At 35.0% G+C, this 70121-nt stretch overlaps 3 protein-coding genes across 6 annotated transcripts; 1 reads left to right on the plus strand and 2 right to left on the minus strand.

Moving 5' to 3' along the window:
• Positions 1-17120: 17120 nt before the first annotated feature.
• Positions 17121-27306, plus strand: LOC113727634 (cyclin-H1-1). Of its 4 annotated transcripts, XM_072076293.1 has the most exons (16): positions 17121-17340; positions 17582-17632; positions 18147-18225; positions 18371-18489; positions 18587-18660; positions 18850-18970; positions 19057-19125; positions 19260-19301; positions 19751-19828; positions 21061-21119; positions 21208-21292; positions 21427-21515; positions 21640-23971; positions 25183-25259; positions 25996-26050; positions 27051-27306. In XM_072076293.1, the coding sequence occupies exons 1-13, from the start codon at positions 17281-17283 to the stop codon at positions 21698-21700; spliced, it is 987 nt and encodes a 328-aa protein (XP_071932394.1). In that variant the 5' UTR covers positions 17121-17280; the 3' UTR covers positions 21701-23971; positions 25183-25259; positions 25996-26050; positions 27051-27306. The 4 variants fall into 4 exon arrangements, with proteins under 4 accessions (XP_071932394.1, XP_071932393.1, XP_071932395.1 ...); XM_072076292.1 differs by lacking the exon at positions 25183-25259 and having other exon boundaries at positions 21640-24048; XM_072076294.1 differs by lacking the exon at positions 25183-25259 and having other exon boundaries at positions 21640-23987.
• A 4644-nt stretch (positions 27307-31950) lies between these two features.
• LOC113724602 (nuclear transcription factor Y subunit B-4-like) lies at positions 31951-32562 on the minus strand. Its single transcript, XM_027247489.1, has one exon. The coding sequence runs from the start codon at positions 32560-32562 to the stop codon at positions 31951-31953; it is 612 nt and encodes a 203-aa protein (XP_027103290.1).
• Positions 32563-39983: 7421 nt separating this feature from the next.
• Positions 39984-41948, minus strand: LOC113723710 (probable methyltransferase At1g29790). The gene has a single exon (XM_072077312.1). It carries the CDS (start codon positions 41485-41487, stop codon positions 40081-40083), a length of 1407 nt encoding a protein of 468 aa, XP_071933413.1. The 5' UTR covers positions 41488-41948; the 3' UTR covers positions 39984-40080.
• Between the last annotated feature and the right edge of the window lie 28173 nt (positions 41949-70121).

A 70121-nucleotide genomic window follows, 5' to 3' on the forward strand; every position in this document is an offset into this window, starting at 1 on the left:
TGGTAGCAGATGCCTTGAGTCGTAAAGTGCAAGTGGCAGGGCTAATGATTAAGGAGTGGGATTTACTGGAATCCGTGTGCAAGTGGAAACCCTGTCTTGGGAGTCATAAGGTAATATTTAGCAATGTAAGGGTGACCTCCCCTCTACTGGAACGTATAAAAGAGGCGCAAGGCAAGGATTTGATGGTACGGAAGTGGAGAGAGAAAGTGGAAAAGGGAGAAACAACGGACTTCAATCTGAGTCCAGAGGGTATGTTGAAATATCGAGATCGAATAATGGTACCAAAGGAGGAATCGTTGAAAGCAGAAATTTTGGAGGAAGCTCATAGGTCCAAGTATACAATCCATCCGGGCAGCAGCAAGATGTATCAAGACCTAAAAGGAACCTATTGGTGGGACAACATGAAGAGGGAAATCGCTCAATACGTGCAGAAATGTCTCATTTGCCAGCAAGTGAAGGCAGAGCATCAAAAACCATCGGGTTTGTTACAACCCTTGGAGATACCAGAGTGGAAGTGGGAAAACATCACCATGGACTTCGTTTCAGGTTTACCGAGGACGCAAAGAGGACACGATGCCGTTTGGGTGATCGTTGATCGATTAACCAAGTCGGCCCATTTCTTGCCGGTGAACATGAAGTACTCAATGGACAAATTGACCCGACTGTACATGGATGAGGTTGTAAGACTACACGATGTTCCTGTGAGCATCGTTTTCGATCGGGATCCACGGTCTGTATCTCGGTTTTGGCAGAAGTTTCAAGAAACCCTGGGGACGAAACTCAATTTGAGCACGACCTATCATCCTCAGACGGATGGACAGTCAGAGCGGACGATTCAAACTCTCGAGGACATGCTACGAACGTGCATTCTGGACTTCGGAGGCAACTGGGGTCAGCACATGACCTTGGTAGAGTTTGCGTACAACAATAGTTTCCATTCGTCGATTCAAATGGCTCCGTACGAAACTCTCTACGGACGCAAATGCCGCTCACCGATTTACTGGGATGAAATTGGTGAAAAGAAAGCACTAGACCCGGCAACTATTCCATGGATGGAAGAGGCTCACGAGAAGGTCAAGTTGAGAACTCAATCCAGTTTGTGAGAACCCGTAAAACCCTAATTATTTTCCTAGGGTTTATTTCCCCTTAATTGCATGTTTTCTGCATTTTCTGGTTTAGAAATATTTTCTTAGTGGATTTTATGAGCAATTATAGTTTTAAAATGATTTTTCTAGCATTGGAGAAATTTTAGAAAATTAAGAGTAAATAGTGGACGTGGGACCCACTAGTGCGAAAAGTTCGGAAAAATTCGGCCAATAAGGTTAAGTTTCGGATACTGTGTAAAATTTATCGGGTGTTAAATGATAAGTAGAGTGTGTGAAATGATTGATGTGTGAGAGGAAAGAAAGGATAGGAATGCATTTAATAAGGTGCCACATGTCACCTTCTTATTGGTTAGGACTTAAGAAACACTATTCATACTTTTGACTATTTTTTTGACTAAGTGTTAAATATTTCAAAAATCATAAAAATTCACCATTTCTTACCTTGTGTTGGCCGGCCATCCCAAGCTCAAGAAGGAGGAGAACTTCATCATTTTTCAAGCTTCCAATTGGTCCAAAATCCACCAAATCAAGTGTTTAAGTTAGTTTTACTCCATACAATCTTTTCTTTTGGTGATATTGGTTGGTTTATTGAAACTTTTTGGAAGAGCTAAGGTGGCCATCATCTTCCTCTCTCTTGTTATTAGGTGAGTGATGCTTCAACCTCTCCCCTATAGTTAATGATGGTTATTTTGTGCTTAATGGTGGCATGAGTGTTGAAATATATGATTTGTTTCTTGATTTGAAGAGTTTTGGAGAAGTTTTTATTTTATTGAGAATTTTTCTGGTTTAATATGAATGGGATATTGTGGCCTTGTATGATGAATTGTAATGGTTGAAAATGACCCTAGTGAGTGTGAATTGATGATAAATGCAATCAATTTTGGATGGAGAGTGAAATTTGGAAAGTTAGGGTTCTTAAATCCCCAATTCTGTCCGATTTTGGATCATAGGGTTAAAGGCCGAATTTGACTTTGCTCAAAACATGAAAGTTGTAGGTATTGATATGTTTGAGGTTCCTGTAAAATTTCAGGTCATTTGGATTAATGTAGAATGAGTTATGACGAAATTACTGTAGCTGTTCTGCTTTGGACAGAATGCGAAAACTGCGATAGTAATTGGCTATTTTAACTGGAATTGGTTTGGATTTTGGAGTTGGTGTCTTCTGATGAAATGTAGCTGGATGACTTAGCTAACTTATTCCTTTGGAATTTCAGCATTTGGACTTGTATGGACTGAGATATACCGATTACAGTTTTATGTGTTTTGCAAACCTGTTTTGGTAATTCTGGTATAGTATTTGGCATTTTCGAACTAGTTAAGCTAGGAACTGGATTGAGTGACCTTCTACATTGTTGTAGCCCTGTTTCATAGCTTCGAAACGGTAGGTCTTACATCCCCATCCGATAACCGTAGAGAATTTTACACCATTACCGCATAATAAGGGCAAAACAGTTTTCTATTTGGGGCCAAGACTAAAGCCATTTTCTAATTTCTGGTTTGCTATTATGCTCATTTATGCATATGAAACCCTATTGGGGTTGTGTTTAGCATTGCTATATGACTCGTTATCGAGTCTCATTGCATTTGTTGCGTGATTCTAGGGCGTGACGGTAGCTCACGACGTCTTGGTGATCACGGTGTATGAAACACCACTTTCTCACTTGGTGAGTATACTACTCACTAAATTGTTACTATGTGGCTTTGCTAAATATTTATGTGATGCCTTGAAGGCTTACTTGCATATTGGAATTGATTAAGGTGAGGGTGTACTTGACCGCCCTCACCTCTTTTGATATTGTCATTGATTGGCTACCGTTTTATTGCATTACTGAACTTGATATATTGGTTGGTGAATTCCATTTCATGGAAACTGAATTGATGTCGTTTGGACGATGTCCAACGGCCTTACTGCATTACTGAGCTCAACCCCGTTTGGTAGTCAATTGGATCGAGCCGGCGAGGGCTTGGTCGTGAAGATTGAATTGCCACGGGGACTGTACTGGGGGACCTTGTGGTAATGAGACCCTTGGTTCCGGTAAACTCGAGTATTACCAAAAACTACTGAAATGAAGTGCGGGCCCGGTTGGGGTATGTTAGGTGGAAGGATTGGAAGTAAAGGGTGGTCTACGGTTTGGTACTTTTAACATTGACGGAGAGTCAATGAGGTTGGATCAAGATTGCAAGCGTGGAAATGGGCTCTTGAGAGCCGACCGTATCCTTTTACCGTTTTGCTTCATTGCTTATTTGTGCACTTTAAATGAAAGTTCATTCTTCTATAACTTTGATTGCTTATTAGGTGGTATACCATTGGGTTTTAGCTCATTCCGTGTTATTTATTTTCCTTACAGGGTTATAATTACTTTTGAGAATGGATTGGATAGTCAATTGCCGAATTGAGCATGTAAATGTCTTTTGTATTGCTCTTGAAGTGAAACCCTAATGTATAACGGGTTCATTTCCTTTTGATAGGCAAATCGAATATGTACTTCCTTAGTGAATGGTTTTGGCTTGCCGTTGTGGCTTGTAAATGGCTAATGTTATGTTGTATATGTATTTCGATGCTTGGTTGGGTTTCGGACGGGTCGGTTACTATTCATGGCCGACTCTGGAGTTCGTTTCTTTTATTTTGGGAGATTTTGCCCTTTTGCCTTGTTGCGCGCGTTATAAGTTTCAAAACGTGATAGATCGCTTTATACTGCACCGTTAGTCCTGGCCAGAGCTGGGCAGGCAGTCCGCTAACCTCTTTGGTTCGCCTTAGGGGAAGGTGGGGCTGTCACACAGTTCATAGTGTATCTAAGTTAAATTTACAAATTACTGAACCAGAATTTCAACATCAGTGCTGGTTAACAGCACTGTGTTCAAATGACAATAACTCAGGCTACAAAAGTCCGATTGAGATGTTTTCAGTGCGTTGAAAAGCTAAAACATAGCAATACAATTTTTGTGTTTTGTCCAAATGCTAATTTAATATGGATCAACGTGAAAAAATGAGACCAGAATGATAAAATGTCAAAACTGTCCACAAAACTCTACCTATAGCAGTCAAGGATATTTTCATCATTTCACGTGTCACAATGCTAGAATTGAGCTGAAATTTTACAAAAAGTTATAAAATATCATTTTCTACAACTTTTATGTTTTGAGTTAAGCCAATTCGGTCTCTAACATGCTCGTCCAACACTAGTCAAAACAGAGCAGAAACTGCCTTCAAGTCTGGAATTTAGTTTATTCAAGGGATAACTTCACATTTCTAGCTTGATTCACTACTTCAACTTTCTAGACAAGATTACAGACATCATATACCATCTAAACAACAAAAAATATAGTTGAACAACTTACCTAACTCAAGAACATGCACCATCCATCCAAACCACTGAAATAGCTATCATTTGGCACAAGTATAAGTTGTTATCTAACTTAATCAAGTTTAAGTAAAAGATAAAGAAAAGACAGCCATGTACCTTCCAAAAACTCTTTGTACGTGTGGAATCAAACACTTTCCTCCCAAACTTTTACCACACACAACTATCTAAACACTCAAATAAAGGTTTAATCGGTTTGGATTCGGTGATTTTGCTCAAATGAAGATGACTCAAGATGAAATTTGGTGGTTGCTCACTTGGTTTCTTTCTCTCTTTTCCCTCTCTATGTCTCGGCCACAATGGAGCTTAGAAGACAGAATTTGAGCTCCAAGAAAGGGATAAGAATCTTGGTCTTAGTTTGGGTCAAAGATGCATGGATTGCTTCCACTTGTCACCGCCAATTTAAATCTCAACTTTTTCTTTTCTCTTGGTTTTTTGAAGTCAAAAATTTCGGCCAGCTTAATCTGTTTTAGAGCTGATATTTTGTACTAATGACAAAGAGATTAAGTTAAGAAAGTGGTGGTCAAGTGGTGTGTTCATTCGGTAGTGAACGGTACCCGTCAGTTCACACTGTTTTTCCTTAACTCGAACGTACTAGAGTTTTCACTTATAATTTACTAACTTATTATTCTTATTTCTAATCACCCATTTAGTATCATCTAAAATTCGCTTTTAATCGCCCTCTTAATCACCAAATTGAATACACACTCCGTACCGATTACCCACACTACAAAAAGACGTAAAAATCCTAATTTACGATAACAAAAAAACAAAAGGAAAACCCTTGATTCTATGTTTGTTTGCACTTATTATGGGGTGAATGAGTAGTAAGACTATTTTAACGAAATAAATTCCAAATAAAAGGAAATTTTTTAAAAAATATATAAGGGATTTTACAAGTTCTCACATGAAGTCCATATGGCAGCAAGTAGACTAACATGGGAATAAATTTTGAAACTACATTAATTTGAAAATATTTTTAAGAAGAAGATTATTGTGGCAATAAACTCTAACATTGTTTAGTTGTTCTTAGTGCTTGTTAGCGCTAGATTTAGGGTTGAAGTCGTAACTAAACTACTTGACATTTAAGTCGATCCAATAAAAAGTTATAAAATAATTTGTCAATTGATGATGTCAAAGGCGACAAATGTAAAATAACATACTAGCTTAAGTCTAACTTAATTGGCTTAATTAGCAAATGTAAAAATTGATATTCAAGTCAAATTCATTGCAATAATAATATGAGCATGATGTGTTAATTATTAACAATATAATACGACCTTGTTTATTAGAAATTTATGCATGGCTTGATTTTGGATCGATTAGTGTAATACTTGGTTAATCAATTGATATTTTGAGCATCTTTATTAAAAGCTTATACCTTTGGCTTGAATTTGACTCATTAGGACAATATCTTGCATGATTATTGAAAAACTTGTCTTGGCATGAGACTGGGTCAATTAGCATAATTTGAAACTCGTTCAAACAACCGAAGGTGTTTGGTTAGCATTTTGTAATCGAAATTCAGAATCATAAATTCCATTATTGACACGTCTTTGGTGATTCCCCTAAACTGTTTGATCTCAAATAGGAATAACCCTGGATTTGGTATGTTGGATTGTTGAAATGTCCAAAATGGAAAGGTCTTCCACCCAAAACACCTTTGTACCCTGAATGGTAAGAAGAAAAATTATTCATTCCTAGTATAAAATTTAGAATAGAATGCTCACTCATTTCTCAATGTTTGGTGTAATCAATATTTATATGCTAGAATGGAATACAATTAATACAAATTTAACTTAGCCATGGATTAATTTCTATGATATAACATGTTTTATTACTTTTATTTTATTTATTCTACTATGTTATTTATCTGTTTATGTGGAATTTTGATATTTTTTGCTTTGAGAATTATTAAGAATTGATATTAAAAGGATTAAATACTAAAAACCTCCTTACGTTAATCCAATGTTCACATTAGCTCCCCATAGTTTAGTTTTTCCATCCAATTTAACAACCAAATAGGAATAGTCAACGTTTTAATGAAATAATTATGATTACCAAATTACTCTATAAACAAGGTTAAAATTAGATCATAAAAAAAATCTGGGATCAAACTATAATTTCATATAGACTTTAGGGTAACCATAAAATATCACGGAAAGATTCTCTTTCTTGGATCATCCTTTTTCAAAAGATTGCTCCTCCATGCCACCACCAGAAACCACCACTATTAGTGGTGGATGTTAGATCTTTAATTTAATGTTGGATTTAAATATGAATAATTATGTGTTGCAGACTATTAAATAAAGTTAAATCCAATTAAAGTGATCAATTATGATGTAAATATATCTAATAGGATGTAGGCATTTAATGTATAAAAATTTAAGGGTAATTTCTATTTTTATAATGGGTTGAAATAGGAATCCAAAAAGTAACAGGAATGTTATCTATAAATAGGATTATGGTTCCAAGTCACATGTATTCTTATTGTTATATTTTCTAGTACCACAAAATATCTCTTTTCTGATATCCCATCGTTAGAAAAGATACCAGAGGGCCCCCTCAAAATCTCTGAAAATTCATGTATCAGTTTGTCAATATGAATCCAGGAACGCTTTCGCAATTTTACTGTTAATTTATTTCTTAATAATCATCTACTTTAATATGTGATGGTTTTCACCAAAAATTAATATAAACTATCTTCTAACAAATGGTATTAGAATAGGATATGGTTGATTATTAAGAAATAATTTGATTTTAAATAATTCATAGTTTTCAAGTTTTTTTTAACTAGAAATATTTTTATTTTGATTGTGCAGTTGTTGACAATCTTAAATTGTGGTTTTAATGTAATTTATTTGATTATGTTTTAGGTAAATTCGTACTGTCAAATTCGTTGCTTTTGATTACATATGAATTCATGGGTTTGCCGAAATCAATAAGCATGATGCACAATCAAGTACACATATTTGTTTCATTTGTTATGATTAGTTAGCACATGATTCAAGTACACATGATTCCAGGATCACGTGTGCTTGTCTTATTTGATTATTGAATTTTGTGAAACTCTTGATATATCAGCACAAGTCATGATATGTGGGTCGTACATACTTTCCTTGATATAAATTAACTTGATTTCGGGCTTCAAAAAGTTATTCGTTTTTTTCCTGACTTGTTTTGTTAGTTTATTCATTCAAGAGTTTTGATTAACATAATATTTGGTAAAACCTGCATGATAGGTAACTTATTAATATATTAAGGAAATTAGGGTTTCTCTAATTTGAGTGAACCTGAATAAAGTTAAGGGAATTTCGCCAATTTGGTTCCTAAACATTTTCACTTAAACCAATTTCGTCCTTGATGAAATATTTTAACCAATTTAGTCATTGAACTAGTTTTTTACTTCCAATGTAGGACTTTTCACTGCATTTTACTCAATTTGCGTGGACCAATGGGGTATAATTGTCACACTGGTTTAATCTTTTGCAATTAACCGACGTAACAAATTAGATTGAATGTACTCGGTCAACATTTCATCTTCTTCAGCCGTCCACCTGCCTCTCTTTATGCCCACTTTCTCACAGCAAGGGGCTCTTCCTATTATTCTTCAGGTTTCGGATCATGTATTGATAGAGCCGTTATTTGGCACGTTTTGCACTGTCATCTTGTCCTAATTTTGGTTATTCATGGTGCTAAGAAAGGGGATTTCACTCATATTTGACATTTGTGTGAATTGTAGGTGGTTAGCGTTAAAAAGATATCGCGGGAAAAAATTTCCAGAAGACTTTTCATTTCAGAGCGTGGCCACGCCTTAGAGGGAGGACGAAACCGAAAGCCGGACCGTGGTCCACGTAAACCCGAAGCGTGGGATCAAAACTCCAAAGGAGATAGCTTTTGCTGAAATCAATTGGGCCAGACGTTTGTTTTCTTCTTTTGACCTATTGTGGGCGGCGGCTATAAAGGAGGATTCACAAGAATCAACTTTTTGGAGCAGAGCTTCTAGTTTCTTTTTTTCTACTTTTTGGTCAGACACTTTTTGTCCTCTGCTCTTTAGCCGCAATTAGAAAAAGGAAGATTGGCATTTAATCAACGAGTGACGCTTCAATTTCCTTTGGCCCATCTGGCAGAAGAGGAAGATTTCTCTATTGCTTTTTGGGTTTTGTATGAACGAAATTCCTCCCGCTTGACTTTGGGATTCTGAACAATTTTCATTGGGTTTTGTTCTTGCAATCGCGGCTCCAAAACAAAGACGAATGCAGCGCCTTCTCTGTTGTTACTGCAAGTAATTCCCCTTTTCCAATTATTCGACAATTAATTGAATGAACTCAATTAAATCACGGGGAATTGACACGATGAGGAGCGGCTAATTTCCTCCTCTACCCAAAGGTCGACGCGAAGGCGCGGTCCATAATATCTGTGAGATCTAATCAAATTTTCATTATTTCCTCCATTTTATTGCTATTCGTGCGTTTTCTGAATTAACTGTTCATGGGTATTTTATTAATTGAATATCAACGGCCGGGTATTTGATTTAATTTAATAGCCTACTGCCACGTTAATTAAATAGAATCCGTAATTGTTCATTTAGTTAACACCCCGTGGCAACCACCATAATTGGCTTTATGATGGGGAAACGCAAGATCTAATTTAAATAAACCCTCTTAGCGTGTTTATTGGTTAGGGTTGGGTTCTTCTAGCTTTAATGCAATTGGGTAATTAAATTCCTACGGTCGTACCTAGGGTTGTTATCTGGTTAGAGAAGCAGTCAACGTTCGTACCTTGACTGTCGAAAAAGTAAGGAAGAACTGGTTGTCAGAGCTTATTGATAACTATAACCAATCTAGTGATGAATGGATGAAGTACCTTTGCATCGATGAGCATTTATTTGGACCGTGCCTGAGCAATTGATCCTTTGGGTAGACTTTTATTAATTGCTATTTTTAGTGACTTGTGTTTTGTGAGTTTGTTTTGAATTTAGTTCGCTTTGTTTTTATTTTACTTTTATTTTATTTATTTCTCTCCCATTGAAAATCCCCCAATTTTGTTCTGCTGATTTGGAAAGAAATAATTTCCTACCTGCTCCCTGTGGAATCGACCCTACTTGCCATTGTACGCAAAATTAGTATTTTTATAGACAAACCCGGTATATCGGATCAAGCAAACTCTTCGGGAACAGGGTGAATCAAGTAACCCATTGCACACCTAGGGTCCCTGCTCCAGTACTTGGATTTGTTCTATAATTATTTAATTGAGGTGGTAATTAGGACTTTTTAGTAATTATTATTGCACAGGTTCGGCACCTGTCATGTACTCAGTCAAGATTTCATCTTGTTCAGCCATCCACTTTCTAGAGATTAAAGATGGTCTGCAAAAGTTGTTCTGCATCTGCAAAAATTGATCTCAATGAGATTAAAGACGGTCCAATGGATCCTTAGACTTGAAATTGAAGAGTTATCTATAAAATTTTCTCAACGGCAAGGACGAAAGGTTTCTGCAGCTTTTCTAGATGGATGGATGCGGTTCTTTTGTCCTTGAATCATACAACAGGAGTGGTGTTTTCTTGGAACTATTCACTTCACACAGTACCTCTTCCAGAGTTTGAACGGGTGTTGTGATCTAGATAGAACATAAAAAGCCCGATTACCTCTTCAAAAGAAGCGTGTGCTGTGTTTAAATCTTTACATGGTCTCTCATTGTTGAGATCGAACGGGTCTTGGATGACTGGATCTTTAACCTTCCACCCTCCGCAGAAGAATTTGTACATTGCTGCAGCTAAGTGAAATACAACCATAGTTTATGTGCATATTTCAATCTGTCCGGAAATGAAATTTTACAGACTCTGCAGTGGTATATATGGCTATTGCTCTGGAAAACTAATACATCTTAGAGGTGTTCTAATGGGATTATAATAAGTATTAGGCTCGACCACTAATTCGTCAATACGGAATATTCGGGGATGCATTCTCATGGTTGATGATTTCTAGTCGTGAAGCAGGGAAGCTAGTCGCAGTTCGACCATTCTTCCCGGAAACATGCTTGGATATGCCGCCGTTCTTGTTTAAAGAGGTTGCTGGTGGTGGGAGTGAGACTGGCATCGTGCCTTGCATTGTCCTGGAGCTAAGCTTTCTTCCCAGTTTAGGTGATTGAGATTGTGTAACTGGATTCTGCAAGAAGTGGAAAGTTATACCAAAGCACTTGGAATAAATGGACACGTAAAGTTCGAAAGCTTGATGCTTGACTTCCCGTGAGTTAACTTTTAACACTTGCTTTGCTGCTGGCTCTATGGATTGGCTAAACATTTTGGGGAAACAAAACAACTGAGAAAAAGTTCTTTTGACATGAAGGCTTTAATGGTGAAGAATGGAAAACTGGATTCTGTGGTTTAGAATCGGAAGATGTGGTACATTTAATTCTAGATGTAGCAAAGATGTGTGTAATAACATGCCTTTTTAGTCTGACTGTTTCGTGTTTCCTGTTCCTTGTAGAACTCTGGAAGAGGGCGAGCTTTGAAGCAAAAACTTTGACCGAGTACATTCAATCTAATTTGTTTCGTCGGTTAATTGCAAAAAATTAAACCAGTGTGACAATTATACCCCCGTTGGTCCACGCAATTTGAGTAAAATGCAGTGAAAAGTCCTACATTGGAAGTAAAAAATTAGTTCAAGAACTAAATTGGTTAAAATATTTCATCAAGGACGAAATGGGTTTAAGTGAAAATGTTTAGAGACCAAATTGGCGAAATTCCCTAAAGTTAAATAAGACATTCAAGTCTTATAAAATCCAAAATGTTGGTCCATTAAATATATAATCTTATAAGACATTTATGGATTTTATAAAATTTTGGGTTTAAATAATAAATTTGGGTCAAATTATGGATATGGATTTATAGTCTAATAAGTCTTGACCCATTTGACTGGTTTGACCATATTTTGACCAGAATTTATCAAAGTTGACCTTAATCAAAATTTGTGTGTAATTTGTGCAATTTTAAAATTAAATATTGATATAATTATATATTTTTTGGAATAAATTAATTGAAATAATATGCCACCATAATGGCCTCTTTTGTAGAAATTAATTTATTATAGAATATAACTAGTTGGGTACTTATAATTTTGTGAATATTGATCGACTCAAAGGAAGGTCAATATTTAACGAAATTACATGTGCACTTGTGATGATAAATACGTGATAATTATTAAGATTTTTACATGTGAATTATAAATTGATCCAAAGAAAAATTTATTTTTTGATATGTTATTATTGTCAGTGTTTATTATTGGGTCAAGATATCATTTACAAGTTAATATTTTTGTCTAAAAATAAAATATTAATGGAATGTCGGTATTTTGAAATGGGGTTACTTTTATTTGAATTTATTATTATTTTGATATATGTAAGCTTGTATTAATTATTTTATGTTTTATGTTCAGTTGCGAATGATCTTACAAATATTACTACCAACATTAATAATATTCATATACTGAATGGTACAAATTTCAAGTCCTGAAAAAAATATTTTGATAGTACTTGAAATAATGGATCTCGACCTTGCGTTAAAGGACGATTCTCCTCTACTTATTACAAATCAGAGTACTTCTGATGAAAAAAGGGATAAGTAAAGGTGGGAGAAATCAAATCACTTGTATTTGATGATCATTAAAAACGTTGTTTCAGAAACATTCAGAGGAACAATATTAGAAACGATAATTATCGCTAAGGAATTCGTTCAGTACATTAAAAAAAATTTGTCAAGAACGAAAAGACTGAAATTAGTACGCTCTTCATACACCTAGTTTCAATGAAATATAGTGGTAAAGATAATATCAGAGAGTACATCATGGAGATGTCTTATCTTGTTTCGAAATTAAATACACTTAAATTGGTATTCTTTAAAGAGTTACTAGTACATTTGGTTTTAATATCTTTTTCTACATAGTTTAGCTAATTTAAAGTGAGTTACAACTGTCAAAAAGATACTTTGTCTCTAAATAAACTTATCTCACACTTGTTACCGCTAGAGTACAGCCACTGGACAAGCATATTTTGTATAGAATTTTACCTATCTTAAGTGAAAACTAAAAATCAGATTTTAAAAAAAAAAACCCTAGTACTAAGACACAACAAACGCCAAACAACATCTTTTGCAGTTTTGCTTCACTTCTTCAATCCTCGGTTTTCTTGTCTCTGCTTTTTCTTTTGATTTTTTTCATTTTTTTTCTTTGTAACCTTTCCACTTCCAAATCAAATACCCATGACAAGATTTTTCTCAAACCTTTATCATGATCATCAGGCTATTATCTTAGCCAATTTATCGGCAACAAAAGAAACATTGATGGCACCACAAAAGGAACAACAAAAGAAATTAGTTAATCAGAGAAAGATTAATTATTTTTTTTTGTGGAGCTGAATGGAATAGGAAGAAATATTGCACCAATTATTACGCTTAGCGTGCTAAGAAATGTATATTTCTTAATATGATTGGTCTGAAATTAATTTAATTTTGGCACTTAAAACACACATGGTGATTAGATTCAGGTGCAACAATTCACATCAGTGTGCTTATGCAAGATTGTCTGAATTGCCGAAAGTCTAATAATAACGAAAGATATATTTACGTAAGCGATGACAAAATAGTTCAAGTTGAGGTAATAGGTGTTTTTAGATTATTTAAAGATCGAATTTTATTTGGATCTTAATGAAACATTTATTGTATTGTCTTTTTGACGGAATTTGATTTGTATATCTACTTTTGGACAAATTTGATTATTTTTGTTTATTTAGAAATGGAACGTTTAAATTGTTTCATGATTCAAAATTGGTTGGTTCTGGTTCTTTAACGCACTACGATAATCTATATTTAATTAATACAATTGTCTCATTTAATGAATTCCTGTATTTCTGTATTAAAGAAGTAAAGAAAAAATTAATCAATGAAAATTCGATTGTATTATGGCATAAGAGATTCGGTTATATCTCCAACGAAGAATAAAAAAACTTGTGTCAAATGAAATTCTCGACCTCTTGAACTTTATAAATTTTGATGATTATATTAACTGTAAAAGGAAAAATAAACCAATAAAAGAAAATTTGAAACCAATAAGTTATTGGACATTTTAGAACTTATACATACAGATATTTGTAGGTCATTTCCTATATCTGCTTGGAATGATTAACAATATTTTATAATATTCATAGACAATTTTTCAAGATATGATTATATATATCTCATTTTTGAAAAATCACAGTCGTTGGAATTGTTCAAAATTTTTAAAACTGAAATTGAGAATCAACTCAACAAAAGAATCAAAAGTGTTAGATTTTACCATGGTGGTGAATACTATGACAGATATGGTGATTCAGATGAATAATGTCTAAGGCCATTTGCTAAATACTTAGAGGAATTGGTATCGTTCCATAGTATACTATACCAGATTTATCCACTATGAATTGTATAGTTGAAAGACGAAATACAACGCTCAAGGATATTATAAAGAGTATAATATGTCATTCTATTTTACAAAAATCATTATGGGGAGAAGCACTTAAGAGTGCAGCATATATTCTTAACAGAATTCTAATTAAACCAGATATCAAAACTCTTTATGAGTTTTGGACAGGAAAAAAGCTCAGTTTGAAACATTTATATATTCAAGGATGTTCAGTTGAGCCAAGATCTTATAGGCCAAATGAAAAGAAACTGAACTCAAGAACGGTTAGTTGTTATTTTATTGGATATTTTGAAAGATCCAAAGATTACAAGTTTTATAATTCCACGGCTAAATCGATTTTCGAGACAGGAAATGTTCGATTCTTTGAGGACGTCTAATTTAGGCGAAAAGATACAGTAAGAGACACTGTCTTTGAAGAGAAATATATTAATATTCTCACAAGTGTCACTGATCTTATTGAGATCGTATTCCTAACCTTGATCGTGATATAATAAATCAAGACAATGTCGAAAAATAAACTGTTATAAAAGAATAAATTTTTCCTCTTTAATAACTAGTGCCATTAAAAAGATCCACTAGAGAAAAGAGAAGTGTTGTGTCAGATAATTACATTATTTTTCTCTAAAAAACATGAGGATTACATTGAATTGATAGAAAATGATCCAATGAACTTTCATCAAACCATGGAAAATGCAAATTCTAAAAAATGGATCGATGTATGAATGAAGAGATTAAATCTATGAAAGACAATGAGATTTGGGATCTTGTCCCATTGCCAGAAGGAACGAAACTTATTGATTGTAAATGAATATTTAAAATCAAGAGAAATTTGAAAATGCGAGATACAAAACTCATTTTGTCACAAGAATTTTACACAACAGAAAGTTATCGACTATAAAGAAAACCTTCTCGTTGGTCTTTTCTAAGAACTCTTTTAGAATTATTGTAGTATTAGTGGCATATTTTAATATTGAATTACACCAAATAGATGCAAAAACAGTGTTTCTCAATGGCAATATCGATGAGACGATCTATATGGTGCACTAAAAAACTTTGTATTGAGAGATCCAAAGAATATGATTTACATATTTAAAAAATCCATTTATACACTCAAACAAGAATCTCAATAATGATATTTCAAATTTCATCAAGTAATTATCTCGTTTGATTTTAAAATGAATCTAGTTGATAATTGTATATACCATAAATTTTGTAGGAATAAAGATATTTTCTGGTATTGTATGTTGATGGCATTTTATTTACTAGCAACGATATATGTCTATTGCATAAAATTAAAAAAATTTTAACTAAAAATTTTAAAATAAAAGATTTTGAATATATATCTTTATGTTAGGTATACAAATATATCAGAATCACTTTTGAGATATTTTTGAACTAACACAGAGTTATATCGAAAAGATTCTTAAAAGCAATTACCATACTTCCACTTCCTTGCATAATGTTCGGTTTCACTGGGCATGTATTGTGAGTTTCCCATCTTTTGAGGTATTAGGATAAAATACACTAAACCCCCTTGTGGTTTGGGTTATTATCATAAAACTTCCTCATTGTTTAAAAACCTCCAAAGAACCCCCTCGTGGTTTGAACTAATTTGGACAATGAACGGAAATCGTCTAATTTGACGGAAAATATGAAATTCCTATATTAACCTTGTTTTAACCTATACTAAAAGTTAGTTCAAGATTTATATAAGATTTTAAAAACTTTCTCACTTCATTTGAGAATAAAGAAACATCAAGTGGCTCATTTGAAAATTTCAAAACTTATCATCTTCTCCAAATCTCCACTTTTTCTTTCGAGGATAGTAGAACAACCACCAATTACCACAGCCACCATTCAATTGAAAATCCAAATCAAGACAAGACCCAAATTTTACTTTCTTAATTCTCTCAAATCTTGCATATTCATGGAGGAATTTATCACTGTTATTATCCCATCTCAAAAAACTCAATGAAAGAACAAAACATACAACTCCACTTTAGTAGCATAATATTAATGGGCCCCAATCAGGGGAGCTCTGCAAAACTACTGGGTTTGGTGAAATTGGGAAGTTGAGAGAACAAATTGTGTTGTGGCTTTGTACCTGGCAAACCCAGGCGTTATTCGGTGTAATTTGGGTGTTACCCCAAGGGACAAATTCCACAATACATCCCCCATGGTAGGCCTATCTACCCCGTAGTCTGCCAAGCATTTCTCCGCTATCTCCCCCAATTTTTTCAAAGAGGCTGGTCTTATTTGACCTCTGAGGTGCGGATCTATAATCTGCTCAAGCAACCTCTTCTTTTGCCATTCCAATGCCCATTCACCTAAATTTACTTGCTCCCTGGATAACAATGGATCCACGGCAGGCCTAGCACAGAGAACCTCAAATAGCACGACCCCGAATAAGTAAATATTTGACTTGATTGTAAGCTGTTGCCTGCGAAAATACTCTGGATCAAGGTAGCAAAAACTTCCTTTTACACTTATGCTTACATGGGTCTCATTCAGACATGGCTAGACCTTGACAGTCCAAAATCTGCAACCTTAGCAACATAACTCTCATCAAGCAAAATGCTTGTTGATTTGATGTCACGATGAATGATCCCTTGCGCCGATCCTGTATGAAGATAGTGGATGCCATTAATTCTTTGTCAAAGGATTTTCTGGTGCTCAATCTTCCTGCTTGCTGCTTCTTTCTCAGTCTTTCAAAGTCAAAAATCTTTTTGCTTTTTTTTTTTTCCTTTTCGTAGCTCGAAGAAAGTTACCACTCACACACTTCCATCTCTACTTTCTGGTTTGTTGCACCAGTAGGTGGGAGAGAGAGGGAAAAGAAATAGAGAAGGAAAGAAGAAAAAAAGAAAAGTAAGATTAACAAAGATTGGTATTGATTTTGCTTCAGTTTTGCATCAGTTTTTCTACTCCAAATAGTTCAGGAGAAAGAAGAAAAAGGAAGAACAAGGGAAAAAAAGAGAAAAGAAAAGAAAATATAAAATTACCACGTTACCCTTGATGTATTGTTATCACACTCGCTTATCAAGTGCGTGTAATTCACTTTCCGTCAAATTGGACGATTTTCGTTCATTACCCAAATTAGTCCAAACCACGAGGGGTTCTTTGTGGGTTTTTAAACAATGAGGAAGTTTTATGATAATAACCCAAATCACAAGGGGTTTAGTGTATTTTACCCGAGGTATTAAAATCACAAATGGTCCTATTTCGTGTCAATGCATCTAAAGCACTGTAGTCTCTCTCTCTTGTAAAGCCCCTTTCAAATCTCTCTCTCGCAACAGTGGTCTTTCTGAGAGAGAGAGAGACACACAGCTCGAAGACGAAGAAAAGAAAAAGATATAAAAAATGGCGGATTTCATGACATCAACTCACCGAGCCAAGTGGATTTTCACTCCCCAAGATCTTGTAATCTCACGTTTCTTTGCTCAATTTATCTTATCCAAGATTACCTTTTCCATTTGTTTGTTGGAAATTCTATGAAAGGAAAATCAAGAAAACTTGTATTACTACTTAGTATAATTGTTTCTCTTTTTTTGGATGTAATTTCCTTATTCCCCCCCTCTCTCCCTCTCTGATTCTAGTTTTATCTTTGATTATTTGCCTCTGTTGATTATGGTGTCTTATTTTCTTGGTTTCTTGTTTGTAGAAGGAAAAGTACAAAGCAGCAAATCAAAGAGCCAAACAAGCACTGGAGAAGGTTTTGATGTTCTTTCTTGGATTTATTTATTAACTACACCAAGATTATATCTTCATTATTGTAAATTGAAGGAATGCCACCTATTACTGATGACATCATCTGCTTTAGTCCAAGTTATAGATTGTTGGAGTGCAGCCCTTAAATTTGGCTCCATCCCACATTCGACAAGTAATAATCAAACTTTTGAACAGACTTAAGCTTGTGTTTGGTCCTCCATCAGAAGAGAAGTTGTAGCATACGGAAATGTAGTTTAATGTGAGTAATTGCACATGTTCACCTCGAATGTGGATAGCCTAAGAAGTTGTTTTGGACATTTATATGGTTTGTGATACCCTATTTTTTTTCTCCCGGGGGATTGGAGGGGGAGGGGGTGTTGTTAGAGTCATTAATCTGGGATGGTTATAGCCGCCTGTAAATTTCAGAATGCTGGTTCTTAGAGGTATCATTGGACATTTTTTCTGTGTTTACAAGGACAGACATTCGTTTTATGCTAATGGCTTTGTTTACTCTGAAGTATGGGTCGACAAGGGTTGACGTGAACATCGATGGGTCCTTCTCTTATGCTGAACATCCAAATGATGCAAAAGAGAATGGTAAATTTGCTTGCTTTGAATTTTCTTTCTGTATTTACAGCATTTATAATTCTTGCAAATTCCTCCTTAAGTTTCTCAATTTAATCTTGAAAGAAATTATCTGTTACTAATTTTTTTGGCTGTTTATCTTTCTTGATGCTATTAGGTGATAATCACTCACGTCAGAAGCCACTAAAAGTCGAGGAAGAACAACTGATGCGGGCATTCTATGAGTTCAAAATCCAAGATGTGTGTGATGCTTTTAAGTTTCCACGGAAAATTCAGGTATGGACTTTGTTTCTTGAATCAAGTCTAACTCTGGATATCAAACAAAAGTGGTTTTAATCCAAAGCTTTCTTCTCAATTCTTCAGTTCTTTGCAGGCAACAGCTCTCATTTACTTCAAAAGATTTTATTTGCAATGGTCTGTGATGGAACATCAGCCAAAGCACATCATGTAAGCATTATCTCTCTCTCTCTCTCTCCAACTCCCCTGTACCCCCGGGCCGAAAAATGTATAAGTTTCAGTATAATTTACTAAGGGTTAAGGGTTCAGTCATTACTTGATTCGGATGAAATACAGTTTTTCTTGTTTACATTCAACCCTGAGCCACTTTTCTGAATCAATTGGTTCTACTCGTTGCAGGTTGACATGCATATATGCAGCTTGCAAGGCAGAAGAGAATCATGTCTCTGCAGAGGAGCTTGGAAAAGGGATTGAACAAGACCATCAGGTGATCCTTAACAATGAGATGCTGGTTCTTCAGGTATGGCTATTGTTCGGTTGAGTGTTGCATTTCTTGCTTTCTATCTAGTATTCTGACAAACATTTCACATTGGGTTTCCTTTGCAGAGTCTGGGATTTGATCTTATTGTTTATGCACCTTACCGTGCACTTGATGGTTTTCTCAATGATGTTGAGGTCTCATCTTGATTTTAGTGTTTGTTGTTAAGAAGTTTAATTCACCTTCCTATACCAGCATCATAGTCTTAGTTTACATAATTCTGGATTTTTCATTTTGTCCCTAAGTGTGACAATCCTTCATTATCCTTCAGGAGTTTTGTGGAGCAAAGGAAGAGCAACTTGCGATGCTAGGGGTAATTATTGACAAAAAGTTTCTAGAAGTATTTATGCTTGATTTTGTGGCCTATGTCCACTACAAGAAATCAATTGTGTAAACAGACATATCCATGTTCTTGTATTCCAGTAACTCATTTGACTATGAATTGCTGAAGTAATACCTTTTAATGTTATTCCAACTTTATTGAGAAGTCATGGCTTCTAGATAATGTGATCTCTTCTTGGTACATGTTAATTGACATGATTTAGTTGCTAAAGTGTTCGCCTGGTTCAATTAAATGTTTTATATTATTAATGCTGCATGATTTCCTGCCATGCTAGCCTCTGATCGTCCTCGAATCTCCTTATCAGCTAAATGAAACATGTGATGGTTCCATTGGTTTGTTGTCATTATTAGCATCTGTACTTTTTACTGCTCACAGGATCCTACTGACTTCTGAATATTTCTTTTTTTCCTGTGTTAAAGAGTTTGCATGAATCAGCAAAGGTAGAAGTGGATAAAATTATGCGTACTGATGCACCCCTTCTGTTCCCTCCCGGGCAGGTATTCTCCATCTTACCAAGTACTCCTTGGTGCATTTTCGTGTCTCTGTCATTGTATCTTGCACCCTTGTCTATTTAGTCTTCCTTCTGCCGTATACTGAATTATTCAAATTTAAGCCCAGAATTTGCTGGAGACATGCACTGTCTTCAAGTGAGAATCATTAGTTTCTGGCCCTTCCTATCGGATTTATGACATTTTTTATTATCTGAATATGTTCCCTGGTGGCAGATCCACTGTCTTCGAATGAGAATCATTAGTTTCTATCCCTTCCTATAGAATGTTTGACGTTTTTTATGCTCTGCGTGTTCTATGAATTGAATACATGTCATGAAAAAGGGAAGTTTTGCATTATTGGTTTTCTTGTTGAATGGTTTTTTTTTTTTTTTTCATTATTATTATTATTATTTTGTGTAACTTTGCTGATTTATACAGTGCTTTTTTCTGTCTGTCTGGAGGAAAGGTTTGGGATGTATCAGTTTCTATTTTATATTTTTAATTCTTACATTTGGATAAACCTGAATTTTGCAGTCCTTGGAATTTAAGGACATTATAATTGCTCATTCGTTTAATTTCTTTTAGAGCTATCAATTACCTAGTTGTGTGTTAATTTTTTTAGGTACTTCTCAAGTTCACTCTGGAATTGTACCTTGTATAAATTTTCAACTAATTATATAACTGCTTACCCTAAAAGATTCTAAAATACAGTTTATTACCATTTATATGACACTTTTTATTCTCTGCTACTAACTTTTATTTCTATTTGGGTAATTTTCTTGATTCTAGTTTAACAAAGTTGAAAAAGTTTGTCTATAACCTTTTGTCTTGCCCTTACTAGCCTCTGGTCCAAGTATTGTCATTTCCTATCAAAAAGCTGCACATTGCGTAGGTGTCCTGTACATCTCACGGTTAGAGTTATCAGGAGATATTTGGGGTCAATGAAGATAAAGTAGTGGCAGAGTAATTAACTGATAGTTTGGGTTACACTTCGGCAAAGAATAAGTTGTCAGGGAGTAAGTACTTCTACAACCAAGTTGAACACATTACATAGGGTAGATGGATGACCTATAGATGACACTTCTCTTATGCTTTTGCTTGTGCTGAGAAGCTAGTTTCCTACTTCAGCTTTTCTGCTATATCAAAGGTGGTGTTAGTTTTTCATCGTAATGGACAGGGTCTTTTTTATGAGTGCCATTGAAAGAAATAACAGATTTTTTTCCTCTGATATGGTGTAGTTGGCGCTGGCAGCCTTACGCAGGTCCAATGAGGCATGTGGAATTTTCGACTTTGAGAGGTTTGACTTCCTGAGAAATCTAAGTTAATGTTTTATGAAGGTCTAACTGGTTTGCTGTCTGAGATAATTTGACACTGACTTGTTGCAGATATCTGAAAAGCGTTTTGTCACGTCAGCATCCTACCCTTAGTAATTCAGATCTTGCTGTTTTCCTAAATGCTGTTGACTCTTCGGTATGAAATTGTCTTATGTTGTTCGAATCTCATGATAGAAGTGGACGTATGGCCATATCTCTGTTATAATTGTTGGAAGTGGCTTAGTGATTTACTACTCCGACCTCACAAAAATTTGCTGAAAATCTGTGCAGGTAAATAAGCTTGAGACCCCCACTTCCAAAGACGTGAAGCACATTGACAGGAAACTAAAATCATGTCTAGATCCTGGTTCACATGACAAGTAATACCCTACACCCTTAGATGATTGGAGTTTTTGATCTCTGTGTGTGTGTGTGTGTGTGTGTAAATATGTAAATATTTATGTGTGGCACATGTTTATGTCCACATCATTTACTTGCATGCAGGAGTAAGAAACGAAAACACAGATCCAAAGAGAGCTCGAATGACATTCTTGACATGTCTTGACTCTTGAGGTGCAGAACAGCGTTACTCAATCTTGTAACTGCAGCATGTTGTATCCTGGGTTGAGTGAAATAATTCCCAGATGCTGTTAAGGGAGCATAGCATTAGTGAGCAAATGCATTTGCGTTAGTTTAGTGAACTGGATGCAACTTTAGTTGATGCTGTCCGACCTGATGCCAATATTGATCGATGAAATCATCCACTGGAAGGGAAACTGTGCTCCTTTTACCTCTGTTCTCAACCCTCGTCGATAGGATCTGCTTGAGGTTATTCGTTATCGCTATTTGATTTTTCAGGAGCTGCTATACATATTTTTTTGAACCTAAGTGGGGTGGCATTCAATAATAGTTCACCCTTATATCTCTTTCTCTTGCTGTGTGAGAGAAATTTTGTTCTAATCCCTCAAGTTGTCCGAGTGCACAAGAACTCTTTCATTCTTCTGCAGTATCATGGGCTCTCTGTTGGTTGTTGCTTCAGAAATTTCATGCTCCCTTATGTTGTTGGAACTGAATTTGACTTATTCGGGGAATGGAGGAAGGTTCTTTTTCTGTCTGGATAAAGCTCTTCTCCATTCTCTGCGACTCTGAGGTTTACTCTGCAAACATTTGAAGTATGCTTCTATAATACACGTCATTTTGAAAATGACAATAACAACAGGTTGGTCTTCTCGGACCTTTGGTCTTGTCACATGCACAGGTTGCATTCTCATGATTATGAAGTTGTAATATTTTGCTTGCTTAAACGCTCAAACTTGATGAAATTAGAGATTGGTATATCCACAAAGTGCAATTCCTGTTTCGCATCAAGTAAATTTTTTTGTATTTCAGTTATGTAAAGAAAATTACGCCATTAAAATATTTTAAGCTTTGATAATTTTAGCATTTTGGGGCCAATAAATAAATTAGTATACTAAATTTACCTTCCCATTAGAGATTAGAGAGAATTTGTCATGTGCTAGGAAAGAAGGTAAAGAGACATAAATGTAATAAAAGGAACAAAAAGATGGACACAAAGAAAATCCTTTTCTTTGGTAATTCACATCCAGCATGGCTGTTTCTTTAATCTTTAATAATAGGCCGTTTCGATAATAAATACAATTAAGCACTAGAACGTTGGCTCCTTCCAATTATAAGTGCAAATTTGTCAAGGGTTATTTTGTCAATTTGGTGAACTGAACTAGTGGATAATATTTAGGGATAATTTTAGAAATCTCCCTTGAGATTTTCAACAATTTCACTCACCTCTCTCGCCTGAGGTTTGAGAAATTACATTGACATCTCCTAATAGAATAAGAGGTCCATTTTCTGACATCACCTAACGTGAAATTACTTATATACCCCAATACATTATTTGAGATTAGAAAATAAAACCTGAGAATTAAGTAATTATGGCACAAATCAACTAATTGACAAAATTATCTGTTAATAACATGAGCAGTAATGCGGAATATACAAGATTACCACATTTCAATCATATATAAACAAAGGAAGCACGGAGGAAAGAAATAGAAAAACAAGTCTTTTCTTAGGGATTTTTCCTCTTGGTTTAAAAACTAAAGAGATAACCTTTGTATCAAAGGAATTTCGTGAAAGCGGTTGAAAAAGGACGTTAAAGAAAGGCAAAATTGGATATTCTTTTCTATGTAAAATCACATAAAGCATACCTCTAAGTCAGGTAAACAATCTCTACTGTTCTTGGTTTAGTATTTAAAAGTTATAATTTTAGTTGAAGATCATAAAACTTTTCGAGACAATCATGACTGCAATACATCTTGACTGATAATTGTTTTTGCTAATACACTTTGATTCAAATGGATAAGGGACATTTGTGAAACAAAATTTTCATCTCTCTCCTAGAAGTAATTTTTGACTCATATTTTTTCAGAGATGGACTGATTTTGTTATCAAATCATAGACCTCAAGGGAGGTTAATGAAAAAAAAAAAAAAATTTCCAAACCTTAGGAGAGGTTAGTGAAATTGTTAAAAGCCTCAGGGGAGGTTTCTGAAATTATCCCTAATATTATTTACGCCTCTTCATAATTACCATGCGGTAATAAACAGTAGTGCAATTTTTGTACCATGGAACTGGGGAACCGTTGATTGTTTAAATTGACCCTTTTATCACCAAGGAGCTAGAAGTGGCTCGCAACTTCGGAAGGCGGTGGTTGCCCGCCATCAGCAGTTTTGGCGCTCGATGAAATGGTGGCATGTGTAATGGTTCCACTCGCGCTCGGCTTCAATGGGTTATTAAGGAAGCCCAGAACCTTTGTTCAGGTATAATAATTCTTAGGTAAAAGCCTCCTGCTAGTTGCTAATGGCTGCTGCTTTTGCAGTTTTTCTGCTGCTCGAAGGTTTGTTATATATTTTAAGTTTTAACTTTCCGAACCTCCTTTGAAGTAGTGGTGTTCTCATTTCGATTACTTTCTTTAAGTAATTTAGTGTATATTTTCAGTATTCAGCTTTTTTGGATCGTTATGTTTGGAAGAGAATTTCTTGTTTCAAGAGCAGTCACCATGTGTTTGATTAAAGGCCTAAGAGAACTGTAATGCAACTGTTGTTTGATCGTTCACTTTATTTACAGTATGTCTGTTGGTGAAGTGGGATTCTTTTTTCATTTTTTACCCCTGGTGTGTTTTGGCTGCTTTTTTTTTTTTTTTGGGGGGGGGGGGGGGTGTGGGGGGCGGGCGGGGAGAGGGAGAGGGAGAGGGTGAGGGTTGGTTGGAGTGCCATTTCGTTTAATGAAGGAACACCTCATGATATTCAAGAGGATGAATGTGGCCTAGTATCAGGGGTTTGTTGCCCATGTTAGGACAAAAGGTTTGATTTCCAACGTCCTTATTGCCTTTCCCCCTCTGGATTCTGCATTCCACTCCCTCCCACTCTAAATAATCTTAAGAAAAAATTACATTTGATTTATTGCACGCACATGCATTGAGAGGATGGCTGATGGCAGCAAAGTCCTTGAGGTCATTGATTTTATTTACAGTATGTTTGTTGGTGAAGTGGGATTCTTTTTTCTTCTTTTCCCCCCTGGTGTGTTTTGGTTGCTTTTTTTTTTTTGGGGGGGGGGGGGGCATTTCATTATATGCAGGACACCTCTCAATATTCAGGAGGATGAATATGGCCTAGTATTAGGGGTTTGTTGCCCATGTTAGGACAAAAGGTTTGATTTCCAACGCCCTTATTGCCTTCCCCCTCTGGATTCTGCATTCCACTCCCTCCCACTCTAAATTATCTTAAGAAAAAAATTACATTTGATTTCTTGCACATATATGCATTGAGAGGATGGCTGATGGCAGCAAATTCCTTGAGGTCAATGTTTTCAGGTTTTAGATTGAGTGTAGAAAATAATGCTTTGACATAATGGTTCAAGGCTTAATAAATATGAGCCTGTCTAGTTCTCCTGAGTCTCCAGGCAATGAAATTCAATATTATTTGCTCTATTTTGGTGGTTCTTATAAACTGATATATTAATTCCTCTCGAGGTTCAATGGAAATTTGAGATGGAACATGGACAAAGATTCTCTGAGCTATTGGCAGGCTCTTGCATATGTTTTACTATGTGAGGTTCATTCTATTGTTTATTGTAAACCTTGGTCAACAGCTTTAATTAAGAGGGAATAATTCTGGTATTAGCATAGTACAAACAAGTTTAGATGACAGAAAGTGGTTTCTCTGTGTGGTTTGGGCATGATAAAGGTTAATAGCTGGCAATTCTTTAAGCAAGTTCCTCTTTTGTAAGTTTCCATGATTACATTAATCATTAAATTTAGCAGTAGTCAATGACACTAATCTTGTCTAAGCCTTGATCTTAACTAATTTAGAGTGTGAAGAAGATAATGCTTAAGATATTCGTGTTGCAACTTTCTGATCTGTGGTCCTTGCGCTTGTTCTTAGGTTTGATTAAAAACATGTTTTAGGATACACAAAAGTTGATTGCTTGACTTTCATGGTACTTAATCACTTAAAATCATGTTTACATAGCAAAGTATCAACAACATGGAAAAGCATACTTATGGTTTTGTGGCACATTTTTTCAGCTTTTGGGATTTTCTTCTGTTATAATTAATCTTAGGCAAATTGACTGTATTGGTCACACTATCTTAATTTTCATATGGCATTGGATAAACACATAGAGTATGCATGTTGAGGCTAAGATCGAATGTATGATTTAAGATATATTGCAATTCTCTTATCATGTATTATATTGAAATCTTTCAAAAAAGCATTACGTCTTATAATACAGACCAATCATTGGCATACTATCACCATGCTTATTCTACTATGGCTTGCTGTAGGAAATATGCCAAAGGGAAATTGCTGGTGGAAGGCTTCTAACTCCAGTAACTACAAGTAAAAGTTCTTTCTTTACATTTTTTGTTTGGTACTTTCTTATGGTCATCATCAACACTGTGATCTTTTGCTTAAAAAAAATTGTCCTGGTCCCAAATGACGTCCAGTTTTCTTGTTATTCATGTTTTCTCACAGAAACTAAACTTCTCTGTGATTGATTCATAGCCTGCTTGTCATCATGGATCATGTTGTCTAAGTATATCATTGTTGAAAGCTGGAGATTGTCCTTGTTAGTGTCTGAATCTTCAATTCTGTTGAAAATTTTAAAAAATAGAAAAGAAAACATGTTCTATGTTGGCCTTTCATTTTCTTAGTCAAGAGTTGCTGGAAGCTTGTTTCGATTTTGGTTTTCAAACTGAAAGTAATGGTTGGAAATATTTGGACTTCTCATAATTCATCTCTCTTTGCAACAATAGACCATCTCATCTCTTTTACACAACTAAAAATCTACCCATTTGATTCTAGATGCTTGATCCTGAGTAATAGCCTGAAGCCTTTCCCATTTGTAGTAATAGATTCTCAGTTAGAAACTCTTCCCCTGTCACAAATTCTTTTTCCACTCCATTTACATTTTCGCTGGTATATCAGCTTTGTCGGTTCTACTTCCTACTGTCCACTCTGATTTTCTTTTCCTGCATGAAACTTCTTTACATAAATGCTGAAAGTCTTTATTCTGTATGATTTTGTACCAAAATGCATGGTTCTCTCTCCAATGTTGTCTTACCATCTTGGGCAGCTAGCCACGCATATGCTTACAGTCCTCCTGCCCAAACAGAAAAAATAAAATAAAAAAAGAAAACAACATAACTGACAAGAAACACAAAATAACGAGAAAAAAGAAGAGCAGAGTATTTTGCCCAGTTGAACTAATCTTCTGTTTGTAATGTAAGAGGAAGGGACCTTTTCCAAATGCTTCTAAAAAGATTGCTGTGATACATTTAGGAAGATCGTTGTTTAAATTTTGTTTGTAAGGATCTGACAATTTGTATGACTTTTGCAGACATTGACTTTAACTGGGGAAGCTGTTCAGCTAGGGGCATGATTGCTGTGAATAGGATCTCTATCCATGGGATGATATTTGGGAGAAGTTTTTGTGATCCCATCTCCCATTATTTTAATGTAAGCTCAAGTGCTCATGTCATAATATCTGGTTTTTGGGTTGGACCAGACATTGAGGATGGATGGGGTTTTGTAGAAGCATTTGTACATCGAATATATTGATTAATCTATGTAAGGTTTTTTTCTTTCTTGGGCTCTTTTTCCTGCTCCAACATGTTATCTGTGCACTTCTTGATTGCTACTTGGGTTGACTTTCTGACCTCATTTAGGAAGATGTTTTATTTCCTTAAAAAATATCCGCAATCTTGAAACCTTCTAAGCTCCAATTTTATGTGCACCATTTTTTTTTCTTCCTTGTCCACATCTTCTCTACTCTTTCAATACATTCTGTCAGTAGATGTGCTTCTGGATAATTGCACAATGAGGTCAAATATAATTCTCTATATTAATTTGTGGGATGCTGCATCACTTAATGATAATTTCAGCTAGTTATTTGAAAAAGCGAAGTTACCTCTCTTTCATGAGCTACATGAAAAATTTCCACTGCATCCAGTAAATTAAGAATAATCCCTGGTTTTGAACTTTCAAAGCATCTGAATCTTTTGTTGGATCTGAGTCTTTAACATTGATATTCTGTTTTTCTGGTCCTCCAACCTACCATTCACTCCAGACAGCAACTATTTTCGCCTCCTTCAAGAGCATTTCAGTGTCCTCTGTTACTTTCTCTGTTCTCCTCTTTGTCCTCCTCTTCCCACAAATTGCTTGTGCTGCATTTGCTGACATCTATCACTTTCCCCTCCTGCCTCCCTTCCACCTCACCCTGCTCCTCCCACCATGCTCGCATTAAGTTGGCAACTATCAAAACATCTTCATTGTCCATCTAGCTTTACATAGTCTGGTTTAATGCCTGTTCTGTTCACATTTGGGGACTCTTCATTCTGGTACAAAGCTTCAGAAAGTGTATCTAAAAACCCCTTTTGCGTGCTCACTAAAAGAACAAGAATCCATGGATTTAAAAGGTAGGGCTCAAATAAGTGACTCTATCAAATGACTTGCTTATTGTACATTTTGTATGATGTCCAACAGCTTACACGTTTTTGTGGTGATTAATCGCACTTGATCCAATCCCAACTACAATTTTTCTACTCATGTTTTTTTTGTGGCCTGAATCGAAAATTGTTGATAAGCAAAAGAAGCCCAAAATCTGCAGTTGTCAATGCTTAACATCTCTCTTGAGATTGATAGTACTACCAATGGTGAAGTGCTTTCTAGTGATTTCACTCTTACTGTGACATTCCTTGACGCTTGTCACAAGGCAAATATCCGAAGCGGATGAAGTAAAAGCATATCGAATTAACTCTGAGGCTTGCTCAAGGCGTAATAAGTCAAGGAATAAAGGTCTTAATAGCATGAGAGGTACTCTTGCCAAGAGAATTGCTCTTGCTGTAAGTTGGGTTAGCCATGGACACCGATCTTGTGGGATAGTTCGTGTGATTGGAGGTTGTCAATCAATTTATAAATGTCTCTCATTCATCAATTTACCACATTAATAATCTTACTTATTCACCAAATTACTGCATTAATAATTCCTATGTAAAAATTAACTCGGATTTCAAAAGGAAAAAATAATATAAATAATCTCTTTTGTTTAATAAACTATCACATTGCTACGTCTCTTCTCTTCTCTATCTCTCTCTCTCCCCCTCTCTCTCTTCGTAGAGGAAACGGGAGAGATTAGGAGTTGGATAATATTTCTACCAGTTAACTTAGGTTTTTGGAATGATTCACCCAAATTTCATCTTATGGATAGTTAACAAAATGTTTTTTTTACCTGCAGGAAGAAATCCAAATTCCCATAGATACACAACTTTCCAATTGTAAGAGCTGAAAATCACTGAAACATTTAAATCCACGTCCTAAACATCAACTTTAAAATCTATTACTAAAACAATTAAATCAGGAACTGTTCAACATTCCCATTTTCAGAAAAAACAAGTTGGACCTGGCAATCTAAGAATTAGATGAATTCATCAATGCTGTATCGCTTAACCATATGAAATTTTTGCGGAGTTGTCAACAATCTTGCATTTTTGATAGATGCATTTTGCCTTCAATTTTACCTCTCCGTTTCTTTTTCTTGCAAAGGATAAATATTCTGCTAGCGTCAATTTCCTTCTATGGTTGCCGTGAGTGTTATGCAATAATCATTTATATGGCTTCATGGTACTGTGCTTCAATTTCTACTTCTTTTTGTGTACTTAGACAAGTATGGAAACATGACTGATACTCTTAAACAATCAATGTCAAGATATGACACTTCAAGTTTAAGTTTGAGATGAGCAGGTTGATCTAAAAGCGGAAATAATTAGGAGGCAGCTTACAAGTTTGGCCTAGAAATTTTGATATATAGTTTGTGTTGATTAAGCAGATAGCTTGACAGTCTTGGATAGATATTCGAAGCGGATGATTAGGACGTAAGTTCATCGATTTTATTCACATATATGGAGAAAATAACTCCAAAAGTGACTAATGTCTAAATGATACACAGATTAATTTCTGAGGTTGAACTCGTGCTGCCTTCAATACTAAGGTGACAGTAGCTTATATCTAAGTGAATTGGTGACAACAAACACATTGAAACCATTAGCTGCTAAATAAAGAGGTAAAAGGCGATCTACAGCATTCTCAAATTTTACTAAGTGAATTGGTATTTCTTTCCCTTTTTAGATTGTCCATATTGTCTTCTAACATCTTAAAAAAGGCAAAACATTGGCATTAAAACTTTAATTAAAACCTACTGTACATACAAGGAATGTATAATAGACCACTCTATCGAGATATGTCTCAGATTAATGGTACCATCATGACCATATCTCAATATCTTATACTGAGGTAGGCATGAAGGTCATATATATTCATGTTTCTTAGATTGATCTAGTTTTCTAGTTGGTTCAACTCCAGGTGACAAGTTTTTACTGGTTTTCTCCTAAAAGTGTCAAAGCTCTCTCTGCTCACCAATTCTTACTGTCACTAGGCCATACTTGCCATATATATGTCACTAGGTGCATCACTCGAATAACCATTTATGCTAAAAAAAAAAAAAACCATTTACGCTTCCATTGGTACAAATATGGAGTTAAAAATGTCCAGTTGGTGCATCAGTATCATTTTTCATTTTTAATACCTTGCTTTACTTCAAGTAGCCTCCTTAGCATTTGTTCTTCCTATCCAACTTTTTGCTTTCTCTTTCTTTCGTCGAAGTAGTAACTTATCCAGCTGTTTGGGACTTGAGGGGGCGGGGGGGACGAGATCACTAATAAAATATGAACTTGTCCCTTTTCCTTGCAATTCTACTCAAGGAGGATATTGGAGAAGTGGTCCAAAAGAGAATGGAGAAACCCTAGGATGCATGCTCAAACCCTAACTCTGACCAAAAGTTCTGATAAGCTCAGCTTTTTAGTTCTTTTCTATGGGAAAGATTGCATAATCCTCGAGTGTGTAGCACAATATTAGCACTGTAGCACATGCTTTATAGTTAATGTTTCACATCATTTCATTTCATGTGTAGCCACACCAAATGAAAGATTATACTACTGGTTTCAAGGGAATAAAGGGTTATAAAAATCGGTCCTATTTTGTGCCAAAGTGAAAACGTGGTTCACCTTTGACTAATAATGTAGAATGGGACAAGAAATAGATGCTTACAATCCTAAAAAATCTAAAATATATGTACTGGTTTTTAATCTGTCTTATCATCATATTCCTAATGAATGCAGCTAATACTCCTGGGGAAGGGGTTTAATGTGCATCTTTCTGGAGAAGGAGACTTGTACATAACCTGAAGGAGATACAAAAGAACTCGTGATTAAATTATACTGCAATTTTGATATATGCAAGGCTTTGTTTGGCATCCATCATGAGGATTTCTGAAGTTCAAGACATATAGTATGATTTTCAGTGTTGTCATGTTCAATTATCAGCATGAAGGTCAATTTATTTTGGCCAAGATTTGCCAAATCAGGCGGATTAATCATGCTTTCAACACCTTGAAAACAAAATAGCAGAGAACGAAAGGGGTTCCATTCGAGCCTTTGACACTGATTTCCAGCTCAATTCTTAAAATCTGAGAAAAAGAAGGTTGCAGCCTATATTAGTTAGACGGAAGCTCGATAAGGACGGGTGATTTTCAAATAACATAATTTGGTAGCGGTCAGTGAGGAAAGGTTGCAAATTGTTGAAGAACAGTTGTAAATCAGAAGGGGGATTTCATCTCATCAATAGCCGGGAATCAATATAAAACTGTCATGGCATGGATTTTGAATGCTTAAGGACAGAATGTCTAATATTTGTTTCAGATAGCATACATACCTAACCTTGGTTCATCTTTACAATCGTCAGTTGGAAGCAACGTTTCTCTAAACAATTGATAACTCGCAAAATCGAATGCCTAAAGAAGGGATCCGTTCTCATGAAGGTTAATATAATTAGAGCAGATGCAAGAAATTTGCAGTAACTAAAAGCAGCTGACTGTGATTATTAGCGGAAGTAGTACATGTGAAATTTGATTATCTCAAAATTGTGAAGCCACAACTGTACTTCATTGTGTTAATCTAATGTTACAGACTTGTTTGCCTCCATAAGCAAGAAGCGAAAAAGGAGTATAATTGCTAAAATAAAGTTACCTTGAAGGACTGCTTCCTCCTAATCATTCGTGTGTTAGTGCATTCAGGCCAACCCTTAAACACAGGAAAGTTGATACTTTTAGCAGAAAGTACATTAGGTAATTTATCTCTCCTTCAAGACTTCGTCATCTCAAAGAAGAAGAGACTAGTACATCATAATTATCCTGTAGCTGCTGGCTTAATTTTAGAGCTCTGACCCTTCTCAAGAACTCTAAACTCAAATGCAATGGGAGATTCAGATTGCTTTTCAGGTTGCAGGTTGCTTCCATCACTATCAGTACTATCAGTACTGGCTCTAATTGGGGTATGTGCTTCATTTTCAAGATTTGAGGCTTTACTTTGGTTGACCCTTTGCCTCTCAAATTCTCTATACTTATGTAAGTACCTCAGCATGGCCTCTGCATAGGTATCAAACCCTAATGTGCTCAGAGCCCAACAGATGTCATCTCCATTTACAGTTTTTCTGTTCTCCTTGTAACACTTGTCAGACGCTTCAGCTGTGACGAAGCTTATAAACTCTGTTGCACATTCTTGTATCGTTTCCTTAGCTTCTTTCGAGATTTTGGCACTTGGTGGAAGGATCTGCCTCATGACCCTTCCCACATTGGCAATTGGCAGTAACCTATCCTGCTCATCAACCATTTCAGAGGTCAAATGGATAACTTTAGCTTCTGAATGCTGACACGTTGCTCCTTCATCAATCATCAGCACATACAAATATATATACTTCTGAACAGATGCATATGTGTGCAAAGAATGTGCACATGTCATGTGAACCTGAACCCCGTGTGCATGTATGATATGAAACAAGCTTGCATGGGTGGCAGTAGTTGGTGGGTTAGGGCATCAAGAGTGTAAAATTTATGCCATTCGCTAAAATGCAAATTGACGTATAATTCATGATTCCATGTAATAGTTCATATTCCCAATTGAACTTCACAAGTTTGTAACAATGTTAATTAGATCAACTTGTCTCTTTTTTATTTGGTAACGCTAGAATCTCAATATGCGATTGCATAATTTAGGTGCACTTGTTAAATATTGTTAGCACAAAAACTATGCAGCGGAAGTAACATTAAAATCTTACAAATAATAAATAATAAGAAAGGCATGGGAGGAAACAAAATATTGTATTTAAATTAATTAATTTCCCTCAAGTACAAACTTAGAATTCAAAGTTCTTAAATTGAGAAACATAACCGCAAATCTTATTCGAATTATAATACCAAAACATGACTCAATTATATTTCCTAAACCTACTGTGATACCGAATCTAATATAGTTACCAAATAGCAAATCAATTTTTGAAACTATTAAAAGTCCAAATATGTTTGGTTTAAAATATGTCAACAATATAATGTTTCTCTTAAACTAGTCTCTTATGCTGTCATCTCCAATGCTATCACAAGATTCAATCACCTTTGCAACCTCTGCAGGAGTGTAACTCAAGTACAACCCCAATTTGCAACTGATACTCATCTGCATATTTATGTGTGAAAGTGGATTATCTGTATACAATTTTGCTGCTAGTTCTCCTTGTTAAAAAAAAAAAAAAAAAGCATCCATATTGATCCATTCACAATTACAGCCACCATATTTCCTTGAATAACAATCCAAATAACTTTCAACTAATAAATTATATCTTTCATAATCTTCCTTATGGTCATAAAAATTTTCACCATCGACAAATTCTCTCTCCTAGGCAACTCAAAACAATTTATGTACTTTCACAAAATTTTTCTTCCTTGCCTGAATTTCTTGGCTTTTCTGACTTCAGACTTGATCAAAACAAAATGTTCTTGGCTTTTCCTTCCTGCCAATGAGGCATGACTTATATGCCACAGTTGGGCTACATTATTTGGTTAGACTGGCTGGAGAGCCAATTAAGAAGCTACAAGTTGAAGGGGACTCGACAAAATAGAGAAATAAAAGTCCATGCCATTGTTTCTTTGTGGTCAATTTTAGGTATTTGTGTTGTTAAAAGTGATCTAGCAGGGTCACAAGCCGGGTTTTAAGAAGAGCAAATGTGACTTTTGAAAACTTTGAAATCTGAAACCCTGTTGATCGCTTATTTTTCAATGGAATCACACGATTTATATATGGTCCCCTCTTCCCCTCCACCCTCAACTCCTTTGTTAATTTATCTCAGTAAACCATGGCTTAATGCTTCCAATATGCCCTGAACTGTTGCTTATTATATTATTCTTACGTCTTAAAATGAATGGACAACAACTTTGCACGTCTGCATGTTGTGGATGGGATCGACCAAAGATCAACAGCTCAATATATGACGTCAAAGGCATGATATTTAACCTTTAGTTGTTAGGTTTTAGTCAAGTTCTAATAGGGTTTTTTTTTGTATACTGGTTGTTTAATGAGAGACTTATGCCCCCTTTTGGCTATACTTAAACTTAATTATTTGTATTTATTATGCATTTCCCATCAGGTTCTCGAATCACTCGTCTCCTTCGAATAATAACAATTAGTAATTTTGTGAACCGTCACCACTCGAGGTTCTTACTTTAGTTCATAATAGCATAGTATAGATCTGGAATAATTTGTCTACGTTTTAAATTGTTGTTCCTATGAATCTCTTTGTTAGGTCTTCCTCAAATAAACCTCAACCACTAATTCTCTCATTTCCATGCAACACCTAGTGTTGAATAATCAGCAATCACATCAATTATATTCCAACATCGTCTCCAGCAATATGGGTGAATTTTAAGGTTGTCACTATGCTATTTATAGTGTGTGCGTAATGCTGGAGGCTGTTTAGGTGGTCCTTAATCTTCCCTCTTTTGCCTTTATACTCCCTTAATTGATTTGTTTGTTGCTCCATCCATCACATTAGTCCAATACTTCCTCTTTTTGGCAAAAGAAAAAGTATATTTATTTGCCTTCTCTCCCTCTCTCTTCTCTTTATATTGTTTGAATAATTAAGACCAACTTCTTGATTCTTGTGATGAGTTCAATAACTTGTATTCCTTTCGTTTTTTAAGATGGAATAGCTAAAAGTTTGTAAAGAATATCGAATACCTAAACCATATTGCTTACGAAGAAAACACTTCTAGTGCTTTAATTTGCCCTGTTCGATAGGAGTGAAGCATTATCTATGTGGATTACCAGAGAAATTAAGTAAAACATAAAAACGTATTTCACCTCCAAATTGTGCAAGAATCCACGATTCAAGGAGCTAAACTGAGTAAAACGAGATAGATAATTGCCCTATTTGCTAGTTTCATAATGAACACAACATGTTAATACGTGAATTTACTGTGTGCTGATTGACTGCAATTTGATATGAAAAGAGATTATTTATTGTTGTTACAGAGGTTGATTCATTCTCAATCAATCTCGAACATTTCGAGTTTTGGCTTCATGTACATTGAAATTGGAGACCAAATCCCAAATCAAAAGCTATGAACATGCTCAAGATCCTCAACTTGATGCTGATTTATCGTGCTTTAAACACCTTGAAAAGGAAATAAGAGAGACAATGAAAGGGTTTCATTGGAGCCTTTGACATTGATTTGCAGAGTCACTTTATGCTTCGATCCAACCCCACGCTTGCCATAGATCATTGCCTTTAAAGAGTAAATGGGTAAAAGGAACAATATCAAGAACCATAGATCATTGCTTTTAAAGAGTAAATGGGTAAAAGGAACAATATCAAGAACCAAATATAAGTAGTTGAGAGGTGACGTTTAAGCCCTGATGATTGCCTTCCCATGTTTTCCAAGTAATGGACTAAAACCTTTTTTCTTTACTGAAGCATTTTCGAGTAAGTTTCTTCGATAGTACCCTAGCAAAGGCGTGGCCTGAAAATTGACAAAATGGTACATTCACGTTGCCCTTATTTAAAAGAAAGATTCTCATATATAGTCATAGATCTCATTTGTTGATTTTGTCTTCTTGATGAAGGATATTTTAGCATTATTATTTATTACTATCTACCTTGTTCTAAAAGGTGGAGTCAAAAGAGTAATCTAATGATGCACAATGCTTCTCTTATTGACAGATCTAGGGTTTACAACTTTATAGGGTTCCCATCTATATTATATTAATGATTTTTGGTGAAACCCATAAAGGGAGTATGAAGAACCCTAAGCTTGACAGTCTTTTGAGGATCTTCAGACTTCAGAGTATTAAACACCCTCCTCCTCCTCCTCCTCCTCCCCCTCCCCCCCCCCCCCCCCCCCGGCTCCTCAAAACACCTCAGCCCCCACTCAAATGGCTGTCGTAATTATTCAGATTCTTTCCCTCCCGAACCCTACTCAAATGGCTATCAGATACGTTTAGCTTCTGAGAGATATATTGTACGCAAAATAATTTGTGTGCCTGAAATATATCATGAAGGAAGGTACTAATGCCTGCGGCTGATTGGCAAAGCCCGTAAAAGCTGTGAACTAATAATCATAATCAATTTCAACGTGTTTATTCTTGGAATAAAACATAAAAGTAAAAGTGATAGGTATAGAGTGCCTGTGAAAGGTAGTCAGACATCGATTTTCATCTCAGATTGGATTAAAGTCGTAGTCTAATGAAATTTTTATATGTCTCCAAAATCCAGTTTAGCTGGTATGAACATTAATAGGTGACCTTTGAAATTCTTGACTCGATTCTTGAACCTTTCTCTCTTCCATTTATGTTTACAAGCTTTAAAGTCTCCTCTTGAACTAAAAAATTTTATTATGTCTTTGTAGAAAAGTTGATGTAGATAAAATCTGGATCCACATAGAATCATCTATTGTTCAAGAAACTTTCAAGGACTTTTGCATGTACCATTATACGTATAATCTCAAGCAGGAAAAGAAGGCTAATAAGATACTTTATGAGGTCGCATCTTGAAGCATAATGTGAAACCAAAGATATAATTGAAAAAGTGGCTTGAAATCTAGTAAATTTCTATAAACGTACGATTGACAGTATTCCTATAGTAACAGTCCACCAAATCTGATATTTTTTTTTTGCGTTTTCTGTATCAATGACTGCTGAACAATATTCCACTGCTAGGTTGAGCTTTTGATAATGTGGAAGCAACAGTCGAAGAAATAGGTGGGGAATCTTTTAAAGCTTAGGGAATGTGGCACCCTTTGTAGTTTGTAGACATAAAGAAAACTGATATTTGGCAAAAGGAAGTAAAATAATAGAAGAAGAAATCCTAAAAAAAGGTCATTAATAACAATAGAAGAGGACAAGAGCAACTTCACTCGTGCTTTCCAGTATTAAGGGCCATTTGCTATATAATGTTTACCTAACAAATATTTTTGACATCTTGCTTTCGAAGAGTTAAGCTTAATTGATTAATGGTAGATGATTATTCTTCATAAACCTGGACTTTATCTTTTAACAACTCCCATTAGTGAACGTCTAGAGTTTACTTTCGGGTGCTTTTAGATCAAGAAGATCTGATTCTACCTTTAGATTATGTTGCAGGAAAGATCCAACGCAATTTTATACAAACACTATCAGGAGATAGAGTTAAAATCGAAATAATCCATTATGATTGAAGTATATATTTTTGAAGTATTCAATGAAGGGTTAAAATTGAAGTCTGTTTTGATTCAACCATATGCCTTTTAAACACTCAACAGGCTAACATTGGAATGATTTTGGATTCCAAAATGGTTTTGCCAGTTTTGCAAGAACCTCATTATTTTTAACTCAAATATGTCCTACTTGTATATAGGGGCCGCTTTATTAGCTGTCGAAATACTATGGCGCCCACTAGTTCCTCCAGAAAACTTTTCACCAACAATTTTTTCAAGGATGTCTTTGACAGCCCTAGCACAGGCAACTTTCACCCTTCTTGTCACCCCATTAATCACCATGGATCGATGTTCATGCAAGAATTCAAGACTGATGTTTTGGCGTACCAAGTTTGAGTGCTTTCTTTAGTGCTCTCCATATCCCCAACCTCTCATGTTGATTGAGCTGAAAAAAAGATTAACTGTACACAAACCTTCAATCTCTTGCTCAAGGAAAAAATAGGCAAACCAGATGGGGAGTTTTCATGCTATCATTCAATGAAAACATCATAGGATTAATGTAAAAGTTTTATTTGTCGAACCATTTGCTCCGTTTCTTATGCCCATCTTGTGAAGAACTAATGTAGAGCATTTAATTTATGAGAAAATCTTATATATATATATATATATATATATATATATATATGTATATATTAACAGTGCATACATCATCACAATTGGATGTAATGCATATGCAAAATTTGAATTTCAAATTCAAATTCGAATTATGTATCATGTATCTAATGGTGAAAGTGTATACACTGTCGGTGTATAGAAGATTAATTTTTAATTTATTAGAGTACTTAATCCTAAGCTGAGATTTAGTTTACTAGAGTATTTAAGGAAATGGTTAAAATATTCACTAAATTATTTTGAGTATTAGTTTTGCTCATCAAACTTTTTGTTCACCCAAAGTAGCGATTTAACTAATAAAAAAGTTTTGTTTCCACTTAACTAATAAATACTCACCTTTAGTCACTTAACTAATGAAACATAAGGTTTTTTTATTGCAAAATGTATATTCTAATCAATTGAATGACCATTTAGACATAATAAAATGTTGAGTAGACAGAATAGGGAATATTAAATTGCTTAGTGACAATTGGTGACATTTGCTCGACTATTTGAGCCAATGAACAAGTCATAGAACATTTTCAGCCCCATTTTGCCCTTATTCATTTGATCACTTTCAATAATAAATTACAACCTAGTATTGAAAAGTGTTTATAAATTTATAGTTTCCCTTGATCGGCGTTTCCCTTGATCGGCCGACCTATTCAGTCTATTGAGAAAAATCAATTCAATTGCATAGAAGATTATTTAAGAAATTTTTAAAAATAATACTATAATATTTTTGTGATACGATGCGACAAAAAGTTGATCAAAGATAAAATATATGGGTAATAAACATATTTATGATGCAATTAACAAAATTTTTGTAAATTTTGACTCATCCAAACAAATATATTTCATACGTCAAAGCCTAGGCTAGGCCCATTAATTAGTGTGATCATGGAAAAAGAGAAAGTGACTTGGTGGTCCAAGGGCATTTTCATTGTTACCTAAAGTTTTGGGCTTCTCTTTTCATGTAAAGCTCTCCTCCATGATGACCATTTTGTTAATCCAATATTTGGCCCAAATATGATGCTTGCTTGGGGTTTGGGCTCATAAACCTGTTGACGAAACTAATTTCAGAGATCAAACATGCAACTTGTTTTAACTGATCTTGTTTAAACTTTTCAACTTTGAAACTGCTTGAGAAGTTCATATTCTCTGCAGAATTACAGAAAACTCCCTCTCTCTAATTCTGTGAGAAAAGGCAGAGATTGGTAGTGGAGTGAAATGGGAGGATGAAACACTTCTCCAATGGATGAAATTCCCTTTTATAAAGAAAATAATGATAACAGGAAGTGTATTGCAGAAGATGAAACTAGCAGCTGCGGTGATTTGTAGTGAAAATTCAGGAGTTTTAACCGTTTCCTCTGATATTGGCGTGTCATCCTGATTAATACCCTTTGCCACCTGAGATTTTCAATATTTTAGACTGCCTTTTGTGTTTGATTTCAGAAATCAAAATAGAGAATGCAGCCGATTCTTCTGTAGCACAGGGATACAGCCATGATTCAAAGTTGCGGTCGCGGTCCGGACCGTTCCACATCGGTCTCGGCATATTTGTCGCGTTCTCAATAAGACGCAAATTTTTGAAATATTTAATATTCTAAAAATTGTAAAAGAAATATGATAAAAAAATAATTAAAAATTTAGCAAAAATAATAAAAATTTGAGCTGACTCAAAATGACTTGGACTCGACTGTTTCTATCTATCTCGGAGACGTCTCGGCCGAGTTCTTGGCGATTCATTATCTCGGAATCATTTCGTCCTGATATTGGGTCGGGAAGCCAAGTTAAAGTGACGACTCGACCGAGTCGTCTCGGTCTCGGCCGAGTCTTTGAACCATGAGCAGTCAAGATGAAGTGAAACTCCCTGAAATGGATACTATATCAAGTAATGTTCACATCCCACCTTTTGTTAACGTTCTGGTTATTCATGAATTCACATGCAAGGCTAGATTTCTGCACATTAACATGCTATATCGCTCAGCAATTCGCAGGTGCACCATTGAATTTGGTATATGGCAAGTGCTGCATTATAAGGCAGCACGTTGTTTCTGTATTTGATAACAAAGGAAGCATACAGATTTAAACGTTTTCTGTTATCAGTACAAAACAAAGGAAGAGAAAAAGTGAAGACAGGGTCTGATCACAAAGCTCGAGGAGGCTTCTCTAGCAATGCAGATAGGTATACTTCATCCTTGGATTTAGGAGAAATTGCCCACTTGTGTTTTTTGTACCTAAACTGCAGAAACATGTACATGTAGTCATCAAGATCCTTCCTATTGCAGAAGAACCTGTCAATCCACAGCAAGCCCCCTGGCCTCAAGATACGGTCCCAATCAAATAGGATGAAGTCCAACAATTGCAAATCAATCCAGCCATCCATGAATCCGGTTGTGTGAATCAAGTCCAAGGTGTTATCGAAAAATGGTAGCCTTTGATTCAATGTCACGTAGAGAGGAACCAAACCTCTGAGTGCAATCATCTCATTGAAAGGAGCCCCAAGGTTCAGAGCAGTGGAGACAATTGTGACGTTCTGCTCTCTCATTCTTGCAGCAAATGTACCAGTACCAACACCAAAGTCGAGTCCTATCCTTATTTCACCTGGTTTGATGGCCAAAACATCTTTAATCAAGAAATCAATAGGAAGTGAGGTATTTGTTACCCATTTAAGCCTCTCCTTCTCCATTTCAAAACATCCTGTGCATTTGGAATAGCCTCGTTTAGGATTCTTGCTCGACAAACACTCAAAGTTCCTGCACTGATAATTGCTCCACCTTACATTTCTACCATCAGGGATTTTCCAAAGGGACTCATTAATCGGGTAAGGCCTTTGGTAGAGCTTAGAAGCCCTTGTCAAGCAACGCCTCCGGGGCAAGGGATCACAACCATTCACCATAAGTTTCTGTGCCAAGTTCCAATCATCTTTACAATATGATCCAATGTCATAATCCATGTATTCTTGCAATTCTTTCGTCATGGAAACGCAAGCATGCCCTATAGTGTTATATATCTTCCCTGTTCCATAGATGTTAACCTTCCCAACTCTGTTGTCTTTCGGGGTAATATACTTCCTAATCTCCTCAGTAACGAAGGTATTGATCAAAGGATCCTCCTTGACATTACTAGTATCATTCCCTTCAATACGAGGCAGCCTAATTTGCCTAAGAGCAATATGAGCACTATAAAGAGGTCTAATCACCTCCTCCTCCAGATAACTCTTATACTCTAATTTCGAAATATTGCTTTCTCTAAGGTCACCTTTGTTTCTTTCCATCTGCTGAACAGCCATTTCAAGCTTAATCTGCAGGCTATCCATCTTATTAAGCACTTCATCCATTCGAGCAGTTAATGCTCTAACATCAAAGTTCACATATGAATCTTTTATTGCATAAAAATGGCGGCATATATCCTCGCTATGATAGAAAAATCCAGCCGAGTAGAACCTAAATAAACTCGATAAGCTAACCAAAATCACCAGCCCTCCCAGAATAATCTGAAGCCAGCCAATTATTCTGCCTAATCTAGGCTTTGGGCAACAAGTCTTGGCCATCTTTGATTTCCCTAATTGAATGTGACGGAAGTGCTTAGAACTAATTGCATAATAATATATATAAGACTTGCCCCTTAGCAACACTTTAAGAATTTCTGAATGCAAATGTTAATAGGATAACAAGCAGTAAAGCTTAACATAAGTGCATTGAGTTGCAAGGCAATGATCTCAAAATTGTTACCTGGGATTGGATTCCAAGAATGAATATTGATGTGGGATCTGAAAACTTGGAAAATCCCAGGATTGAATCAGGGGTGGAAACCTCAAAAAGGATGCAGTTCAACAATGATCAGATGACTCCACCATGAAATGGGCTTGTTGAAGTAGTTGAACCCTGACTGATACATGTGCAAAAAGTTTTGCTTAAAACTGATTTCAGATTAACTTTAGAGCTGGAAATTCTTGAACTGGAAGTTTACTGTTACAACTTGGTCACATTCTTGAGCTTCAACAAGGCGCAAATCTCGTGAAGCAAAAAAAATAAAGTGCTCCAAAACCAAGGATATACCAACACACATGAAAAATGCAAATGAGAGCAAAAAATATCCATTGAAGGAGTGCAGATTTGTTGTTTAGATACAGACACAAGTATTTGTTAATAATCATGGAGATCTGAAGACACATGGTGCTGGTAATATAGTACTATTATCTCAAGCGTTGACAAATTTCCGAAGGGGATTGTTAGTTTTCCCATGTCCAAGTGATCAAATGAGGTTCGATTGCGGCAAAAGTTTGAAATGCTTTGACCGTTAAAGCTCCAAAATCTTTTGTCTTCATTTATATTATTATTATCATTATTATTATTTTGGGGTGTTCTGTTCTGTTTTCTTGTTTAGGGATTAGTAAAGTAATTTAGCAAAATGAGATTAATGAAGTTTCAATTCTGCCACTGCCAGATTAGACAACATGTGCGGCAAGTTGTACTCTGACTTCTACTTAGTCAACGTTTTATTATATTTATTTATGAGTTGTTTTTTTTTTCTATTTTATTGTTGTCAATCAAAAAATATATATAAAAGCTATTCTATTTGCTGAAATATAATCCAGGAATCATGTGAAAACTAAGAAATGATAAATTTCCTACTGAGGAGCACTGATAGCAGCATACATATCCAGTTGCGAAACCAGGATCTTTGTTCATAGGGTGCAAAAATATTAGCATAAACTTACAATGTGTTTTAGTCTTTTAGTAAAACTAAAAGTCTATTGTAAGTACAACAATTTATTCAATATTAAAAAAATTGAAAAAAAAGTTCCCTACAGCTCGTTTTTATTTGGAATAGTTATCAGATCATCTAATGATATAAAATTACATAATAATTAAAAGGGATAATTTCAGAAACCACCCCTGAGGTTTGTAACAATTTCATTGAGCTCCCTTGAGGTTTTCAATATTATACTTACCTCCCTTGATGATAGACAATGACTATAATAATTTTTTCAAAGACAAGCCATTGATAAAAAAGATAACAAAAAAAAAAAGAAAAAACAAGTCTTCTTGACCAAGCCACATATTGTGACCGAACTATTTCACCCATGACCATTAAATTGTAATCTTCTATCACTCAAAAAAGGAAGAATTTTAGTAATTGAGGGGCTTGGCTGTTTGAGTGGGAAAAAGGTAAGGATTGTGAGTTTTATGACTAACGGTTTGGTAGGCAATATATGGAAGAAACCTATAGAGAGGTAACGATTATAAAGATAAGAATTATGATGGTGGATTTTGGCATCTTGTTCGAAAAAAAGAAGAAATGATAAGAGTTTGAAAATTTGGGTGGATATAGAAAACCATGGGATGGAAAACATCGAGACATTGGCTAAGTAATAAAACTCATAATTTTGTAGTATACAAGTGTATTCTTGATTTTTAAAATATTTTAATGACTATTCATATTTTGAAAATTAAATGAGGGCAATTTTGAGCGTTCGCATACTTTTTTAGTCTTACATCATCAAGGTGAAACCCAAACCTATGTTCTAGGGGAGGTATGTGTAATTTTCAAAACATGAGAGGAGCTGCTTGAAATTGTCAGAAACCTCAGGGTAGGTTTTTTGAAATTATCCCTAATTAAAATTATGAATAAAAGTGTGTAATGATTAAGATTATGCATAGATCTTACTAGACATATATTTTGGTATTTACAATAGGCGGGATAAAATGTACATAATTAAGCTATCTAATAAACATTTGGTAAATAAACAATTGTAATTCTTATGGTTTGACATATAAAAAAAATTAATATTAGGTAAATAAAATTGAGTAAAAAGTATGTTAAGATGATGCTGAAAAAAGCTTTTATTCTACCCACTAATCCAACCTTACCAAGTCAGCAAAATCGCACTTAATCTTTGTCTTATTAATTCCTTCCCTCATTTCCTAGTACCACTCTAACATGGCTAACTTCCTTTGGGGAGGGCGGGAGAATGGCCTCCGTCATCACTAGATCAAATGGCAAGATTTATGTGCCAACTCGTCACAGGGAGGAATAGGTGTTCACTCGTTATTGGAGGTTCACTCAGCATGGCTCCTTGTTTCCTTTTTTGTTCCTCCAAATATTTATATTCTTTATTTTTTTCTTTTTTTAAACTCTTAAAACAACAAAATCGACAAAAATTCAACATCACGTTAAGCAGACCCTAATTTTAGACTAATAATAAACTACATCCTTACATGTTTGACTTATATTGACTTTTACCCAAGATTTTTCTATTTTTTTTATCCTTTTTAGTTTTTTTAATAATTGCTTATCCAGATTTTGGTACAAAAAAGAAAAGTTGGCTTACACAAAATTACAAAAGGATAAAAAATAAAATAAAAAATAAATATAAATGAATAAAAGTCAAAAGTGTAAGAGGTAGTCTATTATTAGTCTAAAATTAAATTATATTTTTTATGTGATGTTGAACTTTTGCTAATTTTGTTACTTTAAGAATTTGTCAAATGACAAGGCAAAAATCTAAAGATTTAGTGGTGAAAAAAAAGGAAACAGGAAGCGCAATCTGAAGTAAAAAGGAAACAAGAAAAAATTGTTAAAGAGTGCTTAGTGTTAGAGAGAGTTTTTTGTTTTTTTTTTTCGGAAATGACAACTATTGTATAATCTATCTATTCTAAACTACAAGGGAGGAGGAACCTAACGAGGTTTTGTGTTAGTGACTAGTAGGTACACAAACCTTATTAGATTCAAGGGAGTATTTTGGCACAACCCTTTGAATTTTTTTTTGCTATAAGTGGAATTTGAATCCTCACCTACAACCCAATCAGGATCTTAAGACCCACCTTGCTAGCCACTGAATTAAGCTTAGTGATTTCTTAGTGTTAGAGAGAGTTGGGAAGCATTTAATAAGACAAAAATTAAGTGGAATTTTGATGACGTGTTAGTATTTCAAAAATACTCTTTGTCCCATATCGAAAAATAAGAAGTATTGCTTTCTCCATCCCACATTGAGAAGTGAGAAGAGTTGCAGTCTTTGTCCCACATCGGAAGTGAGAAGGGTTGCACCTCATTCTGAAATCTATAATTAGGATCCATTCCCTCCTCAGAAAATCACCCCAGCAGCTTCAGTTGATATCTTTCTAATAGCTGCTTTATCTCTCTCTCTCTCTTTTATTTCTCTCTTTTTGCTCTATATCTGCTAGTTTTAATTTGCTAGTTCTGGTCCTTCTAGTTTGCAACAAGAAGAAAGCTTGTCTTTCTTGTTCGCAACAAATAGAAGAAGGCTTGTTTAATCCTGGGGAGACATTTCAATTTCATGAAATAGTTTCTTAGAACAGTGCTACGCACGACTTAAGCAGATAGTGTTAACATTGTTGTGGCCGTTTCGACAACAATCTAAGAAACTATGGCCTCCAACAATGTTAACACCTCACAACCTGTATCAGGATCAGTTGCAGTCGCACTACATTTGGCTAAACCTTTTTCAGACGTATCCAAAATTGAAGTTTTTGCCAATAAAAACTTCAAAAGATAGTAAGAACGTGTGCACTTTCTACTCGACATTCATGGAGTAGCCCATGCATCAACAAAAACACAACCACCTACAACTACAGATGTCAAGATGCAAGAATCTTGGCAATATACCAATAAGGTATGTCGATATACTATTTTAAAAACTCTTTCAAATGTGATCAATGAAAATGCATCTTCATCTGCTTATATTATTGATTCAATTTCTTTATGACTTGCTAGATTAGAACATGTTAATGCAAGTTATATAAAGAAAATGCAATCTAGTGGTCTAATTTCTGGTATTAATGATAAAATGGACAAATGTGAAATATGTGCAGAAACCAAAATAACAAAGAAAAGTTATGTAAGTGTCCAAAGAGAAACTGAATTATTAAATTTAATTCACACAGACTTAAATGATTTGAAACAAAATATGACTAGAGGAGATAAAAGATATCATGTTACCTTTATAGATGATTACTCTAGATACACTAAACTTTATTTACTAAAAAATAAAAATGATACTCATAATGTCTTTTTATCCTATAAGTTTGAAGTAGAAAATTAACTTAATAAAAGGATAAAAAGAATTAGATCAGATAGAGGAGGTGAATATTTAGCCTTGCATAGCTTCTGTGAACATGAAGGTATAATACATGAAGTAACACCTCTTTATTCACCCGAATCTAATGAAGTAGCTGAAAGGAAAAATAGAATACTAAAAGAAATGATGAATTCTATGTTAGTTAGTTCTCATGCTCATGATAATTTATGGGGAGAAGCTATCTTATCTACATGTCACTTACAAAATAGGATATCTCATAAGAAAACTGGCAAAACCCCTTATGAGTTATGAAAAAATTATAAACCTAATTTGAAATATTTGAAAGTATGGGGGTGTCTTGCTAAAGTATTGTTGCCTGAACCTAAGAAAAGAAAATTACGTTCTAAAACTTCTGATTGTATGTTTATTGGATATGCTGAACATAGTGTTGCATATAGATTTCTTGTTTTAAGAAGTGATGTGCTGGATTGTAATACAATTATTGAGACAAAGAATGCTGAATTTTTTGAACATATTTTTTCACTGTCTAGTAAAATTTCTCATGCACCTGTTGAAATAAATAAGGAAACTATTCCAATTAAGGAATTAAGAAGGAGCAAAAGACCAAGAAAAGAATTTTCATATGGAAATGATTTCCAAACTTTTCTTATTGATAATGATCCTTCAACATACTTCGATGCTATTTCTTCTCCTGATTGTAAATTTTGGAAAGAAACAATTAAATCTGAAATTAATTCTATCTTGACAAATAAAACTTGGATTTTGGTAGACTAACCTCCTGGTGTAAAACCTATTGATTGCAAGTGGATTTTTAAAAGAAAATATAACTCTGATGGTTCTATAGAAAAGTACAAAGCTCGTTTAGTAGCAAAAGGGTTTTTTCAAAAATAAAATATTGACTATTTTGTTACATTTACACCAGTAACTTAGATTGCGTCTATTCGAGTTTTATTTGCTTTAGCTTCTATCCATAAACTTGCTATTCATCAAATGGATGTCAAAACAGCCTTTTTAAATGGTGATTTAGAAGAAGAAATTTATATGTTTCAACCTGAGAGATGTATTGTATCTGGACAAGAAAATAAGGTTTGTAAACTAATTAAATCTCTTTATGGTCTAAAACAAACTCCTAAATAGTAGCATGAGATATTTGATTAAGTATTGATAAAAGATGGATTCTCGTCTGTAGAAGTGGGTAAATGTGTATATGTCAAAATTATAAATGATCAATATGTGATAATTAGTTTGTATGTGGATGACATGCTTATATTAGGTACTAGTCTAGATATTGTAAATAGTACTAAATATTTTTTGTATTCTAATTTTGATATGAAAGATCTGGGTGAAGTCAAAATGATATTGGGTGTTAAAATCATAAGGAGAGGTGATGGTATAATATTGTCACAAGAACATTATATAGAGAGACTTCTTAGAAAGTTTGAAAATTATGATGTGACATCTGTTAGTACTCCTTATGACGCTAACACTCAGTTAAAGAAAAATAATGGTGACTTAATTGCTCAGTCTAAATATGTTCAGATTATTGGGAATCTGATGCATCTAATGAATTTCACTAGACCGGATATAGCTTATGTTGTATGTAGATTGAGTAGATATACTCACAATCCCAATCGTGAGTTTTGATTTGCATTAGTCAGACTAATGAAATATTTGAGAGGTACCATGAATTTTGATATCCTGTATAGTGGATTTCCCACTGTATTAGAGGGTTACAGTGATACTAATTGGATCTCTGATTCAACTGATACAAAATCCACTAGTGGTTATGTGTTCACCCTTGGTGGTGGTACAGTAGCATGGAAGTCAGCCAGACAGACAATCATTGCTCGGTCAACTATGGAATCGGAGTTCATAGCTCTAGAGTTGACTGGTTCTGAGGCAGATTAGTTAAGAAATTTCTTAACCAATATTCCTCCTATTAAGGATCTGTTGCCTCCTGTGTCCATACACTGTGACTGTCAAGCGGCTATTGCTATTGCAAAAAATAAATCTTATAATTGTAAAAGTCGACATATGAGATTGAGACATGATGTCGTAAAGCAGTTGCTTAGAGATGGAATTATTTCCATTGATTATGTAAAGTCAGAGTTGAATTTGGCCGATCCTCTGACTAAACCCGTAGGAAGAAAATTGATTCTTCAACTACAAAAAAAGGGACTTCGACCAACAAGTTGTCAATAGAGATGGTAACCCAACCTATGTGATTGGTGATCCCATGAAATAGGTTTATATGGGTAATAACAAGTCAATATTGATGGTAAAGCACTTCAAATTTATGTCCCTCCAGAGATAAGTGCTTTGAGTAATTGTGAGGATGAGTTAAAACTCTTAATGAATTTATATCCCATTAAAGAGGTATAGTTAATGCAATATACACTTGATGAATTCACCTATATGAGAGTGGAGTGGGGCCGCTCCTATAAGATTTATTGGTCAAATCTTTAGAGCTCTCATGAAATAATCAGGCAGGCGCACGGCCTAAAAGCGCAAAATCGCGTTAACAGCAAATTATGAGTTGCAATGTGATTGATAAAATCTCTGTCATACATCAAGAGTTATTGGTTCATAGAAATTTATATTTCACCAATAATTCTGTAGATCATGTTTTATCAATCTATGTTTGGTTCATAGTCCAAAAGACACCAATCTAATTACATTACAACCAAATCTAGCATAGTACTTTTAAAATTCTTCCTTTACCCAAAGAATTTTTTTGAAATAGGAAGGAGATTGATGTAAAATATATAGTATTTCAAAAATATTCTTTGTCCCACATCGAAAAATGAGAAGTATTGTTTTCTCTGTCCCACATTGAGAAGTGAGAAGAGTTCAGTCTTTGTCCCACATCGGAAGTGAGAAGGGTTGCACCTCATTCTGAAATCTATAAATAGGATCCATTCCCTCCTCAGAAAATCACCCCAGCAGCTTCAGTTGATATCTTTCTAATAGCTGCTCTGTGACAGCCCCACCTCCCCCTAAGGCGAACCAAAGGGTTCGGCGGACCGCCTGCCCAATTCTCGCCGAGACTCAGTCAAATCTCAAACAAATCCAAAATAAAGCCGCAAGAATAAATATAACCATAATCCAAAACTTAAAACGAAACTTATATACATTTCTATCTCAAAAAGGAGTACAAATATCGAATATACAAAGATTCTCAATTCTTCATACAACCAACCCATGCCAAAGTTAGGGCGAGAACCGTTACAAAATCAAAGAACTAAATTAGGCTAGTCTATGCCTAGTTCTCATCCTTGCACGCCTTTCCCTGTTAAGGAAAACAAAATTAAATGGATGAACTAAAAACTCAGTGAGATTCCGAACACATAATCGAACAATAAAACCAATACATTAACCGTAGATAACCAATAATTCAAAAAACATTTACAATGAAAAGCGATAATAACACATTCATTAAAAGGATACGTGCTCACAAGGAGCCATTCATTCATTCGTTCATTCATTCTCCTTTCATTCTCTTATTCCTCCAATCATTTGAAAATGCATGTTTGGAAGTAAAACCCCTCATTTACATTGACATTCGTTCATTCATTTCATTCACCCCCTCCTGGACGTTGGCTAGGCTCCACCCGACACCAAGGTAATACTCGAGTATACCAAACGTTCACCCAGGGTCACCATATCACCCGATCGAGTCCGTTTCTGACTCGAGTCGATCGGTAACGAAGGGCAGAGCCCAGTTTAGTCAAAAGACTTACATTCATGTACAAGTAACGTTTCAATCATTGAATCATTGAAAATTTCACATTCGTTTAGGTCGAGTGTGATAAAGTACACACTCGCTTAGAAAACTCGTTTTGAAAATCATTAAACGCATTTAACATGTTATCAATCATTCATAACAATCAATCATTCATAACAAGCCATATAATCAAGAAAACATAACAAACAAGAAACACTCACCCATTTACGTAAAATAGCGTCCAAAATATCCCTCTGGATATTACTCTCAGTCACCGACGAAACCTAAGATTAAACGAGGGAGAATATTACAGTTCATCTAGCAAAACAATTAAGTGTAATCGAAGAAACCCGACTAATTACGAGTAAAATGTATAAAGATGACTTTGAAGGGGAAAAGAAGGCATTTAGATCTAAGGACAGGAATAACTAGGGTTTCATAAACCAAACACAAAACTAAACTCAAAAGGGTTATAAAATTTCCAACGAAAAACACTTGGACCAAAAACAAGTCAGAATCCAACAAGATAGGCTAAAGAAATATTTTTCCGAATCGCTTAGGTAGCTCAAAATCAATATATATTCAAGTAGATTTTGTCGCGCCTCACTTTTTGAAAGGTGTGAATGTAGTGTGTAGGATATGTATGTGACCGTGTGTGAAAGTGAAAATAAAAGGCCGTGGGATTTGTGAAATGTGACGGTTTGGCCAAACAAAGTTCAAAAAGGGTTTTTGAATGGAAAATGGAGTTGCCACTTGGTATAGAGTTAGGGTGTACCAAATCACCCAAAAAGTGATTTTTGAAAAGAAAAGAAAACAAACCCTTTTTTAAAGAATTTTTAGGTCTACGTAACCAAAAAAAGGGATCGGGGGTCACATTTGATAAGGGAGAAGGCAAAGGCAAAGCCTAAGGCACTCCCTTACCCTAACCAAAGCTAGTTGCGTGACTTAACCCCACTTTTCCTAATTCTTCTACCCAAAATATGCGTTGCATGTTGGACGTGACTAATGGATATGAAAAAAGAAAGAAAAATGCAATCCTAAATCTAAAATGTCTCTTATGAGGCTTTTTGGTCCCAACCACATGAGTTGTAGTGGCCAATAAGGAAAGCCCTCATGGAGGTCATGGTTAATGCAAATGAGAACTCAAATATGAGTGTAAGTGTGCAAATGTAAGAAAAGTGCAAGTGTGCGAATGTAAGAAAAGTACAAGTGTGCCAATTGAAAAAATAAAGGTGTTTGTGTGCAAATGGATGAAAATATGATAGTAAATACATATAAGTGCAATTGGGTGCAATTTGTGAGGTAGAAAATAAATGATAAAAGAAGAAAAATATGCAAACATGGCATGTGGATTGAGAAAAATATAAGTAGTGAGGATAAAGAAAGTGAGAAAAGTGATATGATAAAAATGAGAATGTATGAACCTAGAGGAATGCATCAAGTCGGGTACGAGAATGACTCCTAATTTCACGACTTTGATTTTTCCTTTAATTAGAAGGGAGAACTAGCGTGCTAAGGCTATTTTGTAGCCACACTCGCTCGTTTCCCTTATCGAAAGGGGACTCTCAAGCAAATGTACCCTATAACTAGCATGAGGATGCAAAAACCTAAAATGAGGGAAAAGGATTGGAGGAGCATGCTAAATGCTAAAAAAACTAAGAAAAATGCATGAAATGTAGTGAGACATGCGATTATGAACTAGCGAGGGAGATCCCTAAAGGTCTAGCGTTGGACTAGCCCTTATCTATGAATTCCTACTAGCGTTGGACTAGTGGAAAACGGGACAATGAGCCACAACTAGCGTTGGACTAGTGTGGTGACATGTATTCATCCACTATATTCATCTACGACTATAGAAAACAAGTAGACATGCCAATCACCTATAAACACGTAACACATAACACTTAGCATGCTCGACTAAATGCAAGAGCCTAATAAAACAAATTAACACGTAGCAACAAAGCATGCAAGACACATAAGGCAATTAAGACTCTAACTATTACATTTGCTAACTAAAACAAATGGGGAAGAGGGAAAATGAATAAAAATGCTCTCCAAGCCCTATCTATTACAAGCCAATAGGTGTACACATACCCCATAAATAAATAAAAGAATGACTTTAATAAAAGCAAAAGTAATTGAAATAAATGAAAGGAATTAAGGAAAAGCAAGGAAAACAAAATAGACATGCAATTCTCACTTAGCACATTGGATCACATAGAGGAGAGACAAAAAAGATAAAAGAAGTTATACCTCCCTTGGAATGGTGTCCAAATGAAAGAAAAATGGCTTATTTATCCTCCAAAATAAAAGAAATTGTCAAGGTACCAATTTATTTGGGAAAATTAAAGAAAACATGGAAACACGGGCTCACATGGTCATAAAGCTCTTAAATTCATGCATGAAGTGCAATTTAAACAAAGCATGATAATTATTTGAAGCAAACAAGCAATAAAAATTGCAAAATTAAGGCTGCCAAGAACCAAATTGAGGACATTATTCAATTGGTTGAGTCATAGTGAAATGAAGGGAGACTTGGGGGGCTTAAGAGGCAACTTTCGAGAGTTTTTCATGCAATCTTCATGTAAGGTTACGGTTAAACTTTCTGCTATTACTTCACCATACTATGAGCTGCAACTATTTCACAATTTGCCACGGAATAAGACAACATCAAACCAATCCTATGTCATTATCACCAAAGCACCAACCCAAACACCTATCCGGAAACAAATACAAGTAAAACCTCAGGACCTTTAGATGTTATTCAAATCCTTGATTTTTCTGCAATTTGCCGGCTTCCACATACCCGGAAAAATGGCCATGAATATTACCCCCAAATGAACATGCAAAATCTGTCAAACTAATCCCACAAAACTCAACCCAACAAGGTCATACAATGCCAAACAGACCAAGGATTCAACATCCCTTTCCCCCCGACAGATTCGGAAATACAAAAAGCATAAAGATTGCAGCAAAACGCAAAGGAAAAACTCGCAACTGAGGATGCATATTTTTCACGTAGAGGCTCTCTCTCTTTTTCTCTTGATTTCTGGATTTCTGCAAATGCGTCTTACTAGTCACTTAAACATCTTAAACAAGGTTTCAATCTCAACATTTATCACGCACAAGAAAAACACTCATGCAAACGAAGGGAAACAAGGCAGAGAGTAGCCATAAAAGCAGATTTCTTGCGGCAATTTTCTGCAAAAAGAAATTATCATCCAAATATTCCTTGACAACACTGAGCACTCGAATTAGCAAGTGAACTTTGAGCTGTTGCCCGGAAACACAAGCTGCAACAAAACGTACCTTGCGGCCAAGCAAAAGACAATCAAATAGAAACTGAAATAAATAAAGTTTCAAATCTGCAACTCTAAGCTAACAACCACGAAGTTCATGCGAAGTAGCGTACAACTGGATAGATTTAACTTCAGTATTTCCATAGGATGCAATAAAACAACACAACCAAATGCCATGAAACCTGCCGAAATCTTAAACTCTAGCCCTTAAAGATATCAGTCCCAAACCAGAGAGTAAATACCCAATGCATGGTTAAGATTCAAGTCCCTCCCGGTTTCAAAATGCATCCACGAAAAAAAAAACAATTTTCTTCACTGACTTGAACTGATAGCATACGCTGACCTTAACCAAAAAAACCATCTCAGATATTTATCAAGCTTCCTAAAACTATCACCAGAAGGTAACTTTGAACGTACATCTGATAAAAAACTGAGCATGGGAGGAGCTCGTCAGACCTCAAATTCATCCTTTAGTTTCAAAGGTAGAGACTTTTCAGGCACATTTTAACACCAGACGCTGTTTCATGGCATTTCTCTCAAGTAGACAACAAAGCAGACAGGTCAAAATGAGCAACCGCAGCAACAAAACAAAGGAAAAGAAACTGACGTGCCCGAACTGCTGCAACAAGTCGAAAGATTCAATCTTGTTGCAGCAAACTCTTAATCTAAGGATCTAAAAACAAAAGGCTATACTCACGAAAGGAACTTCAACATTAGCCATCAAGGATACCAAATAAACTTGTGATCCACATAGTTTAGAAGCTGTCTATGAGAAAAAGGCAAGAACTTACAGTGTCCATTTTGGTGACGGTCGACAACAAGCAGCAACGGTGGTTGATTCCGGTAGGTAGCGGCGGTCTCAGATGGCACCAGATTCTTCTCTTCTCTACTTCACTCCCAGTTCGTCCTTGTTTTCTGCCTTCCCTCTCAGCCGCCGTCAACTAGAGCGCTCATCAGACCTCACCTCCTCTCCTGGTTTCACTCCCACTCAGCCGCTAACTAGCCTCTCGGTCTCCTCTCTCTGGTTTCTTTTTTTCCAGCCGTTCCCCCAGAATTCCTTAGCCGTTCCTCTCAGATTTTTCTCGTTCGGCTCTCTCTCAGTTCTTTCTCTCCTTTTGCTTAGCCGCCTCTTCTTTTTTCATCTGTTTGCTCTCCTAGTTATGGTTTCCGCCGCCATCCTTCCCCCCGCTTTCTCTCAGTTATCTAGCCGCCCTCTTTCTCTCCCTTTTCCTCTCTGTTTTGTGGTTCTTTCGGTCTCCTTATTTTTCACTCATGCCGCCGTCCAAATCCCTCAGCTCTCTCTCTTGCTCTAGATTTTTCCGCCGTCACTCTGCCCCCTCTTTCTCTCAGCCGTCATCCCCTTTCTTTTATATAGCCTCAGAAAACTAAAACCCTCTCAGCAATGGTTGGATGAAGCCCACTGCATTTTTGGGAAACCATCTGATGGTTCTTGATATCCACCATTGAGATTTCTAGACTAAGCCAGGTGGACTGTACTGTGATCATCAGACGGGGCTAACCCAAGCCAAAACAGCCGAGAAATGCAGCTGTAAATTTCTTCTGCTGCGGTTGAAACCGAACGTGGCTCTTTTTTTTTATTTTTTATAATAATAATACAAAAATAATATTTTAAATAAAAATTAGATAATAAGAAGAAAATTCGGAATAAAAGATAGAAAATAAAATGTCTAACAATAAATTATGTTTGATTAATGATTTTTTTTTTTCGTTTTTTCCCTTTTTCCCTTTTTTTCATTTTTCATATTTTTTTTCAAGAAAACATTGAATTTAAATCAAAACAACTAAAACATAATTTTTTGAATGCTTTTTCTTTTTCCCGAGAAATTCTATGCTAAAACTTAAAAATAAAATAATAAAATAAAAAACTAAAAAGTGAATAAAACTAACACGACAAATAAAAACTAAAAAATAAATAGTAAATGAAATTACACTAAAATTTTGGTGTCTACAGATTTTATACAACAAATATCTTGATGAAAATCGTGTGAAAAGAGGACAAAATACCTAAGAAAACCCTAAACCACTCCTCTTTATTTTGGCAAGAAATAAGTAATCAGTTAATGGTGAAAACTGGATAGTTGTAGCTAGGCATCGCGTTTGAGAACGGTTAAAATGGTCACCACCTTCCTCAGGTGGAAAAGTACAAGTCCAGGAGAAAAGCGGTTCATTTATTTCCCTATGAGAGGGTCTAGGTAGTATGAAACGAAATAAGCCCAATTTGTTACAAAAATCACATTTCCGAATCTACTTTAATTCACTCAATTTACAAGAAAGAAACGGACAGTTTCACCCTACAATCAAATACCCTACTTTACAAGAATCAACCACAATCACACATACGATTCATAAGCAATAAAACACATCCAATTAGGCCACAATATCCTTCAATCAAAGTTACTTAAAAGCTTAAAAGCCAACCATAAGAAAACCCCCAAATTAAAACCCTAGAACCGGAATTTATCCCCTCAAGTGGAAATTTTTCGCAAACAATCGCAATTAACGCATACAAGTTCTATTTAACATCATCTCAATCCATCAATCCAAGGCCAATCCATGATTATCATATAAAATCAGAAAAATTTCCAATAAATCAGAAATTGGACCAACTTCACTTAAAACCATGAAATCATCCATAACATAGCATATTTAATCACTATAAATCACTAATATGCCATTATTAGAACAAGGAGGAAATTTTCCAAGTAAGGTACCTTAAATCCTCAAGAAAGATGATGACTTAGAGCTTCCCCTTCCAAGACAATTCCACCAACCCCTTTAAACCTCCTTAGTCCACACTTGTATGGAGTAGTTTGTAATTCCACCGGTTAAAACTCAAGATTTGGACAAAAATTGAAGATAGAAAATGAAGAGCTTTCTTTCTTCTCTCTATGATGCACGGCTGGGCAAGAGAAGGAAATGAAGATATTTTGGCCAAAAACAGTATAAGAAGGAAGAAAATCAGCTGGTTAAAGTTGATGGCCGACATGCCACGTCACAATCCCGCCGGAATCTGGCCCGATTTCTTGCCGGATTCCTGGCCGGATTCAGGCCAGAGACGAAATCAATTTTTTTCAAAACCCTCAAGCAATCCAGCCAATAATCCGGCCAAGACCTGGCCGGATTTGCGGATTTGGTACCGAACATTCCAACAAAAATTTTCCTTTCCAAACTTACACGCCGCGTTCGTCCGTACTTCCAACAAAGATATATATCTATAATCTTACACAAATACACTTAATATATACAACCACACCCTCACATATATAATGAAAACTTCCTTAGAAACATGGATAGCAAAGTTTCACTTGAATAAAACAACGGAAGTGAAAATAACAAAAGGCTGAGAAAATGTGAAAATTTTAGGGTTCTCACATGCTCTATCTCTCTCTCTCTCTCTCTCTCTTTTATTTCTCTCTTTTAGCTCTATATCTGCTGGTTTTAATTTGCTTGTTCTGGTCCTTCTAGTTTGCAACAAGAAGAAAGCTTGTCTTTCTTGTTCACAACAAATAGAAGAAGGCTTGTTTAATCCTGGAGAGACATTTCAATTTCATGAAATAGTTTCTTAGGACAGTGCTACGCACGACTCAAGCAAATAGTGTTAACATTGTTGTGGCCGTTTCAACAACAAAGACTGCATAAGTAGGTGTACTCGAGAGGTTGTCAAAATGATCCTGATATATTTTTTGAGTCAATATACTGTATATACTATTACAGTTGGTTACATGATACATACATAAAACTGGGGTTTCAAATTTAAATTTAAATTATATATCACGTATTCAATGATGATAATATAAACAGGGTCAGTTTATGGAAGATTAATCATATTTTTTTTTACTCAATAAAATTTGGGGCAAATTACACTTTACTCCCTGTGGTTTAGTGTTTTTGTACATAACCTCTCTTTAGTTTCAAAAACTATACATAACTCCCTCATAGCTTAAATTAAAATAACAAAGTAATAGAATTTGCAATCCATAACAAAATCACCTAAAATGTCAAAAATTCACCTATGTAAAGTTGAAAATTATTTATTAACCATAGGGGGGTTATATGATAAAACATTAAACCATAAAGGGGTTATATGATAAAACATAAAATCATACATGGTTATTGTGTCATGTATATTATGTTTATATATTTTGGTCACTTCAACCATTTTAATTTTTAAACAAGGATAATTTTGATATTTTTAAAAGTTCCGTTATGAATGATCATTTCTATCGCTTTGACACTTTAATCTAATCTATGAGGGGGTTATGTATAGCTTTTGAAATTATAGGGGGTTATATACAAAAATACTAAACTATAGGGGTAATGTGTAATTTGCCCTAAAATTTGTTAGAAAAAAATAAATATTTTTTACTCAATAAAATTTGTTAGAAAGAAAATAAAAATAGCATCATCTAATATATTTTATTTCAATATTTCATTATAAAAATGGTGGGGACAACTATAAAAAATATTAACGCATTTTTGGGGGGCAATTTTTATTTTTTATTTTTTTTTTGAGGGGAGGGGAGGGGTGCAAGGCTGTGGGCCTGTGGCTCGTGAATAATCCTCACAGAACCTCAGGGGCAATACTCTTTCACCGATTGGTATTCCGTGTTAACACTGTAGTATTCCTTTCCAGACCAAAAGAGGGATAACAAATAGGGAAAAAAAAGCCATAGAGTCGTTGACGAAATCAGTGCTTGGTTTAATCTTATGAAATTAGTATATCTTCTGATAACAATGATTGCTGTTCTCTAAGCACTCCTTTGCTTTGTACTAAATGACAACAATGATATTATTAGAGAAAATTGTTCAAAACGTTGTTCATATTTTACAAAATAATTTTTTCGTCCCTCACTTTTAAAAGTGTAATTTTACGTTAATTATAAATTCATATTGATAAAATTTAGTCCCTAACTAACTTTCTGACTAGTTTTTTACCTGAATTCACCACATGTCTTGTACATGATTATTTTTTAGGGATAAAATTGTCAAATCAAATTTTATATAATTTGATCCATCATTTCACAAAATGAATTTTTTCATCGCTCACATTTCACAAAATGAATTTTTCATCTCTCATTGACCATGTGGATGAATAGTTTTTTCTTTTTAATCCACATACATATCTATTTGATTTCACCTAAATTGTAACATCCCGAGAAAAAATAATAATAATAATAATAAGGAGGTTGTTGGTAAAGAAGATACTAAAGTGTATTTCTTTGGGTTTGATTAAAACCTTATTTTATTTTAAAGGACTAGAAACCCTAATATTGTAGTCAAAAACCCTAGTTTACTCGTGACTAATCGGTTTTCTTAAATCTTTCGTATTTTAATTGAAACCCTAATTTTAAGCATTGGAATTGTAAAATTCCTCATGTTTTCTTAAAAGTTTCTTTTTATTTGAAAATTATCATTTATTAAAGCCCTACTATCCAATTATTCCATAATAAGTGCAAATGAATCTAGAAAGTAGGGTTTTACTCTTCGTTTTCAAGATTTGAGCAAATTAGGGTTTTCGAGATTTTTTTCGCCGGATGAATTTTTGGTACTGGCCAAGGATCAATTTGATGATTAAAAGTGATTTTCAAGTGAGAAATAATATGTGATTAGGAGCAATGATATAAGGTTAGTGAATAGGAAGTAAAAACTCTAGTATATGTGTTTTTAAGAAAAACGGCGCGAACCGGCGGGTTCCGCGCATTACCGATTGAACGCACCAATTGACCACCACTTTCTTACCATACAAGTTTATTGATATTTGAGCAAAATATCCTCTTAATTGTCAGCTTGTTTGACCGAAAATTAGAGGCTAGAAATAGCAAGGAAAGAAAGAGAAAAATGAAAGGTGGAGGTGGCGACACTTGTCGCCATCCTAGAGTTTCTTGGCCAAGTGAGCAACTAACCTTCTTAAACCAATTTTCTGCACTTTCCCTTCATTATTTCTGCTGCTGGCCGACCAAAAGAGAGAGAGAAAGGGAGAGCAAAAGGAAAATTCTTTCTTCTTGAATCTTAGCCAAACCAAGTGAGAAAATCAAATTTCCAAACCGATCAAAGTGCTAATTGTGAGTTGGGAAGCTAGGGGAACCAGAAATTTTCCAAGGAGGTTGATTATCACTCATCCAAGCTTGTCTTTGAGGTATGAAATCTGATCATGATCTTTGATCTTTTGAATCTTGTGTAAATTAGCTTAGCAACTCAAATTTGGTGGTGAATGATGGATGCTATAATGTTTTGGGGGTTTTCCCCTTTTTGGTTATATGAACTAGGGTTTGATGATTTGCTGCCCAACTTGGTGTATGGTTAATACATGTTGTAAATAAGGTTATAAAAGGGGCTTTGGTAGTGATTAGAACAAGAAAATTGAGAAAGTTCCATTAAATACAAAAAAATCCAGAATCTGGAAAATTTTCCCCATCTTTCTGTTCGGTTTTGTAGCCCTATGTTAGAGGCCGAATTGGCCTTAGGTCAAAACATGAAAGTTGTATAGAATGGTGTTTTATAGGTGCCTACAATATTTCAGCTCAATCGGAGCAACGTAGCTTATGGAAAGACGAAAATACCCTCGCTGATCTAGGTCACTTCCCAGAGTTCCGCGTGGACAGTTTAGTCTATTTGATTGCATTTATTCACTATAATCCATTTGGATTTAGCTTTTTTACCAAAACATGAAAGTTATAGTATTCTGACTTAGCTTTCAAATGCCTTCAAGAACACCTTAATCGGACCTTTGTAACCTGAGATATGACCATTCTAGTGCAGTGTGGTTTAATAGCCGACGAGTTAGATTTTGGTTCTGTAAATTGAGGATTTGACTAGGTTGCATTGGAAACTGGACTAAGTGATCTTCATGAACATTGTATCCCTGTGTCTTAGCTTCGAAACAGCATAAGTTGCGCCTCAATCCGATAAGCGTAGCCTCGGATGTGTTATTTCCGCAACCACACGTCGAATCTGTCTTTTTCTAGATTGTATTTCAGCACTTGTTATTACTTTGATTCTTATTCTTATGATATTATGAGCCTATGGAACGGCTTTTGACTTGATTTATGATATGTGTGACTGTGGGTTGTGGCTGAGGAAAAATAATGAAGCCAAAATGGCTGGAAATTAGGTAAACACAAAGGGCATGCTGCCCAAATTTACGCTCGAACACTAGAGAATTATACTTGCAACTTAAGTAAGGGTTAAGAGTGATTATTACTTGAACCGTCTAGAGTACTTAAGTCTTCTTGTTCCGAGGTATATAAGTAAGGACTTGACCGAACTTGTACCCTTGAGAAATGAAATAATGATTGCTCGAAGTACGTTTTCCTTGTACTTTCGACTCGCATGACAATTTCAAGTATAAATGTTACAAAGTTTTATCATTTAAAAAGCAAGCGAATATTTTACGAGTATTCTCCAAGTGAATTTCCATTTATTGATTCTTATTGAACGAAACGTATAAGTTTCGAATTCTAGTCATGTTTCAAAGTTCTCAAACTGAGTTTTATCGCAGATTTGGACTCCGAACCCGGAGTATAACCTGAAAGTGACCAGTAAAGGCACTATATCTTTTGGTGAGTGCTTTCAAATACTGAATTGAACTTGATACTTGTACTTGAGACGTGACCAATATGATTACATGCCACATGCGTGAATTGTTAAGGCAAGAGTGTACTTTATCGCACTTGCCCTTACATGATATATACTTGTTTATTGTTGCAATTGACTTGACATACTTGTTATGATGCGCGCACTTCCTGGAATTCCAGAAACTCTGTGGCGAGTTACTTAAGTCGAGCCGGCAAGGGTTTGGTCGATTGGGTAACGAACCCTGGGTCTCTTGTTTTGTCGAGTGAAGTGATATCTCCTCGGCTAATCGGTATACTCGAGTATTACTACCCTTGTTCTTGAGGATTTTGGGCCCAGCTGGGGGTTGAACGGTGGACGGAGAGTCGTTTAAGTGGTGTTCTACTGGATTAGTTACTTACTTGAAAGTTGACGGAGTGTCAACTGTTACTTGATCAAGCTCTGGAGATGCAATGGGAATTTGGCTCCTGAGAGCCTTTCGTATCCTTATACTTGAAAATGATTATTGCTCATCGGATTGTTGTTTCTTTTGAAAACCAAAAGCATTTTACACTAGTTCATTTGGAAATTTGCTACTTGACGTGTTGGTGTTCACCTTCTTGAACTTGTTAAGCTCGCTATCTTTTGCTACTTTTAACATGGTCAATTTGTTATTTGGCACCTCACTGGGCTTGTAGCTCATTCCATGCTATTTGTTTTCCTTACAGGGGGTACGAGCTAGGCGTGAAACGTGTAAAGGCTAGCGTAGTCTAGTTGCTTTTGACTTTGTTTTGAATTTTGGACTCGTACTCGCGCTATTCCTCGAATAGATTGTTTTGTACTTGGATTGTATACGCTTTGAACTAGTTTGAGTATATCGAGACTTTGTACCCTATTTGCTATCCATGTATATTATAAGTTTGAATCGTGGATGTTATTTATGGTTCATGGATGCGTATGTACGTGATTCGCGTGAGCTTGTGAGTGAGTCCTGGCGAGAGTTGGGCAGGCGGTCCGCCGAACCCTTTGGTACGCCTTAGGGGGAGGTGGGGTCGTCACATAAATAGTACAAATAGTATGTAATATGTCTCTATTTGATTTCACCTAAACGGGTTAATTGTAATTGTATACATGCTAAATAGATATATACATGGGTTCAAACTAACAATTTTGTTTTAAACCCACATATATATATATATATATATATATATATATATATATATATATATATCTATTTGAATTCGTAGAAAGTTTGAATTCGCTTCTAAGCATGGTTCATCGTATCAGTTGAGTCCGATACAAGTCGGCCGAGTCATAATCAGAACGAAGGGGACTAATATGATACCGATTCCCGAATCATGTATAATTTCATATCAGTGGCGACTAGCTCTGACTCGGTTAATATTGGTCAATACGAATCCATGATGCATGATATCGGCCAAAATATCTAAGTCAACTTGGAGTCGACTCGAATATTTTTTCAGATTATACCTTTTTTGGTATTTTCTAATTTTAGTAAACTTTTCAGAAATTTTGAAAAATTTTATGCGTTATAATATGCGTATCACCCGCTGTGTCGCCACGGATGTCGGACAAGACTGGGACGTGACTGCGACATGCGACGGTGAAACATGCTTCTAAGCACCGGTCAAGATACATGCTTAGAGACACTTGCTATAAGTTATCGTTCCTTGCCTTCCACCTGAAAGCATGTTTCCTCTATATGGGCGCTTTTCCCGAAGACTCATATCATAGTCTCAAGATTAATCATGTTATGGATTGCTGGGGGATTTTTAAGGCCTATAGGGTTTAAAACGCTAGAAGAGGTTGCAGAAGATTATTTGCTGGATCTCATGGAGAGAAACTTAGTCTTTGCTGGAAAAAGGAAGTCTAATGGCAAAATCAAAACTTGCCACATTCATGATCTCTTGCGCGACTTCTGCTTGAAAGAAGCTGAAAGAGAAAACTTCATGTATGTAGTGAGAAAGCAGGTGCAGAATGTTCGCAGAACCAATCAGTGTCGCACCAGTTTCCATGATAACTTGATTATCTCAAACCATTCATTTCCGCTAGCTCGTTCATTTTGTATTTCCACCTAAAGTCAAGGGATACTCAGAATAAATTCCCAGTAGATTCTTTGTCCAGCCATGTAAACTTCAAAATTGTTAAGGTATTGAACCTTGGGTTCCCGAAATTCAGTTATTCCCCTAGTGAGATGGTCCAACTACTTAACTTGAGGTATTCGGTGGTGTTTATTGGTGGAAATGTTCCAGAATCAATATCCAATCTTCGGAACCTACGAACTTCGATCCTTCGTGCGTATTAAAATATCACCTGGACTTTACCTTGGAAAGTTTGGAAGATGCCACAGTAGCAGCATCTTCACTTTGGTGCAGTCATTGAGCTGCCTGATCCTTCTAGTAGTGAAAATGGTGGAAACAATAGTTTGTTTCTGCAAAATTTGCCGTCACTATCAGAATTAAGTCTATCAAGTTGTACCATGAATGTACTCGGTAGTATTCCCAACCTAAAGAAACTGAAACTTGTTGAGACTGAAATAAGATGTTCTGCAGCTTGTGATGATATTGAAGAGTTTGAAGTACAGTCAAATGATGAAGATGATATTCAAGACTTCAAGGGAGAGCCAACTGATGAAGATGATATTCAAGACTTCAAAGGAGAGCCAATTGACGAAGACCCTTGGCCATGGACCAATTTGAAGAACATTCCCAACCTCCATCGACTTGAAACACTGAAATATACCTTTATGGAAGACATTTGTACAAATTCGCGATAGATTCCTCATCTGGATTCCTACCCACCAAACCTCAAGAAGCTTTCTTTGCTTCAGAGCAAATTGCCATGGAAAATAATGGACAATCTTGCCATGTGCCCCAACCTTGAGTGAGGTACTGAAAGTCAGAGATGATGCCTGTGTTGGACCAGAGTGGAAGCAAGTGGAGACAGGGTTTTGTCCTCTAAAATTCCTGCTGATTGAAAACACAAATCTTGTGCATTGGGAAGCCACTAGTAGTCACTTCCCCAGTCTACAACATCGGGCTCTAATCTTCTGCTCCTGCCTGAATGAGATACCTACCTAGTGATGTTGGGGAAATTACACCATTGGAAAGAATTGAATTGTATCATTGTAGTTCTTCAGCGGAGGCTTCAGCAAGATTAATTCACCAGGAACAACAGAGCATGGGAAATGATATCCTTATGTTCGTATTACTAATTACCTTTTCCGAGCCTGAAGATTCAGTGTTTGAATTCCAGCAGATTCAATTCTGTGAAACTGTGTCATGCTATGTAAATTGTTTGTTACCTAATCTTTTGTTTAGTTTAAACAAAACCAAAAAATCGATCCCGTTTTACACCAAGACAACCAGTCAATCCACACCCCTATGCATGCTTTGATATCCGTAGTCGTAGAATTTACTATGATTGTATAATTGCTTAACAAAGGACTGATTTTTTATAGTTGAATAAATTTGCTGATGTGCTAGAAATTTCATCATTTTGGCCTGTGGAGTTTATAAAGATTCATGAGGTATAGCTTCTAATTAAATTTCAAGAACTCACCTGGAACATCTGGTTTTGCTTGGTAACTATAATCACAAATAACTGATCTGCATTCACCAAAATCAGAAACATGTCAACAAGGATGGATATACACTGGGGGCAGTGTAGGCAATTGCCCCCCTGAGTCCACCAAAATCTAAAAATTATATGCAGAAATTTATAACTTTGCCTCCATAGTTATAGAGTATTGTTCCCACTACCATTTAATAAGATCTTTATTTTAAATTATTAAATTATTTGTCATTTTGTTCTCAACAAGTCAACACAATTAAAAACAAAAAGACACCCATATCGCCTCTCACATCTGGAACGAAATCAATAAAGACTTAACTTTACGCATTTATTCTTTTCTATCTGTGGCAGAATTTGGATTTGAAATTTGGAAGTAGTACAATTTAACATGTTAAGTTTAGGGCAAATTACACTTTACTCCCCTATGATTTAGTCTTTTTTTACATAATTCTCCTATAATTTCAATAACTATACATAACCCCCTCATAGTTTGGATTAAAGTGTCAAAATGATGGAAATGGTCATTAGTAATGAAACTTTTTAAAATGTCGAAATTACCCTTATAAATACATGATACACTAACCCCGTATAGTTTTATAGTTTACCATATAACTCCCTTATGATTTAATGTTTTACCATATAATCTCCTTATAATTTTCAAAATATACACATAACCCCCCTTGATTAATAAATAATTTTCAACTTTACATAAGGGTATTTTTTATATTTCAGGTGATTTCGTTACGAATAATCACTTCCGTTACTTTGACACTTTAATCCAAATCATAAGGTGATTAGTAAAAAAAAAATACTAAACCAAAGGGGGGGGGGGGTAAAGTGTAATTTGCCCTTAAGTTTATCCCACTGAACTGCATTTCTAACTCCACCCCTCCATGTCAACAATATGGACAGAAAAACTGCCCTCGCTCAAATTAATTAATTTCTCATTTGAGGATGAATTTTGTCAAACATTGATAATGCACATACTAAATGTGTTATGCCGGAAAATTTGACAACGAAATGCATCAATGACCCAAAGTTTAGGAATGAAAACTGGCATTTTCCCTTTGAGCATTTGTTTCTTATTCAATTGTAACCGGAAGAATGAACGAACTAGTCCTATATCAAAATCTAAATCTATTTTTGATGAACAAAAAAGGTTTTATTCCTGTAAATGAATAAGATTGGATCTTAGGGTCAGAATAGCACATTAAAATTTTCGCGTGATTCTTAATTTATATTTCTGTTGTCTATCATTATCCGAAAAAACATACTATATTCAGATAAAAAGTTTCACTCTAATTCCCAGTAACTTAAGTAATTCAGCTTTGAGAGTTGAGTTTTATGGAGTTTTTCCCTAGAGATGAACTCATCTATGCATCAATCAATTATGGGAGTTTTTGGATTGTAAATTATTTACCAAAATTTATTTGCTTGTTTTATCAATATATTTTTCGACTATCTTTTTATCTCAAATACATCACATCAAAAAAGTGCTACAGTAATTTTTAAAAAAATTATGTCAAATAATCTACTATCCAATGCGAAGCTGAAATTAGTGTAATGAACATGAATGATTAGCATCATATACAAATGGTTTTCAAGTCAACTAATAGATCATATCCCTTCATATAAACAATGAAATGAAGGACCTAGACAGGAATAGCCAAATAAGTTGCTTAGGTCGTCACAACTAGAAATCAAATTACAAAATTCCTTCTGGTCAGAGACAAATGACTAGATTGAATTTCAATATGAAGTAATGTGTTAACGTTTCTTTAGTTTATTTCATGAACTCATTATTAAAAGCATTCACTATTAATCCCAAATCATCTTGCTAATCCCTTCTTTATTCTATCAGACATACTTACGTAACAGGAAAGCACTCTTCCACAATGTTTAGTGGTGGACAGGCGTTGAAAAGGAAATGGTGGATTGAGATTTGTGACCTTAATTTCTTGGAGCTGTATAAAGAATAAGAATTTGTCTTAAATGATATGACATGCAAAGATTAATTAATGAAAGCAACTTTAAGCCAAATAAGATAAACCTTTTACGAGGTTACAACTTACAATCAACCATTGGCGTGCAATATAGTCTAATTAGTAGGCAATCTAATTTAATCAAACAATCATCTGATTGCGTTCCTTTTTAGCATTGAATACTTATCTATACTTCTTGTATAATAGTAAAGGCTGCAGTGGTGTACGCACTCTTTTATCAATTTATCTAACATTTGCATTAATTTTCAATATTCTTCAAGAAAGATTATCATTTTCGTAAAGCATAATTTAGTAAAAACAAATACTACCAAGTTATTTTCTTAGATCTAAAATTTTCTTTTGATTTAAAATTTCTTGGGTTTTCTCGTCGAATCTCAATATCAATTTTGAATTTGAACTAATTGGAAAGCGGATTTGAGGGAATCGACGTGCATAGATATTTATGAAGCGGCACTTGCAGTGGATCAGATATGATGGTCTGTGATTCATGGTGTTAAATCTAATGATTTTTTATATCAGATATATCTATGACATATTTATGTATTTTCTGCCATTAGTACAACTTTCTATTAATCAAATCGTGTTCGATGATTTTCAGTTAGTTTATTAATAATATTGACTTCTATTTTATCAAAAAGAAAAAAAAAAGCTTTTGTGCGAAAACTTGCCAATTTATACATCCGAATGTTACTTGATACTACTGGCCGGCTATGAGCACAAATGGCGACAAATCTATTGGCTGCATGGATTCTTTTCTAGATGACTACGAAACTAGTTAGGAAGCCTTGCAAGAGAAGAGAACAAGACAACTTAATTTTTTAAACCTTCCTTTACTTGTACAAGTCAGTCTGTCTGCGTCCCATTTCTGTATATAATTTATATGTATCTGTACGTCCTTCCTCCTTATCTTAATCCTTCTTTATTTGTTAATCTCTATTATCATCTTAATCCTTTCTTTATTTGTTAGTCTCTATTACTAACTCATTTCCAAGGGGGGAAGAAGACAAGTTTAATACATCCTTCTTTGCACCATAGTCTTTCCTTGAGTCGCTCTAGTCATGATCAAAAGTAAATTTTCTGTGTGGATCTATCTATCCATTTATTTTTCTTTTTTGAGGGTTAATTTTTCTTACAACGTCAGTCAGTGCAAAACTTCTTCTACAATTACTATATGTAAATGTGCGCATGACACATGATTTTTTTGTTTAAATTTTAAATTCTTCTTTTGCACTAATGATATGCGTCCAATTCTACCGGTGCAAAAAATACTTATGATGATAGTGGAGAAAAGATTAGTATTTTCTTAATTTCAAGTTAAGGTCTACTGTCCTTAAACCAACTTCAAAGTTTGACTTATAAATTTTTTAAGATTTAACCTTTTCTACAATACTAGTATAAAATTTTTTATACTATCAAATGCAAATTCATAATACATAGTCTGTTTAAGTTTTAAATTCTTTTTTTGCACATGCGGTACGCATCTAAATTTGCTAATGCAAAAAAAAAAAAAAAATGCCCACGATTCTAGTATAGAAACTATTAACACGCTTAAAAATGTTAAGGAAACTATTAACACGATTCTAGTGTAGAAACTATTAACACGCTTAAAAAAAATGTTATTTGAATTGCAAGTTGATTAATTTCAACTATCCTTAAACCTACTTAAAAATTTTACTTATCTGCTTATGTATCTTAAACTCAGATAACACGCTTTGGTTATGTTGTAACTATCATCACATTTGCTTCGTTTGGATTGGGGGATTTGGCAGAAGATTTAAAATCCTCTCAGATTGCTCTAATTATTTGGATTATTTGAATGTGTAATTCATCAATTATTTTAGTGTTTAAAATGTGTTTAAATTATCAATAAATTACAAACTCAAATAACTCCTAAATTTTCCAAACAATTAGTGGGACTGCAGAAGATTTCAAATCCTTTATTGCATCTTTCAAACCAAACGCAATCATTGTGTTTTCAAAATGAATCAATCAAACAGTGTTTGTTCATTGACGATTTAAAACTAAAATAGTTACCTATTAGATTTAAATTTGTTTTTCCAGTTGCTTAGAGGTGAAAACTCTAGCAGGCGCACAAGAGTTTATGCGTACTTAATTGCATAGGCAAGTCATACCATAAAAGGCCGTTTTTGAGTTCGATGCAGCAACCACCTGCCGGCTTGAAATCAAATCGTACTAACACTGTTGCACTGGATGCATAACTGCTAGAACTTGCATTTCATGCACTTTTTCACTCGAATCTAGCTTGATGCAGTCCTCTTCTAGAAGTTAGTCAAGCCTGAATACTAGTTTAAGGGGAAAAAGGAAGTGATAATAATACAAATTCATTCACTTTTAATAAGTCTTATCAAGTTGAAGGTTGTTATGGCTCCTATTAGTTATTAGTCTATCTTTATGCACCTCTCTGCGGCAATTAATTGTAAGAATTACTCATCTAGCTAGTGAGGCATATACAGTAGGATTACAATTTAGATTGTAGATTATATGTAATCCTATAACTTTTTGTTAAGGAGATTCCGCAATTATTTTCTGCACTAGACTATTAGTTTCTTGCATACTGCAGAGGATGATGATAAGAGGGCAGTTGCCTTGCTTTGTATTTAGAACTTGTATCATCAAGTGTTAATAGATAAATTTTGCCATTTGACAAGGAAATTTAAAAGGTTCTTGTACATGTTAATTAGGCAAGTGTTAATATATAAATTTGAGTAAATCTTATGTACACTAACCGTACATATACTATCAATGTTTGATTTATCACATGTGTGCACAAATTGAATTTCAAATTCAAATTTTGTGTAGTTGTCATTCATGCAACGCTGACTGTGCAACGCTGATTTATCACTGTGTAAGAAAGATTAATCCTATAAATTTTGCCGTTTGACAAGGAAAATTAAAAGGTTCTTGCAGAAGTTGAAATTTTAATGAGGCAAATGATGTTTCTACGGCCCAAATTTTATTCCTGCATCAATTTTGGATAAATTAACGAAACTACCTGTTTCGAGTCTAAATTGCAAATGGACTTGAGAATGGCAAGTTTTTGTTTGGCATGTTATCTAAGAATTGATGTGGAGATAAGACCTTGGCTGTGGAGTAACACCAGCCATATGTTATTTATAAATGGTTAGATGATTTTGAGTGATCTAACACATTAAAAACAAAGGGTTTTTTCAACGGTGTCCATAGGACACTCGTTAATACATTTAGCATTCATTTAACCTTATATATATATACACACACGCGCGCACAAACTAATAATTATTATCTTCTCTTACATTCATATACTTTCTTTATTTAATCTTATCTACCCTTTCTTGTATCTATTTATTTTTCCTAATTAATTTTATATTTTAAAAAATATGACACCTGAAAATATATCTTAATGAATGAGCACCCGTTAGACAGACATTAAAAACAATTAATTGGCTAACAAGATTAACATCCTGAACAGTATAATTAGAAACCAACCCTTTTTAAATAGCTGTGCCTAAAAGAATATTCTGGTAACATATAGCCATGCATGATTACCAAGTATTCCCCGGTGAACATGCTACGTTGTATTATTTTACTTTTATATATTTGTAGATAAGAAGGAGATGACAACGATCAGTATACTATTCCACCATTGACATGATTTCAAACATCACAATAATTTTAACACGAAATTCCAACAACTTGTCATGTTCTTGCGGTCACCATCATTGATTAAACATTAAAGAGTTTCTAATTTCTAAGTCAAGAACCACAGTTGATAGGAACATTGGCTTGATATCACGAATTTCTCTGTGTTTGTGTGATTTGAATTTTTAAATTAATCATGGATGCCCAGATGAAATAACTGTTCGTGAATGTCCAATCTGTTGGAAGCTCAATTAGTCAAAATATTCCAGCGTACTCATCTCTTTAGTTTCA

The sequence above is a fragment of the Coffea arabica genome, chromosome 2c, assembly GCF_036785885.1.
Source record: "Coffea arabica cultivar ET-39 chromosome 2c, Coffea Arabica ET-39 HiFi, whole genome shotgun sequence".
Classification (NCBI taxonomy): domain Eukaryota; kingdom Viridiplantae; phylum Streptophyta; class Magnoliopsida; order Gentianales; family Rubiaceae; genus Coffea; species Coffea arabica.

Bases quoted from the DNA above. Each gene is read 5' to 3' on its own strand.
- LOC113727634 (XM_072076292.1), top strand. From the start codon at position 17,281: ATGGCGGATTTCATGACATCAACTCACCGAGCCAAGTGGATTTTCACT. The intron at 17,341-17,581 runs GTAATCTCACGT...TCTTGTTTGTAG, and splicing joins TTTTCACTCCCCAAGATCTT to AAGGAAAAGTACAAAGCAGC. The intron at 19,829-21,060 runs GTATTCTCCATC...GATATGGTGTAG, and splicing joins TTCTGTTCCCTCCCGGGCAG to TTGGCGCTGGCAGCCTTACG.
- LOC113723710 (XM_072077312.1), bottom strand. From the start codon at position 41,487: ATGGCCAAGACTTGTTGCCCAAAGCCTAGATTAGGCAGAATAATTGGC.
- LOC113724602 (XM_027247489.1), bottom strand. From the start codon at position 32,562: ATGACATGTGCACATTCTTTGCACACATATGCATCTGTTCAGAAGTAT.